The 72,089-nt window shown below is 42.4% G+C and overlaps 1 protein-coding gene across 3 annotated transcripts; it reads right to left on the reverse strand.

Annotated features, from left to right (window-relative positions):
• Positions 1 to 2,575: 2,575 nt before the first annotated feature.
• Positions 2,576 to 34,308, reverse strand: LDLRAD4 (low density lipoprotein receptor class A domain containing 4). 3 transcript variants are annotated; one of them, XM_047090349.1, is made up of 4 exons: positions 34,146 to 34,308; positions 23,455 to 23,609; positions 4,742 to 4,795; positions 2,576 to 3,232 (listed from the first exon to the last, which is right to left on the reverse strand). In XM_047090349.1, exons 2-4 carry the CDS (start codon positions 23,557 to 23,559, stop codon positions 2,702 to 2,704), a joined length of 690 nt encoding a protein of 229 aa, XP_046946305.1. In that variant the 5' UTR covers positions 23,560 to 23,609; positions 34,146 to 34,308; the 3' UTR covers positions 2,576 to 2,701. The 3 variants fall into 3 exon arrangements, with proteins under 3 accessions (XP_046946305.1, XP_046946303.1, XP_046946304.1); XM_047090347.1 differs by lacking the exon at positions 34,146 to 34,308 and adding an exon at positions 33,433 to 33,539; XM_047090348.1 differs by lacking the exons at positions 4,742 to 4,795; positions 34,146 to 34,308 and adding an exon at positions 33,433 to 33,539.
• Between the last annotated feature and the right edge of the window lie 37,781 nt (positions 34,309 to 72,089).

Below are 72,089 nucleotides of genomic sequence, written 5' to 3' on the forward strand. Positions count from 1 at the left end.
TAATTCATTACAGAGGTCCAGCCTCAAGGACCATTAAGTCATGGTTTGATAGGGCTGTGTCTTTAAATAACTATTTAACTCAAAGGGCAATTCTCCAGGGTGGAAGAATGGGAAGAACCTCTTCTGAAAGATGATTAAAGTTATTTGAATTAAATAATTGCTTCGCCAATACTGTGGACATCTGCAAAACATTCATATACTTGCAAAGTGACTAAGGAATTTACCGGTTTCTGACCATAGCTCATTTCTTGTAGCAGGTAGAACAATAAGGATTGTGAAACCATTTTGAGCTAGAGCTATAGGGGTGGGGGGTTCACCCTTTATCAAAATTGCAGGTGAGGCTTAGAATGGTAACCAACCTCCTCTTGCATCTGACAGGACACCTGATCCATAATTTACCCTGAGCCCCCATAGGTGCTGCCATCCCTCTACAGGGTGAGTCAAGGCTTCATGCCAAGGGGATGCCCAGCTGCCTTAAGTGCAGGCCTGTGACCCAGGCAGTGAGCTGAACTGCGGGAGCACCTGCAGCATGGGAGAGGCAGCCTCCAGGTCCAAGTCCAGGCTCCCAGCGATCTGCCCGATCTCAGAATCCCTGCAGCAACGCCCGGCACACACACTTTCAAATAAGGTCTGATGCCTGAGTTGCAACTGCTGCTCACATTTTCTCTCACTCTTCTTTTAAGAGTTTGACTAGTTCTGTGGATCTTAACTGTGGGAAATGGAGGAATCTAATAGAGATTCCAATCCTGAAAACAAAACAAAAACCAGCCACTTACTGACCAAGAGAAGCAACAGAAAGAAGCAGCCGACAGGACTTTTAGTTCAGAACATTCTCCAGCCCCCAGCCCACAGCACAAAGTCACCTCCCTGAGAAACCACCTTGGAGACCCACAAACAGACACGAACACACGTGTGCCGACGCAGCATTAAAACTGCGGAGATCAGAGTCACCAAGCCATCATTCCAGTCCATTCATTGTTCTACATGCATAGGCCAAAGGGGCCTGGCCAGCCCAGGGTCGGCAGCGGTGGACAAGCCCTCCTGGGGCATGGCGCGGCCTAACCCTCAGGCTATGGCTGACAGACAGGCCAGATGGCAGCTTCCACAGAAGGAAGTTATCCATTCCACATGAGAGCGAATGTTTGTAAATATCAAGGATTTTAAAGCTAAGACTAACAATATTTAAAATTAGCTTTCTAGTTGCATTTTAACTGCATGTTGTGCTTTTTATCCTGTGCTCTTATGGTCATGCCTCCCCCCGACCCCGCCCTGCACTATCTGGTAACTGTCCAGTTCTGGCCACCACTGCCCAGGGAAAGGAAACTCCCCTGGGAGCTCCGGTGGGTCCTGAACACCGCACTCCTTCGAGAGTGACATGCAACGGCTTGTTATTGTGCTCTGCACCATGGTGTTCTCTCATTCACTCTCCAGGGGCTTCCTGCACATGGAGAAGCCACTGGTGGCATTCCTGGCACACCGAGGCCGGGCAGGCCACGCGGGGACCACTGCCTCTCGAGCACTGACCAGCTGTCTGGGCTTGAACTGAACTATCTGCTATCTAGAAAAGGAGAGAGACAACGGGAATACACTGAGAAGTCACGTATTTCAACAGTATTAAGAATAACCACCTTGCACTTTAAACAATTTATTGCATAAAATAATGTATGTGTCTGAGTATATTCATGCTACAGTGAAAAAAACCCTCTAAATTACTGAAGAAACTGCACTGCTGGAGGACAGGGGCAGCACTGCATGATACTGGGTACATAAATGCAAGTGTCAGGTTCAAATGTAATAAAATATGCAGCCTAAGACTAGCAGAGTAACACAACACATCAGAAATGCTGGGATTTAGTATTTCCTCTCTTCCATCCAAAAGTCTCCAAACACTTCGGTGACGCACTGCTACGTGATGCAGACTCTTGTCACACTGCCTTGGTTTCTGTAAGCTGGCATGTGTTAGGCTACAACCCCAAACATCTTTTCTCACGTGAGTATGGGGAACACTCCAGGTGCTCCTTGGGCCTAATAAGAATCCACAGGCGAGAAGACAACATACAGAACTCCACACAGAACAGTTCCCTCGTATATAAACATTTAGATAGTGCAACTTTCAAAAACACATCATCACAACACAAATTAGCTCCTTGCGCTCATCTAACTTCTTCACGTTATACCTTGGCACACAAAACGGGAATTCTGAATCATATTTTTAAAACAAAATAAAAGTTCCACACCTTGGGAGAAAAAGCAAACTGGCCAATACTTCCCCGTGATAATATATAATAATGCATCCTTCTTTATCAATTGATTATAAACCAGGCCATTCTGGCCTCTTTCTCTGCAAAGTCTCCTTTCATAATTAAATAAATCAAATACCTCTGTGGGTTTTATTTCATGATATCTTCAAAGCATCCCTTTCTCTGTGTTCCCATGCCCGCCCTTTGCCAAAACCAGCCCCCGTCCTGATGCCTGTCCCCAAATAAACACTGTTTGCGGTCAGACCGGATGGAAGTTTGTATTATTTCAGTCTAGTCTGCATGCAATTCCCCTGAAAGGAATCAGAAACAAAGACCATGTTTGCACATTTGGTTTTACTTCGTTGTAGCACGTGAAACGGAACAACACTGTGCCTGGGAGCGGAGGCAATGAGGCCCTCATCCCTCCTTGGCTTCTGCCTCCTCCAGTGCATGTCAGAGGGTCAGACGAGGTTCCCAGGCTTCCTGTCCTTGCCCTGGATGGGCAGCACCGTGCCCCCTGAGCTGTCCTGCTGAAACGGCAGTCTGCTCCCCCTGTGTGCACTGCTGTGCTGGTGATGGAAGAAAGAGGCGCCAGGGTAGTGGCCCATCACCTCACTGTAGGTCGGGGGCGGCCCCTCCATCCTCCCGTTACTGCTGCAGGTGCTGGCACTTATGCCCGAGTTGCTACTCGGCGGACACGGGCCCCCACTGTACACAGAAATGTCTATCAAATCGCTGTCGAATATGGTTCGGTTGGGCGGGGCCCTCACAGATTCTCGGTTGAGTTCCCTCTGCTGTTCAGGGTCCCTGAGCTGCAGGGCGCAGGGCCCCTGGTAAGGAGGCGGCTCCTCCCCATCGGATAGGGAGATGGTGGGAGGAAGGTCGATCTCGTGCTGCACGTAGGGGTAGGTGGGCTGGAAGCGGCTGAACCGGTCCCTCTGGATGAAGGATGGGGCAGTAAACCTGTCCCTGGACCGCGGGGCATACATGATCTGCAAGGGAAGAGGAAAGGGTTGAAGACATTCGTGACACAATAGTGATCACGAATGGGATGGTATCAAGGAAAGTCATGCTTGATCTTGATCTATGTTCTCAGCAGTTTGAAGACTTTCCAAACAGTCCTCAAAACAGGAAACAACAGGAAAAGACTATTTCAGGAAAAAAAAAAAGTAGTTTTCTTATTCCTCATGACCTACAACATCACCTGGGCAAACTATGGTTTATCTAGCATGGTTTCACTGTGGAGAACTGTGGTTAACTGAGAATTTGGGTTTAATGGGAGTTGCTGTGTATGCTGTGTATACATTTTCTGATGGTTCCTTTAGAATATGACAGCAATTTCCAGAGTGCAGTAAACAGTAACAGAGTGGAAAGCGCTGTTGGGGGCGGGAGGGGGGGGAGGCGCTCCAGGACTGCCCACCAGGTGACTGGGTCTGGGCCCTACCCCTTCACCTGGAGTGAGGGGACTGGGCCGCCCGTGCTCTCACCTGTGGCTCAGAAGAGTGGGGCATAAGTTCAATTGCACGCAATGGTACTTGCAGCAGGTATAAGGCATTGGGTCTATGTATGAAATACTATAGAACATGTTACTCTATCAATTACTTAAGAAAATACAGAACACATGACTTCTTTTTCTTTCTGATTTCTAGGCTTTTCTAGTTGTTTCATTCTGAATAAAAGTTTCCTGATATTTTTAGTAATTGACATGAAAAATATTCTGTACTCCAAAGTAAATATGATTACAGATTTGTTTTCCCAAAATGAAGCCAGGTACTGGACTTCTTACATAATCCTCGTGCTTCTTCCACCATCCAAATTTCTTCTAGAGGAAAGACACAGATATATGTCTCCACTGATTTCTCTCACACCATATTTTTAACTTATAGGCAAAAAAATATGTTATTTTAAAAATCATATTCGTTTTTCTAATGTGTATTTATTTATTTATTTTTTTTTGAGAGAGAGAGAGAGAGAGAGTGCACAAGCAGGAGAAGGGCAGAGACGGGGAGGACAGAGGATCCAAAGCAGGCTCTGTGCTGACAGTAGCAAGCCCGACCCGGAGCTCAAACTCACAAACCGCGAGATCATGACCTGGGACGGAGTCGGACGCTTAACTGACTGAGCCAGCCAGGTACCTCTAAAAGTCATATTATTAAATTGGGAGATGTATTTATAAACTATACCCACATCTGCCAAGCCTCATTATTAGCAGCTTATGGGATCATGTAAAGATCAGTGATTCTCAACTTGGTTTCTATAAGGAGCAAAGATAATCCCTAGGACATTCTAGGGAAAAACTCCTCCCCACCTTTTTAACCAAGGTTCCAGCATATGCCTTCAGTGAAATGTGTTCTTTCTTAATCTGTGCTGTAATACACTTAGCCCTTCCACCAATTTTGTTGCAATGGTTTATTCCTGTCCTCCCCTCCCCTCCCCTCTGCACACACGGGTGCAGCAGCCACCTCCTGTTGCCTGCCCCCAACCCTTCCCCAAATCCTTACCTCTGAGGCCCCTGGCCGAGGCCCGGAGCTGTCTGAAGGCCACAGGCGCCCTTCCTGGCAGGGGTGGGGGGGTGGGCAAGAAACATCACAAGAAAATCATTAGTTTCATACAACAGCACTCAAAATCAAGGGATCACATTCCTCTTTTGATAGCAGCACACCTGTTTAGAACATGGAATGACCCTTAAAGAACTGGTCCTTTTTCACACCTAACATCTAAAACAGAGAATTATGACCACAAGGAAAAGTTAGGAGGTTTGGTCTTAGCCACAATACATTTTAAAATAGATCTGAAGTCAGGGTGCCTGGGTGGCTCAGTTGGTTAAGTGTCCAACTTCGGCCCAAGTCATGATGCCCACAGTTTGTGGGTCTGTGCTGACAGCTCAGAGCCTGGAATCTGCTTGGATTCTGTGTCTCCCTCTCCCTCTCCCTCTGCCACTCCCCTGCTCATGCTCGGTCTTTCTCTCTCAAAAATAAATAAACACTAACAAAAAATTCAAATAATAATAATAAAATAGTTCTGAAGTCAAATATGTGCCAAACTATACAGCTGTATTTTTGCAATACATTCAAAATGTCCTCACGGTCACATTCAATCACCACTTGGATCTGCGTAGGGTCTGGGTGAATCTAAGCTCTTATTTGGAGGCCAACCCCCCATGCAGATGTGCACTAACTGCCTTGGTCCGAGCACCAGACCATGCCCTTGTGAACTGCAACCAGCTTTGACCTAAGCAGCAGCAGGAGTAGAAGAAAAGCACTACCCAGCCACACAGTGGGTTGGCTTTCACACTGAAAACTGAGTTTCCAAAGCCCAAATGCCCTTCAAGTGTCTTCTGGTGAATTTATTCTGTAGCCCATATGTTCACACAGGCAGATTTAAGTTGACATCTAGTTGTTTAGTATCTTTTTCAAAAATGTTTGATCAGACTGACAAGGTGACAAGCAAACAGATATTATTAAGGGTTATTTCTAACACCACAGACTTGTTTAGAAGGCATTTTGATATATTATCCCTTTTGAACCCAAATTGTTGGCTATTAGCAAGTGTCTCCTGGGCTATTTATTAGCTTAAGGCCTATTACTGTAATAAAGAGAATAAGAACACTTGGCTTGGCAGTGAGGGTAGAGGAGGGAGATGCCTATACTTCTGGATTCCTAGGAATATGCATTTAAGACCCTGTGCCATCACTGAGCCTCCTGAAGTCTTAAAAATGCCCACATGTAGACCTGTGAGGTAAAACATCTCTAAGTATTCAGATGCAAAGGCCAACCCTCTCTAACTCCCTTTTGTAGGCCTGAATTCTAATTCAAACACTCCCTTTGCAGCTAAACGTGTGTTTGTCCAGTACTACAACCTGTTCCTAAGATACCCGCAGGACATCATGGAATCAGTGGCAAAAATATGATCAGGCCCAGCTGTGTTTAGAGGAAGTTGGGGCTTAGGGTCTGACGATAAAATTATGTAATGGACCATTATGGCTCTGGCATGACGACAGGTGACAACCCCAAGTCGAATCTAATAACGTAGCTGAGCCACACCCAGAGGCGGCCCTGCACCAGGCGCAGGCAGCTTGCACTGCACTTCAGAGCACAGGTTCCTCTGGATCAAAGCAAAACAATCAGTATGGCTTTGGGTGGTTGTGGTCACTCTCATATTGAAACCAGCGTAAAAAGTAATCCTCGGAGATAATTTCTACAACTCGTAATTCTGCCCTAGCTCCTTTTCCTGTCCTTTAGATGAGCTCAGTGCCAGTCCTGCTCCTGTGCACTGGTCCCCGCCCCGATCCTGAGAACTGGCACCACGCGACAGCAAAAGCAGCAGATTAGAGCACAGTGCGCAGCATAAGGGCCAGAACCACGGCACCATGTGAAACGGGAGGCACATGATCCAAAAGTAGGGGCTTGCACATTTTCTGAAAATGGAAATAACCATCCTCAATGGCTTCATTTGCCTAAAAATGAGCAAAACTGGGAAACTACCCAGAAGAGACCAAACCTTGCGCACACTCAAACTTCTGTTCACCAAATTCACACCTGCCTCCTTGTCACCAATTTGACTTGGCGCTTTGTGGTTTCCTGTCCCCGGGCCTCCTAGCAGCACTGGGGCCTCTCTTGCTAACTTCAGGGACATCCTCCCTTCCTGCGGCACCTGACCTCTATGGCCACACTGCTTGATCCCTGGGGGTGCCTCCAGCTCTGCATTTGGTAAAATGTTGGGAGTTCCTCAGAGCCCCGTCTGGGGCCCCTCTCCTCTAACAGTCTCTCTGGGCCACTCCCTCCCTCCCCAGCCCCACTGTGGGCGTCTCCTGGATACCCACAGAATGCCAGCACTGATCTGTCTGAAGTGGAGCTCATAAGCTCCTCCCCAAACCTCACATTCCTCTGCTGAGGAGATTATCAGCACTTACCGTGCCCCTGGCCCCCAGTCCACCCCCCTCGTTGCCATCATTAATATTTTAATAATGACACAACTTATTTAACTATTCACTAACAACTCCCTGCCCCCACAATTATTCACTTTTACGGGACACGTATTTTTCAGGCCTTTGACCCACATGGTATACAGGAGATCACTAAAACTATGAGATCTACAAGATGCTATTATGGTAGAAATGGTTAGGATCAACAGCCCAGAAAGCTGTCATTCCAGTTCTGTGCTGGTACTTGGAGAATCCAGACCCAGAAGATGGCCAGGATTCTAGAAAGACTGGATCCCACTGGATCTCAGCCGACCTGATGGTTAGCAACTTGCCTCACTCGGGCCTCATGCCATAAGTTGCTCTGGCCACTCCCCTCTGGGCTGTCTCATGCTGGCCATCGTCAGACTGTCCTCAGTAGCACTAACTCTCACACTGTTGGCCTTGCTGATTCTTGCCCCGAGGGTGAGGTGAAGTTCTTGGACTATGATCTGACCCCAGACCAGTGTCTTCCAAGGGCCCTGTACTATCTTTTCAGATAGCTATGGCCAATTGAACTCAAAGATGTGGGCCCTCTTGTCTAGACTGCTCTGTTTCTTCATCTCCAAAACACTAGTGGTGACATTTTCAGGGAGAAGGAGCTCATCATACAGTTGGCATCTGCTCAAATGGCAGTATTTCTGGATCTTCATTATGGAACCAATGTTTATCTCAACAATGAAGGCTCTAATGTTCTTGGCCAATGCTTGTATCTTTACACGGTGTTATACTTGGAATAAGCTGTCAAATAAGATAATTCTTAAAATAGTTAATAGAAATTTGAGCAATAGGAATAAAATTTTGCTAATATTTTTATACAGGCTTAAACACATTCCTTCCATTACAGCTGTTTCCTTGTTAGAATACCCACCAAAAGGAAGGGAAGTATTTATTCATTACTTCATCATACATCTACCAAATACTTCCTGACAAGGAGTCTTGTTCCCAACACATGAGATGATGTGCATAACTCAACAGGCACTATGCCACACTTCCCCATGGTATGGAGGTTGGGATTGTTTCCCCAACCTGTTTTGTCTGTACAATCCCCGAGGTTAAGCTGTCACTCTCACCCCTTTGTTCCACTCAAGAAAGCATTCTGGAATGTGACCTAATGTGATATTCAAGGATCACTTTGAATCAATTCTAGTTAATTTTTTTTTAAGGTATATTACCCTCAAATCACTCATGTTGCATCTATTATCAGTACCAGTTGTAACACACATTAAAACTGAGCAGGACAACACATGGGAGACTGTCACACTTGCTCCAGGAAGCTTACAAGAAGGGCATCCAGTCTTGGGGGTGAAGGAAGTGAGCCTTGGGTCTCTGTGTGTGTGTGTGTGTGTGTGGTGTCTTGCATGTATGTTACATCTAGTTATCTTCCTAGAACAAAGGCACTGTAACAAGAAAGGTAATGACCGATTATCTGATGACAACTTAATATTACCCAGATGGATAACATAGCTATCAACAGAGATGTGGACCTGTAAGGGCAAGTGAACTCTGAGCTGGGAAAGCCCTAGGCCAGAATCCTGGCCCTGCCCCTCTTCAATATGTGACTTCAGGTAAGCTTATTTAGTGTCTCCAATTTGTAAAAGGAGGTTGTTGTGAGGCTCAAATATAACAATATATGTAAATTCTTTAGTTCTATGCCTTGCATGTAAGTTTTCAGTAAATGGTAGCTCTTAACATCACAGGTATTGGCTACTTGCTGTTATACACAACTGAAGTGAGGATAATTTTCAGTTATCTCTTTTAAAATAATGAGTTCATTGAAATTTCCATATTTGTTTATTAACAAGATTATTCCAAAGGTGGCATTTTGTATTTTTCAAAAATAATTTTTTGAGCATAGCTGTCACACAATGTCACATTAGTTTCAGGTATACAGCATAGGGGTATGTACATCTCATGTACATCAACATCTCTGTACATTAGGCTCTGCTCACCACAGACGTAGCTACCCTCTGTCACCAAAGGTGGCATTTTGAATGGAAAGGCTGGACACATGAGACAGGCTTAGGCAAAACTGCATTTATCTCACATTTCTTCAGAACCTTTCTCATAAGGTCAGAAGCTGATTCCTAAAAGCAGCATCACCCATGAGACCCCTCACAGAAAGTTCTTCCTCACAACTTCCCACCACTGGGTTTCAGCAAAACCCCAGGTGCTGCACAGAACAAAGGCCCACAGCTGCACGATGACTCTCTGTGCTCTTCAATCGTTAGGTCAGCTGGCATCAGCTGCCCTCTGAGGGAACCACCGTGAGTACAGCCGTCAGCAGAGGCTGCCTCTGCCGCACACTGCTCCTTCTGGTATCATGAGGTGAAGGCAGGGAGGCAGTACACAGAAAGAATGAGAGCTGGTCATAAGCTCTTATTTTCTCTTGGATCTTCTTTTATTTGCTATAATGAATCTTTACTGTGAATGAGTACATTGCTATTTGTTGCACTCACTCATGTTTGATCATCTCTGAGTAGGGTGACATTTTTGTTCTGCATCTGCAAGGCTGTGGGCAGAGCTTGGATGGCGGAAACATGCCAAGGGAGAGGCTTCCACTCATGACAGTGCCCCTCAGCCTAGATCCACAAAAAGTAACCCGAACCCCCTGGACCACCCTGGGTGACTAGCTGGTCATTAAGGGGGGGGGGGCTTCTGAATATACACTGTATGGAAAAGGGACATAGGACAGCCCTAAATCTTGCAGGCTTGAAGACATGTATTTTCAGACTCTTTTATTTTATTATTATTTTCTGTAAGTAGGTTCCATGCTCAGTATGGAGCTCAACGCAGGGCTTGAACTCACGACCCTGAGATCAAGACCTGAGCTGAGATCAAGAGGCAGACTCTCAACTGAGCCACCCAGGCACCCTTTAGACTCCTTTATACTTGAGAAGTTTGCTTTGTGTTTTCCTCCTTCCCACTGGTGAATGAATAGCCATACTGACAGAAAAATTTCCTGTTAAGTTGAATCTGCTTGACACTAAAACATCTGCATTAAAGATAGAAAATAATCACCTATCTTCCAAAGATTGTCTTTATGATGCAAAAGATCAAGATGTGTTATTTGCAGATCTGGAACACAATGACTGTATTTTTTCCCTTTAAATCTGACCATTTGATATATTTTAGGGGATGGGTGGTGAGTCAGAAATCAAGACCAACTTGTCTTCTTTTATATATAACATAAAATTTACTTCCTTCATAATTTAAAGGACTTGCTTAGCCCAGTCAAGTCGACACATAAAATTATCATCACAATTAGTGATATTGAGCTCTTCTCAGTGTGCTTGTTGGATATCTTCGCTGAAGAAATGTCTATTCAAGTCCTTTGCCTATTTTTAAATTGGGTTGTCTATTATTTTGTTGTTGAATTGTAGGAGTTCTTTATATATTCTTTTTAAAAATTTTTTTTTAATGTTTATTTATTTTTGAGAGCATGAGCAGAGGAGGGGCAGACACAGAATTGGAAGCAGGCTCCAGGCTTTGAGCTGTCAGCACAGGACCTGATCCGGGGCTTGAACTCACAAACTGTGAGGTCATGACCTGAGCCAAAGTCAGACACTCAACTGACTGAGCCACCCAGGTGCCCCTATATATTCTTGATACTATATGATTTGCAAATATTTTTTTCTCATTCTGTGACTTGCCTTTCCCTCTCTGGGCAGTGAACAACTTCCTTTGATGAACAACTTCTAAATTTTTGAATTCTAATTTATCTATTTTTGTTGTTGTTGTTGCCTGTGTTTTTGGTGTCATATCCAAGAAATCATTGCCAAGCCCAGTTTTATGAAAATTTTCCCTCGTTTTCTTTTTTTTAAACTTTTAAAAAAATGTTTATTTGTTATTTTTGAGAGAGAGAGAGAGAGAGCGAGAGCAAGCGAGCAGGGGAGGGGCAGAGAGAGAAAGGGAGACACAATCCAAAGCAGGCTCCAGGCTCTGAGCTGTCAGCATAAAGCCCAACGTGGTGCTCAAACCCACAAGCTGTGAGATCATGACCTGAGCTGAAGTCGGATGCTTAACCGACTGAGCCACCCAGGCACCCCTTCCCTTGTTTTCTTTAAGAGTTTCATGGCTTTAGGTCTTACATTTAGGTTTTTGGAACATTCTGAGATAATTTTTTGTATATGGTATAAGATGGTAAGTATTCAATGTCATTATTTTGAATGTGGACAGCCAGTTTTTCCAGCACCATTAAAAAAAATTTTTTTTACAATTATTTATTTTTGAGAGACAGAGAGAGACAGAGCACAAATGGGGGAGGGGCAGAGAGAGAGGGAGACACAGAATTCAAAGCAGGCTCCAGGCTCTGAGCTGTCAGCACAGAGCCTGATGTGGGGCTCGAACTCACTGACTGCAAGATCACCTGAGCCGAAGTCAGACGCTCAACCAACTGAGCCACTCAGGTGCCCCTCCAACACCATTTTTTAAGACTGTCCTTTTTCCTTGAATATGGTCTTGGCACCCTTGTCAAAAATCACTTGACCATATATGGGAGAGTTTATTTCTGGGCTCTCTATTCTATTCCATTGGTCTATAAATCTGTCTTTATGCCAGTACCACATTGGTTTTTTTTTTTGTTTTTTTTTTTTTGTTTTTTTTTTTGTTTTTTTTTTTTTGTTTTTTTACTCTAGCTGTGTAATAAGTTTTGAAACCAAGAAGTGTGAGACTTCCAACTTTGTTATTCTTTCTCAATATCATTTTGGCTATGGTTGGGGGGGTGGTGTAGCTACCTCCCCTGAGATAGAATATGAATTTTAGGATGGACTTTTTTTTTTCTGCAAAAAAACATTATTGATAGGAACTGCACTGAATCTGTAGATTGCTTTGGGTAGTACTGACATTTAAAAAATATCAAGTCTTCCAATCCATGAACACAAGATGTCTTTCCATTTGTGTCTAAATTCTTTCAGCAATGTTGTATAGTTTTCAGTGTACAAATCTTTCACCTCCTTAGTTAGGTTTATTCCTAAGTATGTTATTCTTTTTGATGCTACTTTTAATGGAATTGATTTCTTAATTTCCTTTCCAGATTGTTCATTGTTAGTGTCAAGTAGCAACTGATTTTTCCATATTGATTTTTGTATCCTGCAACTTCGCTCAATTTGTTTATTAGTTCTAGCAGGTTTTTGTTTGTTGGAATCTTTATGTTTTTCTATATATAAAATCATGATATCTCTGAACAGAGACAATTTTAATTTTTCCTTTCTAACTGGAATGTCTTTTATCTCTTCTTCTGTTGAGTTTCTCTGGCTAAAACTTCCAATAAATACAATATTGAAATAGAAATGGTGAGAGCATGCATTTTGTCTTGTTCCTGATCTTAGAGGAAAAGTTTTTGTTCCTTTACCATTAAGTATGTTAGCTGTGGGCTTTTCAAAAAATGGCATTTATTATGTTGAAATAGTTTCTTTGTGTTCTAGTTTGTTGAGTATTTGTAATCATGAAAAAGTGTTGAATGCTTTTAAAGACTTTCTCTGCGTCAATGGGATGATCATGTAGTTTTTCCCCTTCATTCTATTAATGAACAGTAGATTGATTGATTTTCATATGTGGAACCATCCTCGCATTAGAGAAATAAACCCCATTTGGTCATAGTGTATAATCCTTTTAGTATTCTACCGAACTCAGTTTGTTAGTATTTTGTTGAAGATTTTTGTATCAATATTCATAAAGGATATAGGTTTATGGTTTTCTCTTACTGTTGGGTCTTTGGCTTGAGGGAAATGCTGGCTTCACAGAGTCAGTGAGAAAGTGTTCTCTCCTATTCAAATTTTTTGGAAGAGTTTGAGAAAGATTGGATTAATTCTTCTTTAAATGTGTGGTAGAATTAACAATGAAGGCATCTGTTCCAGGTTATTTTCTTTGTTGTGAGGTTTTGAATATTGATTCAACCTCCTTACTAGTTACAGATCTATTCAGATTTTCTATTTCTTCATGAGTCAATCTTAGTAGGGTATGTTTCTAGGAATCTGTCCATTTCAACTTATTCATAGTACTCTTTTATAATCTTTTTCATTTCTTTATCTTTTGGATCTTTTTCCATCCAAAAGATACAACATTTATAGCATTAAAAGAGAAAGATGTGACCATGACTTACTGGGGCTTCTGCTGTGAGCTGCAGCTAAAGCCTGCTGCCTTGCATCCATGTGTAAGGCCACTCCTATGACCTTATGAACCTTCTTAGTTTTATGCTTTCAGCTAAACTTTCCTTACCACATACAGAGGGCAACAGGAATCAGATTTAGGGACTGGAAACAATAAGCTCTCTGTGAAACTGGAAATACCTTTTAAAAAGTGTTTTTCAAACTGTGAGTTGCAGCCTCTTAGAGAACTGGAAAATCAATTTAAGTGGGTCACAACCAGTATTCCAAAAAACTGAAACAGAATAGATAATGCCTGAGTACGTTGTAAGTATTGTTTTGCAAAATTTCTGCCTTAGTTGTGTATCGTGGATTATGATATAAAATGTGTTTCTTATTGTTCTTCAGGGTTACAAACCATCTGAAGGCCTCTGATCTAAGCCAGTCACCCCTCATTTTAGATATGATTTAGATTTATACTGTTCACTGGAGGTGACAGCCAGTTTGTGGTAAAGCAAGGCCATTGCTGGATATTGTCTTGTACCGAAGGGCTCAGTGAATGAAAAGTATTGTATGCCCTCAAATATTTGGAAATGTATTTTCTCCTTGTCCCAGGGTGAGAACTTCAAAGCACAGGTAAAACTCATCTTTGGATATTCAGCAACACCTTTACCATCTGGAAAAATACATTTTCTCTCATTTCTTCCTTTTCCTCACACAGCCTCTCCACCATCCAAATACTTTAGTATTATTGTCTTTCCACTCTAGATGGCAGTAACAGCTTAGATGCAAAGGTGATACCTCTGGGTATCAATAACTATTCTCCCCAGGACTTCCCCCATTATTCCTCTTTGGGAATCCACCATCAGACTTATTTTCAAGACTTAAAATGTCCTTCCCAACTGCTCAATCTAGGGCACATCCCTTAAGAGAAACACAATTCATCCAGGAAGATCTGTTGGGAAGAAAAGGGAATCCTTTATATTTCCAGAACAATACAATGGATCAGGGAGATCTATAGTCCTGAGCAAGCAGAAAAGGAGCCACACAGGTCCCTCTCCTGGGTTTGGTGCTGGGGGAAAATGAGCAATTAGACCTGGAGAGAAACCAGCCTGGGAATTAGAAAACTCGGGGCAACAGAGAAATGTGGAACTACATGCTATTCAGTGTCGGCTGAATCACCTCCTCTTTTGTGAGAGTAAGACTAGAAACAGGGCAAATGCTTTTCCCAAGGTCATAGAGCTGGTAGGGGATTGATACAGAGCCAGAACCCAGCTACTTCCCTTGGTGTCTTTTTTTTTTTTTTAATTTTTTTTTCAACGTTTATTTATTTTTGGGACAGAGAGAGACAGAGCATGAACAGGGGAGGGGCAGAGAGAGAGGGAGACACAGAATCGGAAACAGGCTCCAGGCTCTGAGCCATCAGCCCAGAGCCTGACGCGGGGCTCGAACTCACGGACCGCGAGATCGCGACCTGGCTGAAGTCGGACGCTCAACCGACTGCGCCACCCAGGCGCCCCCCCTTCGTGTCTTTTGACAGCTCCGGGGAGCATCCTCAACAAAGGCCACAGAATTAGAATGATTTAGAGAACTCTTCTTTCCCCAGAACAATTTACACCAATTTCTAAGGACTAAGTATAAACAAACAACCTTTATCATTAGATTAAGCTATATTGTCTATCTAAAACATGACTAAAATTTGTTTCTTAAAATTTTCATCAATTTTACTTAAAAATCTGATTTTAGCATGCTTTTTGTCACAGCACAAACCAGCTCAAATCAGTTACCTTAATAGTCTATAGATGCTCAGAACATTATTGCAGTTGTCTTCAGCATCAGTTTATGTGAGCAGAGAATGTCTTTTAATTCCAAAAGTAATACACAAATACATCCTTACCATAAAAGTTTTTATTTTATTTTATTTTTTTTAGAGAGAGAGACAGAACATGAATGGGGGAGGGGCATAGAGAGAGGGAGACACAGAAGCAGGCTCCCAGCTATCAGCACAGAGCCCGAAGCAGGGCTCGAACTGACAAATCACGAAATCATGACCTGAGCCGAAGTCAGAAGCTTAACCAACTGAGCCACCCAGGAGCCCCCTAACCACAAAACTTTTAACACACAAACCAGGCTCTCTTTGCCCACCTCCTGCAATCCCAGATCCTCTCCAGAGGAAGCCATTCGTTTTCTGTGGGTCCTTCCTGACCTTTCTCTACAGCATCAGTTTGTAGCTCAGAAAACATCAGTCTTACTAATTGAGCCACACTTGGTTTTGCACCAAAATTGTATCAGTTAGTCTGATCAGTCTCATCATTTGTAAGATTTAACTCCAAATGGAGTTTGGCTGATACCAAAAATCAAATCCATCCTCAGTGAACAAATAAGAAAAAGGAAGATTTGCCATCAAGACACTAAAAAATATTTTTCCTTTGAAAAATTTCCAAAAAATGACCTGCAAGCTCTGAGGGTAATTCCAAAACTGTTCGGAGCACTGGCAACAACAGTGGTGGGACAATCTGTGCTACTCGCATTGCTGCAAAGACAAATCTTGGCCACTGAAAAGGTCTTTCTACTTTTGTTCAGATGAGAATCTGCTATATTAACAGCTGTGGCCCAGCAACCTGATCCAATTTTTGCTAGCAACTTGGCCTCCTGTTTCTCTTACTTGAAGGGAGACATTCTCACTCTGAAGCTGTTAAAATTATCTATCTTCCAATGCTTCAATCAGATACACCAAAGGGTAAAGCCTTTCAAATGACCAGTCTGGTGGCTTGACTGCATCCTCACTTATTCAGGGAGAAAACGGCTTGACTGCCAAGAGGAAATTTGTGCTTGGAGTTTACAGTAGGTGCTCACCTACCTCTTGCAGTCCCTGTGACATCAGGAAATGTAGTTTCAGTGGCTCATGAAATAATGGAGAATTGTTATGGGACAAAGTTGACAACAAATACCCCCGGTCTTACAGTGCAGCAAGAATCTCCCTCACCCACAGAGAAACTATCCCCTGCCATCTTTCATCTCAATCTGATGCTAAATAAAGCCAGAGGGGCTCTCTTTTCTGTAGTCTGGAGTGTCAGAGACATGCCTATTATAACTGCCTCATCAAGCCCTTTAGTTCTTTTTTTTTTTCGCACCTTACTGAAAATAGTTCATTTCTATCATTTTAGAAATGTTTTTCTAAACGCTTTTCTAAACCTAAGTAGAAATGAGAAAAGGCAGGTACACAGCAGTCTAGCTCTTTAGTCACTGTGGGAATGAACTGTGTGTGTGGTGACTCCCCTGACTCCCTGCACCCTTCACTGGGCCCAGGACACAGCCTGTGGGCTTTTCAAGCATGGTGAGTTCTGAGCCACTGCAGTGGATTCCCGAGCTGCTTCTAGGGGTGTCCAGAACTGCCCATTCTCAAGCCACCCCTGCTCCCAAGGCCAACAAGAGGAGCCCACAGTCACCTCTACTCTCTTGGCCACAGACACCAGCCACAGAGAAGACTGCCTTGCTCTGGGGCCTGGACTGAACTGCAAGGTCCAAAACAAACACATCCAGCTGGGCAAAGGAGACACTGGACTCTGCTGGCCCAGACATACTTGGTTGAATGTCTAATCTTTCAGGAATGATCTTTACTTCCACAAGGAAGTTCCCTCCCATTTCTCTGGAAACCAGTGGGCCTCTTAGTCTATCTTTGTTTTCACCCTTGTGATAAAGACATAAGTGCAGGATATATTTTCTCTAAAAAACAACCACCACTGTGCAAAGCAATAGGTAGCAATGGCACCCCACCCACAACTGGGGGTTCCCCCAAGAGAGATGGAACCGTAGTCAAAAGGTGAGCACCAACCCATTCAGCCTGGCAACTGCTTTGTGGTCCCATCTTAGAGAGTGCCAGAGGCAGGAATAGAGGCCTGATATGCAGACTTTTCAAGAGAAAATGTAAATTCCAGTTTTTATGTGAAATCTCCCAATAGTTACTGTCAATCAAGTTTTGTCAAAACACCCTGTGGGGCAAACCATACACACTGGCCACATCTTAAGCCAAGTCTGCAACAGCTATAGGGAGAGTCTCTGGGTGTGGACTTCCCCTATACTGGGACACTTTGGATCAGAAGAACTCCAGCTTCTGTACTGGTCACTGCAGTCATGTCCTTCTTCCAAACACCAGGGGACAAAACAAGCGGCCTCCTTCCCAGCATCCCACCTGCATCTCCCCCTGGAGCTGGTGCAGCACAGACTGTGCTGAGCGCTGGCTTGGTGCTGCTCTGTCTCCACAGGGAGGCTGAGGCACCTGTATTTTCCTAAGTGATTTAATCCCTGCAGCAGTTCCTAAGGAAGAAATGCTTGACATGACTCCTTCCATGAATTTTTTAATTGAAATTGCTGCTTTTATAGGTCCAATGGCTGAAGCGCTACAATTTCATACAGTTCATACAGGTAAGTAAAAAGGTTCTGTCCCTCTGCTGCTCCTCAGTAAGTGGCTGGCCACTCTGACCTCGCCCACTTCCCACTGCACCCTGGGCTGTCCAGGTGGGTTCAGGTGGCCCTGCTGGGTGGGGCTACAGGCTGTCAGAAAAGGCTGCTCATGCCCCCACGCCCACCCAGCTCTGGTAAGAGAGGCTCCAGTGATGTAAGCAAATACCTTTCAGGGCTGTGTCTGGAATATTTATGCCCCCTTATTGTCTTCCTATTACTTGGCAGTCTAAAGTAATGAAAAGAGATCTAGACAGTATCAAAGCTCTGAAATCACATAAACCCAGGCTCTAAAAAATAAGCTGAGGCTACCTCAGAAAGAATACATAGAGATTTATGTCACAAAGCCATTCACTGCTCTTTGCCATTAGATAAACATTTACTTTTCTTGATTTAAGCCTAGGTTGCTATTTTCCAATTTTATCCAGAAATGACTGTTACCAACAAATTCATGGCCAGTATTGTCCTGTCCCTGGGCTCCCCTGGCACGGTGTGTCAGAGACACCATGGTGATGAAGGCTGATTGGCCTGGGCCAATACAGATTCCCATCCATTCCTTCCTTGGCCAGAGGGACCTGGTACAGAAAGTGTGTGCTTCCAAAAGACACTTGGAACTGGCAGGGGAGACCCTAAGAGGGGGTGTCGCATGAGGAAGAAGGTGTGTGTGGTGGAGTCAGGGAGGAAAGTGTCTTTGACTTTACAAAGCAAACCTCCCAGAATCAGGGTGAGTCTGGCATTTGGCCCAAGGGGGCAACTGTTCCAACCAACCATTTTCCAGAAGAATCTCCCTGAGAACTAGGAATATTCACAGCTAAGATTCTATCTTATTAACCTCAGTTCCGCTTTTCCCTTTGGTTGAAGTGCAAATCACCAGTGAGCAGAGGGGCAGCGCACATCTTGGCAGTGAAATTTCCTCAGTCAAATCAGAACATCTACATGTGCAACCTCTTCCTTGAAAACAAAATCCAACTATTGTCCTTTATTTTTTAATCTTGACTAACAAGTCTTCTGGAAGAAATATATAAAAATAAACTTAACAAAGTGTTAAACCAAATCACAGAGAAGTTGATAAATTAGATGCACAGCCCTTCTCACAAGTTTAAAATAAATATACCTTTTGGGCACCTGGGTGATTCAGTCAGTTAAGCATCTGACTCTTGATTTCGGCTCAGGTCATGATCTTGCAGTTTGTGAGATCAAGCCCCACGTTGGGCTCTGTGCTGATGTCGCAGAACCTGCTTGGGATTCTCTCTCTCCTCTCTCTTTGCCTCTCCCTGCTCTCGCCTGCACGAGCTTGCTCTCTCTCTCTGTCTCTCTCTCCCAAAAATAAATAAATATTTAAAAATAAATAAATAAATATACCTTTTACTAACATGCTCATGGAGACCTCACATGGTTTTAGAACAAATGGGGCTAAAAGGCTCCCAGAAGTGAGGGGATGTCAGCAATGACAGGCTCAGACCATGAGATGCTCACCCAGGTGAGGCTGGAAGGGGCATTCCACAGCCACAAGCTGCCAACTAGAGGGCACTGCAGCCCCACCATTCAGGCTCCAGGGAAGGTGGGATTTAGATGCTGACATCGGGAAAGGTGCTTCAGTAGCCCTCAGGTGTTCTAGTGACAAACATGAAACCACACAGACAGCAGTAACCACAAAGGCATCCATCTTCACCAGTCACCTTTCCCCCAAGGAGTACAAATATGCACAATGCCACTGGGAACCCAAGAGGCTGTCAGCGATGAGCTCTGTCAGTAAGAGCAGAGCCTTCCTTTCTCGTGCTGAGTCCTCACGCCCCATCCCAGACTCCTCCTATAGCCAACAGCCACTTGATATATACAAATGGCCACTGGAGACCCCTAGCCTCTCCCAATTAAGATTGAGAAAATGCCAAGTAGAATTAGCCATCTGGATGCTGCTGATGCTAGCAGGGAGGGTCAGGGGCAAGGAAACCTCACGTTGTTCCTTCATTATTTTGCTCAATGTCTGGTTCATGTCCAGTGAATGACTGAATGAACAAAGGAAAGTAGAAATGGGTAGGGGAAACTATCCCCAAGGCAGAGTCTCAAACCAGGACCCTCTGATCATGCAAGGGACCCCCAACACTTTCTGCCAAGCCTCTGGGAAGTGTACTCTTCTCTCTGTTGAAACCTCAGAGCCAGCCATGAGAGATCCACTTATGTTAATAGGCAACCTCTTTGAACAGCAAAGCGCCTCTAGGAAGGATGGCATTCAACACTAGTGAGATTAGAGGTTCTCTACTTCAGCACTACTGACATTTAGGGTCAGATAGTTCCTTGTTGCGGGGGCTACCCTGTGCATTCCAGGATGTTTAGAGCATCCCTGTAGCATTCCCTAATTATGACAACCAAAAATGGCTCTCAATGTTGTCAAATGTCCCCTAGGGGGCATAATCACTCCAATTGGGAACCATGAGTGTATATTAATCAACTGCTCTCCCAGTACTGTACTAAGGGAAGCAGCATTTCTTCCTTATGCCTTATAAAGGCATTAGGGAGGAGAGGTAGACAAGTAGGAGGCAAGAAGCCTGGTTGGGGACACATTCCTGGGTAGAGAGAAAGAGTGTAAGTGGCCCACAGTGCTGTCTACATTTGTATTTGTGTTCAGAAGAAAAGTAAGGTTTTTTTTCTCACTCTCTCTCCTCTCTCTTTGGACTATATATTAGGCTAATAGTCCTAGTCATGATATGGAGCTACAGACTGGGCCTGAATGGTCTCTGGTCACTGGGTTAAAATACATCTTGAGTTTGAAATGGTAAACACATTCATGCTCTGTCTCTCTCTGTCTCAAAAATAAATAAACGTTAAAAAAATTTTTTTTGAAATGGTGAACACAGTGCATTGCTAAGTTTTGCAATATCCATATTCTCATTTTATTGAGGAGGAAAATCCAAGCTTTGAGAAGCCAACAGCAGCCAGTCAGTGCTGGGCCACTCAAAGAAAAGAAAAAATAGTATAGTAGTAACAAGAAATTAAACCCTAAGCTGTGTGCAGCCTGCATTTCAGAACTAGGGTCCAGCTCTCAGGGGTAAAACTTTCAGACGTTATTAACAAAATTAGGCACAGAGTGTGATAAAGACCTCTGCAGACACAATCACTAGATACTGATTATCTTCACTTGCTGTATAGCCCTGAAGGGGCATCTAAAAATCACTTAATTATCTTTTCAATGTCAAGAAATGGAGGCACTGTTGCCCAAGAAGTCCTGGAACAGGGTGGACACAGGTGAGCCACTGCCCCAGGAAGAGGCCTTGACACAAACCCATTCCCTTTAAAAAAAAAAAAAAGTTTATTTATTTATTTTGAAAGAGAGAGTGCACATGCACGTGAGTGTGGGAGAGAGGCAGAGAGAAGGAGAGACAGAAAGAATCCCAAGCAGGCTCCATGCTGCCAGCATAGAGCCCAATGCAAGGCTTGATCCCATGAACCATGACGATCATGACCTGAGCCGAAATCAATGGTTGGATGCCCAACTGAGCCACCCAGGCACCCCACTCAAAGCCATTCCCAAATGAAACAGAAGACACATTCTGATTAAAACAAACTTAAAATTTCACTTTTCTGCCTTTGTAAAATTGTCATCCTGCTGCAACCTCTTTGCTGGTAAGGGTATAATTGTGTGTGTACCTGTCCCATCACCTGACTGGGTCATGGAGCTCCCAGTCTGAGGAGCAGACCCATGGGCAATTTGAGGATACATGGATGGGGGCAGTGACAGCAGGAATGGCCATATATGTACTGAGGAGTGGAAGAAGGAGCCACTTCACCAAGCAAGGTGAATCAGGAAGAAGCAAGATGATCCCCAAAGCAAATATGTGGGGAAGACAGAGGTGGGTGGGGACCCAGGCTAGGCATAAGAAAAGCATTCTGAGTTCCCTGTGTGCAGTGACTCCAAATACCTCAGGCATTGGAACAGAAAGCCTAAGGCAGGGAACTTGGTAAATTCATGGCAGGTACTTCATAGAAACTCGAGAGCTACCTATTGATGACAATGAATAAGGATAGTTTTCCTCTTTCCACCAAGGCTGGAGTCAGCATTTCCAGTCTTTGCATTAAGGCTTAGGCAAAGCAGTGACGGCTCATCCTTTTGCAGTTCTGAAACTGTTGCTGTGAGTATGATTTTCTCTCTGTCCTCTCCCTTTAAACTCAGGGGAGTTGTGTATATTCTGTGCTCAGAACTTCAGAAGAGTTAGTTCTCTCCTTTAGGTAACTGAACTGTCCTTATACAACAGTGGGGAATCTATAGGCATTAGGACACCAGTGTTCAGTGAGTCTGGACCCCTCAGGTACCAGACTGCTGGGATGACAAAGGGCCCAGGACCACAGGAAACTGTCATGCTGTGAGGAAAGCCATGTTAATAGGGCCGGAGGAGGCTAGTGGGCCCAACTGGGGACCCAGAGAGACAAAGGAAGGGGACAACAGAGGACAAGGGAAAGCAAGAGAGAGAAAGGGGTTCTTTCTCAGGACTGCTCCCCATAGCCCCATGGCATCCTGTCTCATCTCTGTGAGTCTGACGGGTGGTGCACAGCAGTCCCATCCCTTCCCTCTCTCCCTGCCTGCCTCAGACACAGAATGCCCAGCAAACCTCAGTTCCTCCCATGAGGACAGCAGAGCAGATGGGTCACTGAGCAACTCTGCAGCCCTGATGAACTATGACCCTGCCCTCCTGAGGGGTCCAGGGGCCCTGAGCCCAGTAGCCACTCTCCTATACCTGCCAGAACCCATGATGGCCTCCCTAGGCCAGTTATCAGACCTCCCTGGTCCTGACACATGCTCTGAGGGGCTGAGTATCTAGTATCATTTTTGCCCACCAGAAAACCAAGAACTTGTAATTGTCTAAACTCACAGTCCCAAGCCTTTCACTGGAGGCCACGAGAATCACAGATTGTAAAAGCAGCTCAGAATAAAAAGTGCCAGTGGCCTTTTGCCTCCTAAGCGCAGATCACAGACCGGTTTAACTGAATATGTATTTTATTTTCCAGAGGAGTGTGACTCAGGGCAAGAAGTAGCCAGAAACTGTAAAAAGAACAACCTGTAGAGCCTTACTGTGGGCTGTTCTGTGAGTCCCTTACATAGCCCGGCCCAGCCCGATCCACTTGAGGAGGCCCTGAGCCCCTGCTGTCCTGCCACTTCTAGCTTGCCCACACCTGCCATGCTGCTGATCTCAGACAAGTGACGTCTTACAGATGCAGGTAGTGCTGCACAAATGTATTAAGGATCACCGGACACCTCCAGGGCCAGTTTTCAAAACAGGTCTCCATGTAATAGCATGGGTGATTTAGTGAAAGAAGCCAAACACAAAAGAACACCTACTGTATGATTCTATTGTTAAACATATTGTTCAGAAGCAGGTAAGACTAATCTGTGCAGACAGCTGTGCAGGTAGTTTTGACCTTGTGGGGGGCAGGCCTAGGAGTACGGCCAGAGTGTGTTCCTGGGGGCTGGTCCTATCTCTTTTCTGAGTGGTTACACAGGTGTCTTTAGTTTGTGAGGACTCACTGAGCAGAATTCTCATGACGCACATGCTTTAGTTGAAGTATCAGAACCTTCCATAGAGTTTTCAATGCTTCGGACCATAGCAGGTGGGTTCAAGAGGCCGTCCCGCTTTGGGGCTCTTACTGGCACCCAGCCTATTTGGAGCCCGAGACAGAGGCCTAGGCAGCACCAAAAGGCTCAGGCCACACTTACCGGTTGTGGCCCGTCCTCCTGCCTCCTGCTTGGATGTGGGCGGTTGATGAAGGACCGTGTGGAGACTTTGTAGTGATTCAGTAGGCAGACAATGACCACAACCATCACCGTGACCACCACGACGATGATGATGATCTGGGCAAACTCCAGTTCCGCTGTGATGGAAAGGGAAGGCATATTAGCGACACATCCCCTGTGCAGTCACCCAGTTCTCTAAACAACACACCCACCAGTCACCAAGCGCGTCTTGCAAGCACCTGGTCCTCCCAGAGACAAACTATTTTTCCCCAGGCCTGCTGCCCAAGACCATTGTCAGACACACACACACACACACAAGCACAAACAGTTGAATAACATTTGAAGAAAGAGAGACCCAGGCATGAGGCTCTTTCCAGTAGGCCTCTGGTGTTCAGCCCAAGCATGGTGCTCAGACAAACCTTGTCTTTGCAAATTTTATAATGAGTAGGGCCTTAGGAAAACGTATTCTGTTGGCTCTACAAGACCTCTAGAGGGGCTGTGTTGTAACTGACCCCATTCACACATGGAACTCGAATATCTAGCCCAGTGTGCAGACCACCAGCTGGCCGCTGCACGCTGCCCCTTTGCCCTGGGCAGGTGGGCCCAGGAGTGCAGTCACCTCTCCAACATCTGATTGCTGGTCCTGCCAGATGGCCCTGCCACCCAGGGGAGGTAAGGAAGTCTCACAAAACTGAAGCTGCTCCTTCCAGTGTAATCTCTCCAGGAAAGTTAACCCCATCTTTATGGTTGAGTCACATTTCCCAAAGCACATCCACACAGAATCTACACATTATACTGAAGGGATAATATATTGATAAAAAGCTCCAACCTCCTTTACTCCTTTGCCTCCTTTACTTTGCCTTTGGAGGTAATTTAGAAAACACATCTCCACTGTCTCTAACCCTGCAGACACCATATTTTATGAGCAGTCGGAAACCAGGTTCCTGACACTGCCATTACAAAGCCTTTTCTAACTGCCATTAACACACGCTTCACATTCTAGTACAGTGCCATGGAATTACTTCTAGCAAAACAGCGCACTGAGTTGGCAATTAAAGATGGGCAATTCAAGTCCTTCAGTTTTGCAGGGAGGAAGCAGAGTCCCATTGCTCAAGGTCAACCCTAGAACACACACTTTCTGCTTTCTAGCACGGCCTTGCTGCATGTTGCCCACCTGTCTTTCTGAGTCTCCCCACACAATCAAAGGAAGTGATTGTGTAGGGGTGTCAACTTAAAGAGTGAGAGGCTCTGAAGATGAGGAAGACAGCACACAACTTTGCTCTGAGGTGGGAGGTGTGGGGTTTAATGAAGAGCAAGAAAAAGGGGAGAGCTCTGTCAATTGTGTTACTGCCTAGAACCAGTAACACACACATGCATACACCCCCACACACATACATGCATGTATACACATGAGCACAGCAACACACATGTACACACACGGGCATGCTGCATTCATGTACACATATACACACATGTATGCATGTGTTTGAATACACACAGATGTGGATATACATACATACAGAGCATGCATATGCACATACATGCGTGCATATGCATACACACACACACACACACACACACACACACACACACACATGCTCTTGCTGCACGACCCAGGCTGATAGCCAGTGGGGAGGTGTTATCTCTCACTGTATGGGCTCACATTTGGGATGATGCAGGAAAGGACCGGGGTAGCACCCTCCTCCCCAAATCTCACCTATGTCCCCCCACCATCCATACTCTGGAAAAAGAAGGGCTAGAACTGGCATGGGAGTAAATGGAGGGTGTTCCTGGATCCCACCATGTCCTGTCCTGTGACACTACCCCTCCACTCCTGCCTTCGGCCTCTACATACCCGAGGGACAAAGATATACATACATGCTTGCTGGACCTGGCTGGACTGCACCTGCACCTATCGTGGGGCTGGCCCAAATATGCACCCTGGAGAATGGAGAGCTGAGTATGAGGGAACCGGACTGCCATGCCTATGTGCTGAGTGGCTGTGGCCGGGTGGGCTTGCTGAGTACAGCCCTAGTGGGCAGTGAAAGGGTGGATCTCATGGGCATGGCTGACAGAGAAGCCTGGCTGTCGGTGAGACCCAGGTGCTGCGCTCTCCACCTCACCCCCACCTTGCATTGCTGTCATTGTTCTGGACACACCCCAAGGCCTAATGGCTGATCATCAGGTTAAATCATGCCCTGAAATTGACAAATGTTTTCTTTTCTCAAAAAAGCTTCATTGCTTTATGGACATGGAAAAATAGGAAAAGTGATGATTACAGTGAGGGGTCCTGTACAAAGTCTTCATGGGTTAATTCTTCACCTGAAGGACGTCTTTCTAGGTTATGTTTTCCTGAATATAGAAAGCTATGTAGATAACCATCTGTAGCAATGCAATCAAATTATATTTTCCATAATTCTATGGGCACTTGGGGTGTACCTATGATTTTTAAAAGGATTTTTATTATAAAAATAATGAAGACTTATTTAAACAATTTAAATTATTTAAACAATACAGAAGGAAATAGTGTACAATGTAACAGTCCTTTGTAGGCCTGCAGGATTCCCTGACCCCACTGAACCCCATGCCATTCTGGGGTTCACACAGTTCACCCATTGTGTATATCTGTGCATTTGCTTAATAAATAAGGGCTTTCTTCTTTTAATGAGTGGAATAATTGTACAAATACATTGCTGGCTTTTTTCCACCCAATGTATCACGGCATTTTAAAACAAGAATATATAAAAACCAACCTCATTCTTTATGGTGGCTATCTATTCCAGAACACTGATATACTGGAATTTATATTTTCCAAGTGATAGATATTTAGGTGTTCCCCCCGCTTTTTTTCTATTGTGACCAAAAGATTGTATGTGCATGTGTATGTATGTGTGTAATGTGAGTGTTGACCCACATTTTAAGTATCCCTACAGGAAAGATTCCTAAAATTGAAATTTCTGGGTCAAGGACATATCCTTTTAAGTGCTGATAGCTACTGAGACCCTGCCTCATGAAAAGGCTCTTGCCCCACATGCCCATCAACACTGAATACTCACTCTTCTCATCTGCACGAATCTGATGGACAAAAATATATATCTTGTTTTAATCTGTTTTACTAGTAATTTTAGGTCTTTCCCTGATTGGCAATTTCTTTTTCATAATCATGTTAGTTCATATCAGTTTATTTGTAACTCTCTTGTTTACTGGTAAGCAGTCTTTACATATTATGACTACAAATCTTTGTTACATGTGCTGCAAGTATTTTCTCCTAGTCTGTCACTAACTTTGCTGTGAGCTTCTGTATAAAAGATATAAATTTTTATGTCATGAAATACTTTTTCTTTTATGGCTTCCAAGCTTCCTGTTTGATTAAGAAGGTCTTCTCCAGTATTCTAAAAATATTTTTTCTAAGATTTTTATAGATTGCATTTTTATGTTTAGATGTGTGTTCGCTCTGGACTTGATTTCTTTTGGTCTGAGACAGCACATGGAACATTTTATATCTTCTGAAGGACATGGATCTTCTGATCTAACAGCACATTAAAGAGTTCATCGTAAGCATGAATAAGAAAGATCTTAGTTGTGGAAAGTGTATGGAATCTTTCTTTTAAAGGGGACTACCTGCTCTAAGGTTGAGGTTGTGTTTCATCAGCTTTCTTGTCAACATGCTATGTATAGTGGGCCCTCCCCTGGCCCTGCTAAGGTGCCAACAGCTGGAAAGCACCGCCCCCCCTCCCCCCCCCCCCTCCCCCCCCCCCCCCCCCCCCCTGCCCCACCAAATGTCCAAACTTGCTGCACTTCCTCCCACGCTCCTGCTTTGCTTAATACCAACAGTTCTCCAGTGCTTTCATCTCAGGACCCCTCTACACTCTTTTTTTTTTTTTTTAATTTTTTTTTTCAACGTTTATTTATTTTTGGGACAGAGAGAGACAGAGCATGAACGGGGGAGGGGCAGAGAGAGAGGGAGACACAGAATCGGAAGCAGGCTCCAGGCTCTGAGCCATCAGCCCAGAGCCTGACGCGGGGCTCGAACTCACGGACCGCGAGATCGTGACCTGGCTGAAGTCGGACGCTTAACCAACTGCGCCACCCAGGCGCCCCACCCCTCTACACTCTTAAAAGCTACTGGTTACACCGCAAAGAGCTTTATTTGTATGGATGACATCTATTGATGTTTGCCATATTTACATTCAATACTGAAAATTTTAAATATTTATTTATTAAAAAAGAAACATTATATATTAAAATATATAACAACTATATATGCTATTTTCAAGACAAATTTATTGATAAGGGTGGCATTTCTTTACACTTCTGCACATCTCTTATATGACTTTTTCAAATTTCTTTTAATGTTTATTTATTTTAGAGAGAAGGAGAGAGAGAGAGAGTGAGCGAGTAAGCACAAGCACAAGCACAAGCTGGGGAGAGGCAGAGAGAAAGGGGGAGACACAGAATCTGAAGCAGGCTCCAGGCTCTGGGCTATTAGCACAGAGCCCGATGTGGGGCTCGAACCCATGAACCGTGGGATCATGACCTGAGCTGAAGTTGGACACTTAACGGACTAAGCCACTTAGACTCCCCTCTTATATGTCTTAATAGAAGATAGCTGGATTCTTCTCCCTGCTTCACCTTCAATATGTTGGGATATGTTGGTTCTGGTTGAGGTATATGAAGGAGATGTGGTCTTACTGACCACTGGGGACTGGGGTCTCAGGGATCCCCAGAGATTCTTGAGCCACACGTGGAGAACTGGTGGTCTAGACTGATTTGACAGCAGGCACTCTAGTACAAACACTAACGGCCTGGATTTCTTGGAGATACTCCTGATGCTAGGATTTGAGATGTGGTCAGAACAGCTCCTGGGCCACTCTCCTGAGTTTTCATGCACAAGTACAGCCACAGCAGGTGCATCTATGGAGTAAAGTACACACAGAGACCCTAGGAGTTCACAGGCATCCGAATAATGCAGAACTCACCTGGGGCAAGAGCACAGGCTGGCACACGCTGGGTGCCACTCACTAAGGCAAGCAGCCCAGCAGTGTAGCCCAGTGGCCAATCTGGGTGACAGAAGCCCAATCAGAGCCTCAGCTACTACAGCACCTGGGCCAGCATGAGAGGCATCTCTTCCTGCAGAGACTGGCCCAGGTCCCAAAGGCCACCATCCTAACAACCAAGTACTAATCAGACACAGGAGCAATAGTAAGAACAGCAGCAGCGATTTGGCCCTGCTTGCAGTCCAGGGTCACCTGTCATGTTTCCTGAAACCCTGAAGTCAGAGAGGCATGTGGAGCTCCTGGGGATGGAGCCTCAGCAGAGTGGCACAGCCCCAGTCAAATGTGCAGCTGACCTTCACTTTGAACTCTGGGCAAAATGCATCAATGAAAAAAGACTGCTTTCTCAAACACTAACAACTAGAAAGTATAAGGGGCTAAAAGGATCCAGAGAATTCTCAGAATGAAAATTAGAGTGAACAGAGAGAGTATTCTTGAGGACAAGTATGATGATGACATCCAGATTCCCGAGATCTCTGCTACTGATAACTTCTCCCTTCAAGACTCCCCCTTCGAGCTCACAAGGGGGTATGTGAGCACCTTTGCCTGATACTTGTCTTCCCACACCCTCTTCTACTTTAAACAGGAAAAATTCTACTAAAAATGCATCATAAAAGGCAAATTAAGTAAAGACCACACCACTATAGGATATCACAGCTTGGATGGTAGATGGGAAACCCAGTCCCCCTCCTCTCTCTGCATACATTGTGTAATAACAGTGATAGGTGATTCCTGTCTCTTCCTTTGCCACTCCTGAACCCTTCACTCCTGCATGGAGATTGCTCAGAGGCAGCTGGGCCCGCACAGTATTTTGCAGTACCCGGATGTGGCTCTGTTGCCAAGGGCCTGATATTACACCTCCTCAAGAAAATAACTCACAGGACAAGTAAAAGAAGCTTTATATTAACAAAATAAAACAAAACAAAACAAAACCTCTCACTTCTGAATGCAAGTATCGGGTGAAATTCAGCACACCTGTTCTTCAAGGTGTCCATTTTTAAGACATCTGCACTCCAGATCTCAACCACAGACCTTTTGGGGACTTCTGGGGACCTTACCCAGCAATTTCCTGTACTGCACAGTCAGGGCTCAGGCAGGCTGAGCACTCTTCACTTCCTGCTGAAACCACCATCCCTTCAAGGTAGCAGTTCCTGGCCACATGTTTTCCCACACATGCATGCGCACATACACACGTGCACACACACACCCTCCTGTCTTACACATCACTGATTCCTCCTCAACGTGCTCCAAGCTTGGGAGACCCAGGGTGCAAAGGGTAGAGATACAGAGCAGCAGAAGGTATGGTGAGGCCTACTACCCACCCCATAGGAGACAATTTAAACAGGCCCAGAGAGGCATATTCTTCAGACAGATGCATGCACATTACTGCTTTCTGAATCAAGGTGGCATCCAGCCCTGTGCCTAGGAACAACAGTCTGTGCATAGAAGTGAGGCAGATGCCAGCTGAGACCTTATACTACACTGGGGCCTTGCTGCCTCACCTCCCTCACCCTGGTCTGCCCATATCTGGCCTTACAAGATGTTGTCTGTTTTCTTGTGGTGGGGGAGAGGCAATGTGCATTGGTGCACAGAACTTGGGGTACAAAGAAAGGAAAAATGCTTGTGATTTTGGTTTTGGGAATGGGGTGGGAAGGAGAGGCTAAGGAGAGAATGAATTCTGGAAGAACTATTACAAACAGAAAGATTAAAAAAAAACTATAGAAATAGTAGAGTCCTGAGAAAATAATAGGATACTTTAGGGTTTCTAAAATTTCATGTGCACAATATGGACTCTGAACACAGCCCACTTGGTCAGTTTTTCTTGATTCCAATAGATACTGACATCAACAGAGCAATGCCAAAAAGCAATACATATGCAAGGAAAGAATTTTAGGCCAAAGTCAAATTTTTACACTCCCCCCTCCTTTCATGGGGGTTCTAGTTCATAAGGTTATAATGGATGAGTCATTGCAATCCAAACATAAGAAATGTTATAATACATTCAGCTTACAACTTACAGGAAGGCATCATAGCACCTTACTTTATTACTATAACAGCGACAGTGATGATGGTGATGATTACATCTCTCTACTTTTATAGAACTATCCCTAAGAAACTCCAAGCTCTGCAGTGGAGAATTATAGGAACAGAGAAAATTGTGTGAGGCCTGTGGGTCTATTCTCTGGTTCAACGAGGAGCTGAACTGACTCATACTAGAAGCATGAGCGTCTGTACTATTTTTAAAGAACTCTGGGAAAGCGTGGTTCTACCACCTTAGGTTCCTAATATAACACTTATTTCTATTTGTGGGATGGCTAACACCATCTTCCATGTAGTCTTTCCTTGATTAATATATCCACTTCACAGAAGTCCTATTTTCTAAATGTTTAAAGCTCCAGATGTGTGATTTATGCCTTACAGACCCTATAAATGGGGGGTTGAGGGCAAAGTCTGTGCCTCTCATCAACCCCCTCCTTTCACCCCACTAAGGAAATACCTTGGGTGCCATGCAGAATATTGTTACATCACTGTAAGGGCTGAATGCTTTCCACAAATCCCCGCACGCCACCACAAATGGCTCCTCTGCCACCTAACCAATGGCAGCACTCCACTTCGTTCCCCCAAGTGCTACAATCTATTGGCAGCACTGAGACCCTGGCTAGCTGCCACAGAGACTTAGTCCGGGCAGCCCCTCTCTCCCAGTGAGCTTTCCTAGGTCCCCACCATGGCTCAGGCACAGCGACCAAGTATCTGCTTTTCCGGGGCAGAGTGGGTGTGGTGAGATGACAGCCCCGGTGGGGGGTGCCTTGCTCTTTATTTATGGCTCTGTGACACTTTTAAAGTGCTGAATGTTCCTAAAGGCTGGTAAATTCTTTCCCCAATCCTACAGAGACAGGGACGTGGGGGCAGGAAGACAGGTGGGGGCAGGAATTGGAATCTACATGGACCATAATTGCCTCAAGTTTGTGAACTGTTAGTTTAAAAATACTCTTGGAGACTTTAATGGCTGAATGAAAATTCACACTCATTAAACACCATGGTCGAAGGGGGGGAAATTCAGCCTGTGTTATATGAATAACTTCACAGCTTGAAGTTCAGAAGGTAAAACAGTAAGAGCTATAATCGTAATGATTATTATCTTATATATTTTGAATTTTCTTTTCCCTGGTGGGTTGGCTACTCCAGTCTACCCCATAACAAGTAGAACAAAAGAAATGGAGAAGAACAACCCCATAGAAATACCCCAAATTGGTGTCTGTCACCCCCCCCCAGCTTTATCTTCCTTAAGAAGCTCTTTCCTAACCACTTGATGACAGGCTTACTACCCTTGGGGGGCTCCCTAGCATGCAGCTGCACTCTGTCATAGCACTTATCACTTATAGAGCCCATTTTCTGGAGTAAGCTCTGAGATAGTATCTTGATCTTTTCTAGTATCTTCAGTAGGTAGCACATCACATGACTGGCACAAAGTCAGTGTTCATTTTAGATAAAATGCTAAAGAAATCCCTGGAAGGAAAGGTCCCAATTGGCTAATCTGCTTTTAACAATGTCTAGCACAGAATTCTACCAAACACTAATGACTTCAGTGATGAAGTTTTACCAAAGGTTTTCATATCTCATAAAAATTATCCAATTATTATGATTCTAGGCAGTGTAAACAGTCACTGGAAAAAGAACCTCATGGTTGCTATAAGTTACCTGTTTACAGAATCCTATTTATATTAATATATTTACATAAAATGTTTTGCAGGATATAAATGTAGGAAATGATACCTATGTTCTGTAGGAGGAGAGGTGAAAGCACAGTGTAGTCAAATGGCATGGGGAGCTCTGAGGGCAAGGTGTGGCCCACATCTGCCTGACTCTAGCCCGCGGCCAGGTGCCTTTGATGACACTGGCAGGCAAGTATCAGTGAGCAATCATTAGACTGACTACCAAATCCCTAGAATGCAGACACTGCGAGTCCATCCAGCTGCTAGAATAACATCTTTTTAATCCACTAAGGTCCAAGCATTCATCCAATACAACTTTTCATCATGCACTTTAGAATCTAGAGTCTCACGATCTCTTCAGAAAGAAATCTAGCTAACTATGTTCCAATCAAAGATGATTGACAGGATTTTCTGAAAACATAGCAGAGGAGTAAGAGCAATTACAAACCTTTTAGAAGTCTATCCCTCTGCTATGTTATAAATGGAAAAAAATACATACATAAACCCATAATTCTCTCTATAGGATTCATTTAAAATCCACCCCCACCCCACTGCCACATTATTAATTTAGGAAAATGTATCAGAAAAAATATACAGCTGCACAAGTAACCATTTCTTCACATTTTACAGCAGTGACTCCTGAATGCTCCCTAGCTAGTAGTCTGTCTGTCTCTCACAGTCTCCCTCTCAGAGTCACAGTTTGCTTTCCTAAGGTCTACTGTTAGTAGACTGGTGACCCGAGAAACAACCCAATAAACCACCCACATCTTGAGAAATACATCTTTTCTGTCAAATGCTGTTTTCAATGACTCAAGGTGAAAAAAAGTACCCATGAGTCTAGTGATAAGTAATAGCATTTCTGGGGGTGGGGTGGGGGGGAGTTAGTCTCATGTACAGGACATTTTAAAAAATAAAACTCCAAAGCAACAAACCTGTGTATTTATGTATAGCATCTCCAACAGGAACAAACTGATCACAGAAGAGAAAGAAGATGAAAAAGCCTAAAATACATCTTCCTACAGAGTCAAGCCCTGAAGCGTTCTCAGAGCTGATAGACCCTTCTTAAGGAAATACAAACTTCTTGAGAAAGAGTTTCTACTCTTCTCAACTCTGTCCTCAGACCAAACTTCAGGAACAACCACCACAAACCCCAGAGAGCAGGCATCATCCACAGCTGGCCTCTGAAAGTGTACCTTTTTTCAAGAACAGGTCTTTAAACGGGGCCTCCTTCAGTGTGCTGTTGTTCAGGTGGTCACTGGACATACTCGAGTCCTCTGCCAGGGGGAGTCCAACCGTGACGCAGTCCCCCCCTCCCCGCCCCCAGTTCAAAGCATCCCTTCAGCTTCAGGCAATCTCCTCTTTAGGCAGCTCAGAGCTGCAGTTATAGCCAGCGTGGGGTGTGTGTGTGTGTGTGTGTGTGTGTGTGCGTGTGTGCGCGCTTCTGTCTGTCTCTCTCTCTCTCTACTGTATCAGCAGGGCCCAGCCCAGGTGCTAGACTCAAATGCTGTGGCTCCGACCGCAGACTGTGGCTATCAATTATCAACTGCCATCCACAGAAATCAGAAGCTCTGTGGTAGGAAGCCGGTGGTGTCACAGAGCAGATAACAAGTCCAGGGTCTCAAATCCTGAGAGCAGCTGAACACCCAGTGTTGTATTCAGCAACATACAGCAATGATTAGTCTGCATTTCTCATGTTTGGCCTCACATGGGACATGTTACACATACGGACGAGCGGAATGCAGCTAAACGGATCATCTTGTTCCACTGCATTCAATAATCTTTTTAACAGGCAAATATCAAACCAGACAAAGCAGAAAGGGGGAGATCTACAAATCTCAACACAATATTTCTTCCCTTGGTCTCAGCTAGAAGCTTTCAAGGTTGAAGAAACGGAGAGAGAGCTTACCGAGGCAGCGCGTGCAAACAGGCACGGACTCTTAGCCACTCACGCTTCTCTGCTCTGGATCCGGCTTTAAGAGCACGTCCTGGCTTGAAGTGCCCACAGCGTCCCTCATGCCAGGAGCTAGGCTGCAGGCCATCCTTGGGGTCCCCCTCTCCCCAGAGTCTCTCTCTAACTGATGGGAGCAGTCCGCATGGCTCTTGCAGCTAAGCTGTGCACTAGCAACTGGCAAAGTCATAACCACAGCAGGAAACACTCAGTGTCTCCCCCTCCCACTCTCGCTTCCCTGTCAGCCCTTCACTTCTCTCCCCTCTATTTCTCAATGCATGGTAGCAAAAATATACCACAGAGAATGCTGTAAAGTCAGGACTCTCATTCTTAACTACTAGGCAGTTTGAGTTTACAACGTTCAGAAATTAAAGAGTCCAAATGGTAAAGCAGAGACATCTCTCAGGAGGGAGCTTTTTCCTGGTTCATTTTGTGCAAGCACGGTCTCTGTCTCCCCTGAGGTCTACACGGTTTTTCATATGTGCGTTAAGACATCTCCGGTGCATTCTGATGCCCTGGGGCTGTGTGAAGAGACTTAAGGGAAGGCTGTGTGTCTGCTCTAGCACTTTTCATAAAAAATCAGTGTGACCACAGTGAAAAGGGCAGAGTGCCATAGTAATACTGCAAATAACCCCAGCCACAAGCACTGCTCTGCGCCCAGAATAGCCTTTGTTTTTCCTTATTTAGGATAAATAGCAATGACATGTGGGCCATAACAATAGTTTTGGCTGTAGGAGGAGTTGTCAAAGCAAAACTAAACGCTGTTGGTTACTACCAGCATTAGAAACGAAGACAGTTACGTCAGCAGCCTGTCCCTGCTGTCGGCCCCAGCATGTCACCTGGGGCTAACAGCAGTGTTCTGGGCTTGATGTCACCACCACGTCCTCAGGTTGGCCAGAAGACACCACTATTTCATGTTTTAATTACTGGTGGTGGAGGCAGGAAAGGAACAAAAGAACCATCAAGAAGATTTTTCAGAGATTTCATGTGGATAAAAGAAATGGGAATTTCAGCAGGAAAATTAACAGTTGCGTACATTTGCATGTGCCAATCAAGACAGCCTGATTTTTCTCGAGCAATTTCCAAATTTAAAACATAACTCTCCTTTCTTGTTCTGCTTTTCCCTAATTTCTTTTCAGAGTCACGTGGCTGGGTGAATGAAGAGGGTGAAGCTCAGGAAACTGGGCTGGGGTGTGGTCACCAGGGCAAGGGGACCCTCCTCAGAGAAGAGTCAGCATCAGAAAGCATCAAGCTTCAGACACTATGGCTTCAGACTGGCTCTGCTGGTCTTTGACATTCCCTTGTCACTACAACCTCAGGTCCTTGCCATCTGGGGATGGCACTTTCTAGTCAGTTCGGTACGAGTGACAAGATCACTCGAAATCAAGTCCTTAAAAGGGAATATTCATAAGATTGCATATGACTGTCATGCAAGTCTGTTTTTGAAAATCAAGGAGTTAGTCAATATTATGAAAATATTAGTCAATGTTAAAAAAGTTGGCTCTGTCGTTTGTTAATGGATATACCTGCATTTTGGAATGACTGTGAATAGTCCACTTTGGGGTTTAACATTATTTGAGATGCGTATTTCATGTATCAAAAAAAAAAAAACCCAGAACCCAGCATATTTTTCACCTTTAATGGCTGTATTGTATTCCACTCAGCCTTAACACACTTACTTTGTTTGGCTGGCTTCCTTATCACTGGGCATTTGAGCCACGGGAGTCAATCTTTTTTCAACGTTTATTTATTTTTGGGACAGAGAGGGACAGAGCATGAACGGGGGAGGGGCAGAGAGAGAGGGAGACACAGAATCAGAAACAGGCTCCAGGCTCTGAGCCATCAGCCCAGAGCCTGACGCGGGGCTCGAACTCACGGACCGCGAGATCGTGACCTGGCTGAAGTCGGACGCTTAACCGACTGCGCCACCCAGGCGCCCCGACGGGAGTCAATCTTAATTAAGCTCCTTGTTCATTCTGTTCAATTGTTCCCAATGTTTAATCTATTTAAAAATCACTTTAAAAGCTTTTGACTTTATGGATGAGTTTGTTTTCAAAACAATGCCCAAACTGCACAGCAGGCACACTGCTGGCTGAGGTGGGTGTTTACCAGAGTCGCTCTGGGCTGTGTTTGACGTGTGCTGGCCATGCTGCCTGATTAACACCAGCGTGTCACCACCCGTCAGCATGCACTACAGGGTTGTCAAGGCTAAATCACCAGGTGGTGGTCTTGATTTTGTTCTATTTTCTTTCAAGCACTGGCCTGGGAGGGTGCTTCAGGAAGAAAACACAGAGGTCAGACCAGGGGTTCCCAGAAGCCAGGGGTTTATGTCCTGATAAACACCTAATTCTAGCTGATGGGATGTGGATCTCTGTGCTGGGGCCTTTTAACTGATGAGTGCCAATATTTCTCTTCCCTTAATTCAGAGAAAATGGCAGTACACACAGCAGAAGGGTGTGGGAAGAGACTAGTCTGCTGAATAAAAACACGTAAGTAGGAAAGTGTAAAAGCCATTTGCATTCAAGAATTCTTTCTTCCCTCCTGGTCTTTAAATATGGATCTCTAAAATGAGTACTCTGATGGGCTAACTGCTTTTACTAGCAGTTAAAAAAAAATGTCCCAAAGCTGTATGTGGTTTCCCTGAGTACAGCAGAGACCTTAGAAGGGTTGCCTAAGATAGACATTTTCACAGGGTCTGTTGATAGCAACAAGGACTTGAAGAGCTGTTGTCTCCATAAGCCCACTCTATCAACATCTTCAGGTTTCCTCTATAAAGATCTTCATTTCATTAATTCATCTGACAAATATTTACTAAGTGATTACAAGACCCTAGGAGGAAATATACTGGACCTTTAATGCAATCTGACAGACAAGCATTTACTGTAGGGTTGAACTTGTCTTAGGTGCTATGTGTATGTAGGTAGTTACTTATTTAAGAAATTGAACAACCAAGCTCTAAGGACTGGCTTCCAGCCAGGTCTGAATGTGACAAGCTGAAGCGACTAGGAGCATCTGCGACCTTAATGGCCAAAAGAGGCAGCACAGGGCAGGGGTTTTAGCTCAGGGGCTACTAGGGGGTCATTAGCTTCACAAAATACCTCTAGGTGGTAAAGGGGTGCTCTGCTATACCAGAATCTTTCTCTATCACATATAACCTGGGTTAGCATCTTGTCTGGTCCAATCCTTGCATTTAATCACCATGGGCTTCTTGGTCATGCCCTGCTGTCTCTCGTCACCATATTCCCACCCTCAAAGGGTATCCCACTCACAACAGAAATTTTCACAGATAAATATCATTTGGAGAGTTAGGAATATTTTATAATGATTATATAGCAGAAAATTAGCATTTATAAACATTTCTAAAGATCTACTGTTATGTTCTGGGCACTTTCAGGCACCATGTATCTTTTACATTCATGTCATGTTTTCTTATTCCCACTTTATAGGGGAAGAAGCTGAGGTTCAGAGAGGGTGAATACTTTGTCCAAGGTCAAATGGCTGCTAAGAGGCAAGCTGCAGGTCAGAACCCTGGGAAGCTTGACTCAGAAGCTCCTACCCACTCTATCCATCATTCTGCTTAATGGGCAGTGAACCTAGAATTATCCAAACTAAAGTCCCCTGAACTAACCAAAGTATGTCAAGCAGATCAATACTTGGATTTTTAAAGCCTGACTGCTTGATTCCTTTAAGGCACTAACTTGCAAATCCATGTTAAAGATTCTGTATCTCAATGTTGCCAGAGGCTCTTGGAACCATTTTATGTGTCTTGTATATCTGTTAATGTGACTCCTGTTAAGAATCAATGGTTCTGTCCATTACAAATTCCTATTCTTTGAGGTTTATGACTATGCTGTAAAATTCTGCTCTGAGGTGAAGTTTTCCACATAAAAATTAAGCCCTGGAATTTGGCCTTTAGAAAACAAAACAGTTCATTTTAAGTAAGTTTGCTACATTTAAAGTCATGAATGAGGATTTTAAAATAACGCTGACTCCTGTAGACTCAAAACATAGTAATAGTTTGATATTTGTGGACATTAGCCTATAGCATGGAATAATTTACTAATGTATTCTTAGTGCTTAAAAATTGCAACACATAGGTTTTTATGTAGAAATATGAATGCTCTGCATATGTTCCAACCACAGTGCTTGATACCCGCATCATCTGGTAGAAATGTCAGCAAATATAAAAATATGCAACATGATAATAGAGCTAGCAAGCTGACAAGGTGGATTAAAAGCTTATTAAATAAGTTAGTCTAAATTAAATAGCCTTAAAATAGCTTCCTAATATGCAACAATACTCCCTATATTAAAAGACTTTGGAGTTTATCTATGCCACCATGATATTTTTTCTTCTAATGAAAAAAAGAATTATATATTATTTTGTGTTTATGGTGATACAGATTTTCGTAATGGCTAAGCTACTCCCTACCAAGTAGGTTACATACCTTTGAAAATTGCAGTTACTCTTCCAAGCCCCAGGAAAAAAAAATAAGGAAGGCAATATAAAGTTTTCATGGTGGCTAACTTCTGGGACCAGTTAGACCCAAGTTTGGGATCCAGTCCTGCCATCTGACCATGTCAACTTGAGCTAAGCCCCTGTTTCCTCATCTGTAAAGTGAGGCCAAGAATACCTGTATCATAGGGTAGAAGGCGGACAGAATAAGAAGACATATCTAAACCCTTACCCCCAAATTCATCCAAGGAACAGCAGCATCAGCATCACCTGGGAGCTGGTTACAAGTACAGTATCTTGGATCCTGCCTTGGACTTTACTGAACCAGAGTCTGCATTTGAACCATATCCCTAGGTGATTCATCTGCACATCAAAGTTTCTTCTGAAACTTTGGTCAAATTCAAACTCCTCATTCAGATTAAATGAGCAAACAGGGGCTTGAAGAATATATAACTTGTGCACACCACACAAAGGAAATGAGAGTAGAACCTAGGTCTCCCGTTTAGAGCCCAAGCGATTGCTACTCAACAATGATTTTAAACAATGGTACTCAACATGCATGGATTTGTATGCACATCTGTGTAAAATCATGATGCTGCCCTCCTGGGCTAAAGGCAAGGCCCAGCACCACAGGGCAGGTGTTTGCTGCTGTCTTCCCCACTGTACTAATAGGCTGTTACTGATCCACCCACACCTCTTAGAAAAAAGCAGGAGAGGTGGACTGTGTTGTCAGGGCTCACAACAATGGTGAAGCCAACTAGCTTATGGTAAGAGTCTCTGGTGTTGGAATACAATTTCTAGGATATTTGGCATGCCTCATAAAAACTTCAGCAGTCCCCGAGGACTTCTGGATATATGTTAAGAAAGAATTGTAATTTTGCTTTCTGGGAAAACTCAAGTGCCATGAGCAGACTCTTCTTAAAGGCAGAATTATGAAGATGCTGTCAGTCCACTCCTATGAACTTGGCCTGACTCTCATGTCCTCCTGGGCCTCTCTGTTCCCTGAGAGAGCCAGATACCAGGAAAGTAGAGTCCTGGCACTTGGGTTCCAGAAACAGCTTTCCACTTCTTTTTTTTTTTTTTAGTGATTTTTTAGAAGTTTATTATTTTGAGAGAAGGGGGGGGCAGAGAGAGCAAGCGAGCCTGAGTTGGGGAGGGGTACAGAGAGTGGGAGAGAGAGAATCCCAAGCAAGCTCCACGTTGTCAGTGCAAAGCCTGACATAGGCCTCGAACCCAAGAAACAGTGAGATATGATCTGAGTCAAAATCAAGAGTCAGACACTTAACTACCTGAGCCACCTACATACCCCACCGGCTTTCCACCTGTGTTGCATGCATTCTTTCAGCGGTCACCTGCTGACACCTCCCAAACTTTTCCTATCAACAAGGCCTGTTCATGGTGCCTTCATAAAACTGCCACATCATCATCAAGGGGGGGTACCCATTAAAGGTGTGGTAGAAATGATCTACTCTAGCCTCTTCACATTTCAGGTAAAATATGCATATATTCTATATACAAACACACCAAATATTTTAAAATTTAAAATATTCAATATGGTTATTTAGAAAAATATTTAATTTTGCTTTTCAAATATATTTCTCAATTTCTTCCAAAAGCTAGAAGGCTGAATAACCTTCACAACGCATCCTATTTCTGAGAAGACCATAAAAAAAAAAGCTCAAGATGTTTACAACTCAGATCCTAGATACTACGATTCTATTCCCAGTTCTTAACCCCATAAAAAATTTAACTGCCCCTTGGAGATGGAAATACCACTTTCATTAGCACTCTACTCCAGGCAAACATTGTGCATTCTTATACAGTATATGGCACAGTACATGGCATCTATACTTGCTGTGTGTCATTGCTAAATTACTGAACAATGTTATGATCATTATTCTTGACGATTCGAAGGCAGAAGTCCCTGTGCAATCACAAGCATTTCTTAGACAATCTGAATGTGGAGGTGAGGTGCACGCTGTCGTCTCTGGTGCTTCTCTTTGTCTTGCTTATAAATTCTAGGATGTGTTTGGGTAGTTCTGAGACCTTTAGGTTCCTGGCTTTTGTGAAAGCATTAATTTATCCAAAGGTTGGGAAAAAGTCAAAGCACATTTCAGGGTTTTAGTTACTGTTTTAAAGCATATGCTAAGGCAAACACTAGAAAAATCACAGGCTAAAAGCCAAATTAATCCAAAATCACATCAGATCTATATAACTATACTCAGTTCTCATCCTTGGCACTTTAAGACAAGCCTAGCACACATATGCTTTAAAAACAAGAACCACTGCTCTCTGGTATCAGATCAACTTTGAAAACATGAGGTAAATCCTCATTTCTGTCAGAGCAGAGCACTCATTATATACCAGTCACCATGAAGAGACAGGATACAAAGGAAGCCAGGAAATGTCCTGTCCATGACATCCCTAGTTCATCCTGAGCAAGAGCTAGTGAAGTACTGTGACTGGCAGAGTGCTCAGCAAGGAGCAGGTGAATGAAGGAATAAATGAATGAATGAACAAACAAACAAATGAGGGTCCTATAAAAGGAAGAGTTTTTAACCTAAGTAATAACAATAGTTACTACTTACATAGCACTTACTATGTGCCAGGAAGTATTCCAAAGTATTTTACTCATTTAATTAAGCCATTTAATCCTTACAGGTGCCATATGAAATGAGTACTGATTTTTATCCCAGTTTTACAGATGAGAGAACTGAGTCACAGAGAGGTCATGCCCAACATTGTGCCCAACGTCACACAGCTAAGTGGCAGTGCCAGGACTTAGATCAGAAAGTCTCACTCCAGAATCTACTCTTATCTACTAATCAGAACCCAAACTGTGACGGTTCAAGGAACACTCCTCAGCCAAATCCTATTTTTTAGAAGGAACTTGATCAATAAGCCCCATTTAAATGATTCGAGGAATGAATTAATTCTCTGAGACCAAGGCTCTTGGAAGGGCTGACAGAACACAGAGACCATTTAACTCTACCATTTGAGAAGGAAGTCTTCACATCTCAAGGAAGACACTGTTGGAAGCAAACTTAATTGCACCCTTGGGTAATTATTCCTTTAGGTTAAACTAAACCAGTTCTCTGGTAAGTTAAGGCTATTGTCTCTTATCCCTTTCCTTTTCTTGGGCTCTGAAATGATGAAGTGGCTGGTTCTATACTGGTAGTATAAAAAGGTAAATAAAAATAAATGTAAGTATTGATAAAAATCAGAGTTTTCCAGGAAAAAAAGCATCCCATCCTTTTTTTTTTCTATCTCTAGTTTATTATGTCCATAACCCTTTCTCTTTAATTTAAAATGTCGTCTTCATTTAGAGATTCATATTGGAACCCATTCTAATACTGAAAATAGTAATGTGCCTGAAGGAATTGTTCAGCTTAATATCTTATTCATTTGTGAATTGAAAATTACTGAAACTAAAAGACAATTTTTAAGCCCACTATAATGTCAGTCAGATTTCTTTGTTTAAAATGAGGGATGTTGGGGCGCCTGGGTGGCTCAGTCAGTTGAGCGTCCGACTTCAGCTCAGGTCATGATCTCACAGCTCTTGAGTTTGAGCCCGGTGTCGGGCTCTGTGCTGACAGCTCGGAGCCTGGAGCCTGCTTCCGATCCTGTGTCTCCCTCTCTCTCTCTGACCCTAACCCACTCACATTCTGTCTCTGTCTCTCTCAAAAATAAATAAACATTAAAAAAAATTTTTTTAAATGAGGGATCTTTCTCCAAAGGCAATGAAATCACCACAAGGAAATGGGCTTGAGGCCCCTGATTAGCTAGAGATAATGAAGATCAACTAGGCTTTGAGGACATCTTACCACCATGAAACAAACAGAAACCCAAATGGTCAGGAGAGTAGGCACTCAAGAGTGCCTTTTATGTGGATAAGGGGAAATGTGGTCCTGTTTTTATAAAAAGTGACCTTAACCAAATCTGTTATTCCCAATAATAAACACTCAAAATTAGTAAACCAATAGAATACAATAAAATAGAGTAGCAATAATAAAAATGTTTGAAATTTTCAAACAGGATGAATGGTTTTCTGGCAGAGACTCAATCTTGGTTATACAAATAAAACAGAATTTTTTTTTTAATTTGAAGGGCCAGAAATGGTAATATTGCAGATGCCTTTACAATTTTTTCCCTGTAATGTGCCTAACAGAAAAACTTTCCAAACTGTCTATTTACCATTTATTCCTCTTAAAGGCAGAAATCCTGGCCAAGGCTGGCTGCAGGGTCACACATACTCTTGTTGGGGAGTCTTAGTTCAAACAGATAAAATAGCATATAGAGAACCTTGATCAGATTTCAGATAAATGGCTCCTAACTCTTAGGCTGTAGGTTATCTCTGCTGTCATTCTGCCCTCAGAACACTTCAGCCTTAGCTCCTCCTGGTAGGGTCTAATGCTGGTCAGGAGACCAGTTTCTAGTGCTACCTCTACTGTTGCCTGAGACTGCCATTAGTAAGTCATATCAAGGCTCAGTCCTCAGATGTTCTCTCACTTCACTGCTGGAATCAAATTCCAGTGTTCTGCACACTTCAGTCCTTCAAGGCCCACCCTTAGGGTTCTTAAAATATCTGCATTTCACCTGTACTATAATTTACTTAATAGCAACTTTTAACTGGACTTTAATTCATTTGAAAAAATCTTAAGCTCTTCTAAGTAATAACACTTATGAAATCACTCGTATGATATGCTAGGGATTTTTTTGTGAAGTATATTATTAAAAATTTACAGTAAACATACATTTGAATAAAATCTTTTAATAGTATTTATAAAATATAAAGAAAAAGTTCTTACTATTGCCCATTTAAAAAGAAATGTTTTGGGACACCTGGGTAGCTCAGTGGGTTAAGCGTCTGACTTTGGCTAAGGTCATGATCTCGCTGTTTGTGAGTTCGAGCCCCGCATCGGGCTCTGTGCTGACAGCTGAGAGACTGCTGCCTGCTTCAGATTCTATGTCTCCCTCTCTCTCTGCCCCTCCCATGGTCATGCTCTGTTTCTCTCTGTCTCTCAACAATAAATAAACGTTAAAAAAAATTTTTTTTGAAAGAAATGTTTGTAGGGGTGCCTGAGTGGCTCAGTCAGTTAGGCATCCAACTTCAGCCCAGGTTATGATCCCACATTTCGTCGGTTCAAGCCCTGCATCAGACTCTGTGCTGACAGCTCGGAGCCTGGAGCCTGCTTTGGATTCTGTGTCTCCCTCTCTCTCTGCCCCTCCCCTGCTTGCGCTCTGTCTCTCTGTCTCCCAAAAATAAATAAATATTTTAAAAATTAAAAAATAAATAAAAAATTAAAAAAAATGTTTGCCGTAAAATTTAGTTTTAGTCAATTACATAAGGAAAATATGATTTATCCACATATATATTATAATGTGTTTGAAATTGAACATATTTAAAACATACTATGGAAAAGCCACTTCTAAAATAGGGGAGTAAGGAGATCCATGTTCTCACTCCCCAGGAAAGCAACTAACAAAGATTATTTAAAATTAACTATTTAAAGTCTCTGAAAACTATCCAAAGGGCATACATCAAATTAAGAAATATTTAGGAGCAAATTAAGCCTAAAGCAAGAAGAAGGAGGGGAATAAGAAAGATTAGAGCAGAAAATAATGAAATATAAAAAGAATAGAGAAAATCAACAAAACCAAAATTTGGTTCTTTGAAAAGATCAACAAAATTGACAAACCTTTAATAGACTGACAAAGAAAAAAGGGGGAAAAAAGACTAAAATTACTAATATTAGGAACAAAAGAGGCAATGTCAGTGTACCCATCTTGCAAACATAAAAAGTATTATATTTAAATAACATGAACAACTGTATGTCAACAAATTAGATAACTTAGATATAATGGAAGAATTCCTAGAAAGGCCCCTACTACCAAAATTGATTTAACAAGAAATAGAAAGTCTGAATGTACTTATAACAAGTAAAGACATTGAATTAGTAATTTTATAAATTCTCACAAAGAAAAGCCCAGGCCCAAATGACATTATTGTTGAATTTTACCAGACATTTAAAGAATTAATACTCTTCACAAGTTCTTCTAAAGAACAGAAAGACAGAGAACCCTTCCCAACTCATCCCAAGAGGTAAATATTACCCTGATAACAAAATCGCACAAAGACATTACAAGAACAGAAACTTCTCTTATAAAATCAGATGCAAAAATCCTCAACAAGATACCATCAAACCAAACTCCAGCAATATATATGCTGAACTGGGATTTATTCCAGGACTGCAGGGTTATTTTAACATCCAAAAATCAATTAAAGTAATACACCATATCAATGAAATAAAGGACAAAACCATATGATCATCTCAAAAGATGCAAACAATGTGGTAATCATACAATATGGTACTGGCACAAGGCTAAGTATTACCAATGGAATAGAGAGTCCAGAAATAAACCCTCACATTTATAGTCAGTTCATTTTTGACAAAAGTGCCATGACCAATCGCTGGGGAAGAAGAGTCTTTCCAACAAATGGTAATCACACACCTGGAAAGATCTAAATCTAAGAGCTAAAACTATTAAAAAATTCTTAGAAAAAACCGTAGGAGTAAATCTTTGTGATCTTTAATTAGGCAAAGCCTTCTTAGCTATCTCACCAAAAGCACAAACAATAAAAGCAGATACCTAGTAAGTATTTTAACAAAATTAAAAATTTGTGCATTAAGAAAAAGTGAAAAGACAATCCACAAAATGAGAGAAAATGTTTACAAATCATGTGTCTGGTTATATATCTAGAGTATATAAAGAATTTTTGTAACTCAATAATAAAAAGACAATCTGATTAAAAAATGAACAAAGGATCTATACAGACAATTTTCCAAAAAGATATACAATGACTAACAAGCACATAAAAAGATGTTCAGCATCATTAGCCATCAGGGAAATGCAAATCAATACCACAGTGAGATTCTACTTCCCACCCACTAGGATGACTCTAATCAAAAGATTGATAATAACAAGTATTGGTGAGAACATGGAGAAATGGAAACCCTCAAACATTGTTGATGAGAAAGTTAAAAGGTGTAGCTGCTGTGGACAACAGTCAGGCAGTTCCTCAACATTAATCATGCATTTATTATATGACCCAGCAATTCTACTCTAGGTACATAAACAAGAGAAATGAAAATATATGTCCACACAAAAACTTCTATACAAATGTTCACAGCAGTAACACTCGTAATAGCCAAAAAGTAGAAACAACTCAAATGTTCATCAACAAATGAATGGCTAAACAAAGTGTGGATATTTAAAAACATGTTTTTTAATGTTTTATTTATTTTTGAGACAGAGAGAGACAGAGCATGAGCAGGGGAGGGGCAGAGAGAGAGGGAGGCACAGAATCCGAAGCAGGCTCCAGGCTCTGAGCTGTCAGCAGATATTTAACTATACAAAGAAATGAAGCCCTGATACATGCTATAACACATGGATGAACCTTGAAAGCATAATGCTAAGTGAAATAAGCCTGCCACAAAAGACCACATATTATATCATTCCATTTATATGAAATGTCTAAAATTGGCAAATGTATGGAGACAAAAAGTAGATTAGCGGTGGTCTAGAGCTGGGTGCTTGGGAGAAAATGGGGATGACCATTGATGGGTATGAGGTTTCTTTCTGGAGTGACAAAAATGCATTGATTGTAGTGATGACTGCACAACTCTATGAATATACTAAAAAATACTTAAATGTCACTTTAAGTGTGTGGGGGGGATTACATGGTATGTGAATTATATCTCAATAATAAAAAAACTATGAAATGAAATTGTTTTATGATTAATGTAACTACCTATACTAAAGTTTATGATTTTTGTATTTTCAGCTTTAATAATCAATGAGCTTGCTTTTGCAATTTTTGTTTTGTGTCATTGTTTGTAAGCACCTTTCTAGGTGTGAATGATGCTTATTCTCAATGAATATAAACCTAACCAAAATATAATTTTCAGTATATTTTTCTTCTTTAACATTAAATTTTGAAAAAACCAGAAACATCTATCAGGATAATGAGCCATATAGATCTAAGCAAGACATTGAGATAAATTTTCAGAGTGAATATAATTTTTTAATCTCCTCATTAGTATTTCAACATTAGTGTTTTCTTTGCTAGCCAGTGGTTCATAGTGGGTAGAAGTTAAACAGTATTAACTGGAATAAGTATTAACTGGAATCACCATGGTGGCTGGCAGTGTTAGCTGAGTGGCAGACGGGCCTCTAGAGGGACTGAGCCAGGAGCCACCTCCTTTAAGTTCTATTCCCACCAGGAGAGCTCATGGGCATATACCCTTGTGTGAAGAGGGGAGATACAGGTGTGCACATATGAATATATGCAAATGCTAAATGAGGATGTTGATGGAAAATCAGGATATAAGAATGTTTGGGAAGAAAAGAAACATTTTAAAAGGCTGCCCAATGTTCCCATCCCCATACTCCTCTATTCTTAGGCCACAGGCCAGACACCTAGATGCAGGCTGAGCCTTCCTGTGGCAAATGATCACAGAGCGTCTCATATGTAACCATCTCTGGCAAAAGCCCTGTGAGGAAGAAGAGAAATCCATGCCTAGGTCAGCTCGCAAAAACCTCACAATCTTGCTGGGAACACAAGACTGGAAAACAACAATAACAACAGCAACAACAAAAAGGCAATTAGAAAATTTTCAATACTATTATTTTGCAAATAGTATTTCATATATTTAAAAAGACTTCTACATGCAGACTGTCACTTAATATAATAAGGTTTTCAAATGTGAGTCAGATAACAAATTCATAAGAAATTGCTAGAACCTGAATCACTTCACCAAGATTTTGCTTCCTTCTACACCCCAACTAGGAACCATGACTTCTACAAGAAACTACAAATTCCTTCTAAAATACTTGTAGATTATATGTTTTACTTTTTTACACCCCCGTTTCTCATCTCAGACTTCCAAGAGTTAAAGGCAACATTAAAAACTGAAGGGATAACAACACTCATAATTCTTCCTTGGAAAAATCATACCTACACTCTTCATTGTGTAAGATTTTTCCTTAAAAGGGTAAAAAGCCTGGTTGACCACATAGCATCAAGAGACGAAGCTTGCAAGTAACAATATTTCCTATACACTCTACCAAATAATATTCATCCTTTGGTCTACAGCAGATCTTTCCATAAAAGCTGTATAAGACAGGTCATTCACTTTTCTAATAATGGTGTTACCCTTTTTCTGGCATCGGAGAGAAGGGAAGATTTACTGTTTTTCAGGCCATGGGTCACAGTCCATTAGGGCAGTCAGGGTGGTAGACTGCAACCAGCATTTAAAGAAACAGAATAGAATGGAAAATATCGGAGTGCAAATAGCAAGGGTAAGTAAGCACCGTGAGACGGTTTGTTTATCTATAATAAGGATAAGCATGATGAGAAGGTGTGTTTGGGCTCTGAATGTATGTACCTGTGTTTGCATTGGGTTTTGATAGAAGATGTATTTCTCACTGTTGGTCAGGGTTGAAAACTTTGAAAGGCACTGGGTGAAAAAGTAACTGACTATTCAAATATTTCATTCCTCCCCAATTAAACAGGGTAAATCATCTCTCTCAAAATTCCATTCTTCATCAAGAACATACTAACAAAACACTATTGAAGGTCTTTTTGAGGTTTGTGGTTGTAATTCAGAAGACTAACACGTGCACACTGGGCTAGAATCTGACCCACTACCTGCAAATTGTGTGTAATTCTGGATTAGTCACATAACCTTCCTTAGCCTCAGTTTCCTTATCTATAAAATGGTCATCCTCACCCCTAAATGCCCTAAGAGTGTGATAAAAATAAAGCAGTATGTGTGTAAAGTGGCATATAATTATAAAGCACGCATGAGTTCTCATTGGCCTCATTTACAAGGGATAGCTGAGTACAATATTGGCTCCATTGTTCACTATCCTTGAATTCAACTCTGTACAGACTCTGTAGAGTAGTTGCTCTCAACTGGCTACAGATTTTATCATCTTGGTATTTTACAAATACCAATACCTAAGCCTCATCTCAAACTGACTAAATCGAAGCCCCAGAGGTGGGCTTAGGCATCTGTAATTTTTAAGGCCCCCCAGGTGATTTTAGCAGCCAGGGTTAAGAAATGCTGTCCTAGACTGGATTACTGCTATATTTTCCTTATTTTAAAAATTCAGTCTGCTGTCTTCCTCTCTCTATATATTCAGGCTGGCAGGCACTCATGTACACACACACACACACACACACACACACACACACACACAGACATCCTTTTGGAATCATTCCTTCATATTGCAGCTGACTTCAGAAAGAAACAAAAAACTAAGGCTGATTTACTTAAACCTCTTCATTCCTATTCTAATTTACCTAGTAATGTTAAAGGTGAAACTCAAAATCTTTGACACCAAACCAATTTATATAATAAAATCTTTAATCTAGACAAATTATTGACTTGGATATTCTCAAGGAAATCTCCAAAGAGTTTTTTCTTATTTATATGGCATTATTTTAAAATTGTTACAAGAGAAAAGAAATGGAATTCTACAGTGAGTAAACAGAGGACAAAACTTGATTTCACTCCTTTTGCTAAGTTTACTCCCTTCCACCACACCTTCACCTCATTTACCTCACCTGAGATGGCCTTAATTCTTAAGGCACCTTTCCTTTTCTCCAAAACCCCTCTTTCTCCTTCTCTGAGCTTCTTCTCTCCCTTTTTTTCATTTTATTATTTTTTTAATATGAAATTTATTGTCAAATTGGTTTCCATACAACACCCAGTGCTCATCCCAACAGGTGCCCTCCTCAATGCCCATCACCCACCCTCCCCTCCCTCCCACCCCCCATCAACCCTCAGTTTATTCTCAGTTTTTAAGAGTCTCTTATGCTTTGGCATAGGAGGATGCTGGGCTCACCTCATCCTGCTGATCGCTTAGATTTCACTCTCTCTTTTGACTTTTTATTTCTTTCTAACTTTCACTATGTGAAGTCTGATCAATCCCTGCAATCTAAGTCCTGTTATGCTCATGGCAACCCTGGATGTAATGACCACCCCCCCCCCCCGCCCTCCGGGGGAAAGATAGACCAAGGAGTGCTAGATGCTTATGGTCATGGCAATCCTGGATGTAATGATCCCCCCACCCCCACCCCAGGGGAAAGATAGACCAAGGAGTGCTAGAGCAGATGAAAGAGTCTCAGGAACATAAATATGGGTTCTGTTAGAGATGGAGTCAGAGACAGACATCTTCCCTCTGCAGCTACCTTGACTCAACTCTCTCTTGACTTCTGGGGTATATGTGAGTGAGCACAGCTGTGCTGCCATAATCCATCCCCAAGAAAAACATCAAAACAAGCTAGGCTGTCAGAAGAGTCCGTGGGAAGAGCAGCAAAAATTTTGATTCAAATAGAAGAAATATAGTTCCTGCAAACTCTCTCTGGGTCTCCACCAAGAATGTGCCAACAAAAACAAATACCTTCAGTCTCTCTGGATGAAGCTGAGTGTGTTACGGAGGCCTGAGCTCCTTTTCTACATCTCATGAGCCACCACACACAGACAAAAACCTAAGCTGAGGAAGGCAACCTGCAGTGGCATCAAACTATCATTTCACTGTCTTTCTCCTACCACAGGTTATTTTAAAAAGATGAAAACATTCTGGGGCAGGTACTAACAATAAAAGAAAAAAAGACAGAGGGATGGATGATTTAGCTGAGCTTCCTGAGTGCACAAACAGCTGAATGAGGGCACCATAATACATAAAATCAATGTTGCTGGACTCTGGGATTAAGGGAGCAGTTCCTCTGAAATAGGGTCAGGATATTTCCAAGGAACCAGTGGTGATCATATGATTCTTTGTGAGGGGATTATGTTGATAGCACAAGAACAATTCAGTCCTAAGAGTACAGAGGAAGTAGGCCTAAAATATGTCTTCTAAAACTGGAGCTGCTTATGGAAAACACCAGGTGAGTCAGTTGCAAACTAAACCATGGGGATACAACGTGCCTTTTGTTTCCTTACCTGATAAGGTAAAACAACCAGATATATTACACTTTTCTAAAAACACTTCTAAAGCAAGGGATGTAACTGAAATTTTAAAAATACTGCATAATTTTGATGATATATTTGAAAATATATCCCTTATTGAAACCCCATTTGTGAATTTAATACTCTGCTTAAAAAAGGGATAATAATCCAAAAATCTTCAGAAAATAAAGAAATCAATATACAGATTTGTTTCCTAGCCCCCATAAATTATTATTTTATCTATAGAATCCCTGTGTAAAAATGTTCAGCTTGAACTGGTTCACTCAAAGAAACTCAAAATGATATTCAAATGGGTAAATAAAAAGGAAGCATCTGCCAGGGATGAGAGAGAAGGCACAGGTGCAATCCCAAACATAGTGACACCACCTCTAGTGTAAATGTCACAGGGGTTTCAACCTCAAGCAGGAATGAGTCTGTCTTTTCACAGTATTTTCATAAAGTTCCTCAAAGTGTCAGTGAGATAAGAGGACAAGCAAATTATTCTTGTGAAAATATTATTTCATAGACGAATGATGTTGGACTGTGTCCTCCTCAGGAACCCAGAAAATGATGCAACTTACAAAAAAGCTTTCTCAATTCCAGATATGAGGTGCTCCTTGAATCTAAAATAAAGAAATTACTGGTAACTTAAAGGACAGCCATCCAATTTACATGAAAGAGATCCAAGGTCAGCTATAATTATTCAAAAGTTATCTGGGGGCTAAATGTTTAAGGCTGAAAGTGACCTTGTTCTTTTTTTGTAGACACTATATAAGCTAAAAAAAAACCAGACAAAGGATTTGATATGAGTAAGCAGGATTATGAATGGTAAAGGCTTGATCATAAACAACGGTTCTTGAGTATTGGAGAAAAATAACCCCACTATGTACCTGACCTGGGCAGTGGCCCTAGAAAAAAATCCAAGGACCTACAAATCTATACAAAGATCCAGCTATCTGAGAGAAGTTACTCTGCAAAACCTAACATCACATGTCTACTGGAGATGGGAAGGAGGGTTTTATAAGGAAAGGAAATAGTAATTGGAATTGTTTACCCTTCTGTGTCTTGAACCATTCCACCACCTTAACCTAAGTGTGGACCCAGGAATTACCAGGTCTTCAACTTGGTAATTGAAGGGTGGGCTGAGGGTGAATGTGGGTTTTCCTGTGAAGGATGATGAACAGTTGTCTGCTCTCAACAAAGGCCAGGACAGTGTGTTTCTCATATTCCATGCATCTAGCACAGTGCCTGGAACCTGGTGAGTGCTCAATAAATATATGCAAAATATATAAGCATGACACCACAGATAGAATTCTGGAATGGGATACCTAGGACAGTGGTTCTCAAAAGTGTGGTTCCTGGACCAGCAGCATTAGCATTAGCATCACTGGGAACTTGTTAGAAATGCAAATTTTCAGGCCCACCTCAAATATACTGAATCAGAATTTCTGGGCATGGGGCCAACAATCTGAGTTTTATGGACCCCTCCAGGAGACTGTAATGCATGCTAGAGTTCGAAAGCTACTGGCCTAGGGGAGGGGTGACATTTCAAGACAGAAAATCTCTAAGAAAATGAAAACAGATACAATGTTTTAATATTGCCACCTTCCTAGGCAGTTAGATTTCCCTAAGTCTTTCATTTACTATAACTCAACTGGCAACCCCTTTTGTCTTTTTGATTAAATATAGTGTAATGTTTCAGGGACACATACACATATAGATCCACCCTAATTTTTTAGGCACCCAGACTGTTTCAGATTGAACTGTTTGAAAGTTAGATCCTTGAGTATTTTAGTGTGTTTGTGAGCAGACATGTGTGTATGAGTGTGTCGATGTGTTGTAAATAAATATAGAATCAGAAAGTGTACAGTATCTTCAACTGACCTATTCTGAAAAACTGTATGATGAGAAACAATTTCCTGAAAGGGACTCTTGTAAAAATAACAATCTCGTCATGTGCTCTCTGACTTCCAATGAGACTACAGAGAAAATTATTGCTGTCTGGGAACAGACAGCCTCAGGGAAGCCCTTGCCTACATAAGACAGCCTTCCCCTATTTTCCTAAGTAGGGCCTCTTTTTATGTAGTTTTACTTAATGTTTTTTAGCAATCCACTATTTTAAATTAATACTGTGACTGAATCAATTGGTTCTCTCTCTAACATTTCTAATTTCTGCTCATTTCATATGAAGGTCTAATTTTTTCAAGAATTCCAGAGATGGGGTACCTGGGTGGCTCAGTCGGTTAAGCATCAGACTCTTGATTTTGGCTCAGGACATGATCTCACAGTCACGAGATTGAGCCCTGCATCAGGCCTCACGCTGAGGGTAGAGCCTGCTTGGGATTCTCTCTCTCCCCCCCTCTGCCTTTCCCCCTCTTTAAATAAAATAAAACTAAACATAAAAAAAAAAAAAAGAATTCCAGAGACAAAGATAAACTTGTGGACCATTCTATATTTTGAGTTTCTTTAATTTCCATTTTGACTCAGCATTCATTTTCATTTGCAATGGAGAATATAGTACTAACAGCCATGTTTATTAAAATGAATTTACAAAGAGGCTATTGAGTCAATATATCTTAATGATCAAAAGAAAACTCTACTTATGATCACACTGCATCCCTCCCCCACACTCCCCCACTCTATGTTACTCTGGCTAAGAGAATCAAGTAGTTCCTTCCATCATTTCAAAACCACAATAAATGTCACAGAAAAACTAAGGTCAGGAGGGCATTTAGGTGCTAGAGGAGGTAGTGATAAATAATGCATTAGAAGTACAGAAGTAGCTTTCTACTTTAATTCTCCTACTTGCATTTTAGTTGAAGCAACTTGCCAGTTCATCTTTAGTAATTATTCTAATACATTTCATAATATTTTCATGAGACTGTGTCTGTTACATAGTTCTTTATTCTGTCACATCTGAAGGATATAAAAAGCATCCATCTATTAAGCCCTAGCAGATAAATAACACAAACTCCCTGCCCTGCTTCCACCTCATATGCAGACAAATACATAATATGGAACTGAGAACATTCTGAAAAATTAAACCTTTTCTTATTAGAAGTCATTTCTGCAAACTTCCTACTTGAAATCTTTAGGTTTAGAACATTCAAATCAAACACAGAAGCATTTTCTCTACATTCTAAATTTGAAAAATAATTCTCCTTAGATGATATTATTTCCTTTCTTTTTACTTTGCATTGGCTGTTTTGTCTGAGCTCAAGTGATTCTCTTTAAAAAAAGAAAGAACGAAAGAAATCAAACAAACACAAGGAATAAGATACTACTTAATATTTAGGTAGGGAAGGAGAAAAGGAGAGGGAAGCGGAGAGGGGAGGGGAGGAAAGATTGTGTGTGTGTGTATTTCAGGGCTCTGAGGCTTTCCTTACAATGGGACAACTGCTATCATGATCTGACTCACTTGGCTAGTAGAGAAAAGACAAAATACTGTGACTCAGAACCTTTCTTGGCTTCTATTCTTTACTAGGTACTTTTTTCAACGCCTAAATGACAGCAACTTTAGCCTCAAGGATTTTGCCACACTTTCAGCTTGTTCATTCACTTTAATTCATCAGTTATTCAGGTATTAGCTACTTTGTGCAGTACGAAGTATTTATGATCAGTTTCTTTAAGGGAAGAAGCAGGGTAAATCTGAGGTAAATCAAACCAAACCTCCATTTAGCAGAAAGTAAGTTTACAGGTATTAGCTAACTTTTAGCTCCTCTAGTTGATCTGTCGCAATGGCTTGGTTCAATGTTGAGATATTTTCTTCTAACACAGGGTTTATTATTCTGTAATATATTACCAGGAATCTGCAATCTCCACACAATTTAACACCAGTCTGTGTTAAGTAACAGATATTTTAGTTGATGTAGCAATTGTGCTTACATTTGGAGAGAATCTGGAAGAGCAGTTGTCTGCATCAGTAAAATTCATCACCAAAATTAAATGTTTTAATTTTCCTAATGGGCTTCAAAGGGGGAGGGAAACCAAATGTGCATTTGAAAGATAATCTCCTGGAAGAGGAAGTCTGTACAGAGGCTTAATCAAATCTGGGACAGAAGTTATGTTGCCAAAATTACTAATCATCAAAATGAACCTTCTTGCTCATTAGTGCATTAATACGTGTGGACACCCTTCACCTGGAGTGAGCTGCTAATCCCTGTGGTCAGACACAATCCGTTTCTTCTCCCCTCTCTTCACCTTGACATTAAAAGCTTTAAAAAGACCCCCTTTAAAACAAAACCCAGAAGGCACTGTTATTTACCACCGAAGATAATAAATTAATGCAGCTTACAGCATTTATGCCAGAATAAAGAAAGCTGGTAACAGATTTGTTCCTGATGCATTAGAAATGAGACCCTGTGACAAACTCCTGCTCTCTCTCCAGCAAAGCTGATGTATCGACTAGACAGGTAGATATTAGGTACTCAGGCTGTCTGGATGCTATGGAAATTGTGTCGAGTGCATTTGACCATCGGCAATGGGGCCAGACAAGCATGAGGCTCATTCTTATTCCAGCCAGGGAAGGGGTCTCGTCTGCATTCGCCTTTTCCCTGAAAGACTGCCATATTTGTCAGCTCAGCCGTGTGTAAGATAAGCTCTGTCCTAGTTATCGAATATTTCACCAGGCGGTAGAACCAAAGGATAAGGACAATCTAAATGCCCACGTAGGCAGGAAAGCTTGAGTGCTGTCAGGCCCAGCACAAAGCCTGAAGCCCGGACCAGAGGAAGTTTACAGCGGAAGTTAATCACTTCATTTGGAAGGAAAGCTCTGAGGGATTTGGACAATTATGATTTATCCTGGTTATATAATGAATCAGGAGACAGATTTTAAGGCACTTGCTGCAACATGATTCTCAGATATATTCTTCACTTTGTTCCCCACTACATGCTTTTAAATTCAATTTATCCTAAATTAAACATAACTAAAAGAAGTAGAGATATGTAACCACTGGTCCAGAGTTAACAAAGAACAGGTATGAGGAGAGATCACTTTTGCAGGCGTCCCTCCTCCTAGCCACCCAATGGTCCATCCGTTTCTTAAAGCCTCATGAGTACCAGGCACGGTGCTAGTCACTGATGAGCATAAGATGGACAAGTTCCCGTTCTTAGAGAAGTCTGGAGTTGCTGGGGACAGGGAGGGCATAAAATGATTGTTAGCATCTAGGTGTGTGCAGATATTACAGCCCAGAGTACGAACAGATAGGAAGGACCTAGCCGGTAGGAGGAAGAGAGAGCTGGGAGGATTCCTGGAGGAGCTGGCCATTAATCTGAGTATTAAGAAATAAGAAACAATTAGTCAGATGAAAGAGGGAGGGGAGAAGAGGACCAGATTCCAACAGAGAATGACTACCGTGAAACAAAGGCTTTGAGATGACAAAGAGCACGATCTTTCTGGGGCAACTCTAAGCAATGTGACATGGCCAGGGCGTTATGACCAAGAGGCTAAACAAGGTGGATGCAGACTCCAGATCCTATAGGTGGGGGAGCTACTGAAGAGGGTGGGGTTATGTGATCCAGTTTGGGCTTCAGGTCAACTGAGTTCTATGGAGAATGTGCTGTGTGGGAAGTGGATGAGAGGAGGACAGGGTGATGGGTTAACAAGCCTAGTGGTACTCCAGGGAAGAGGAGATGAAGCCATGAGCCATGGTAGAGTGGGAAGAGAGGGCAGGTGGTCATGGAAATACACAGAAGTATGAAGATAGGACTTGGCAGGAGAGGAAGAAGCAGGTGTCAAAAAGGACTCCTGGTTGTCAAAGTGTGGCATAAAGTGGTTACCAATTCAATTCTCTTCTCTCTCAGCATAACATTTATTAAACCCAGAGACACACCAAAACTGTGGAACTGAGAGGAACCCCAAAGAAAACCACAGGCAAAGCCAGAAAACCATGATGAAAGTCTGGCAGCAAGGCCATGGGGCAGCAGAACCCCGTACCGGGGCATAACCCCTGGCAGACATCTGTGATGGCAGAGATGGCCCACCCACAATGACTCAAGCACCCCGGCACATGGTGGGCACATACAACTACTTGTTAAGAGAGTCAATGAGTGAAAAACCACATCAGTGGTCAAGCCACCTAGTCTCTTACTCTGTGTGTCTTTGGATAAATAACAATGTCTCTTAAAATCTCATTTCTCAGTTGAAGGTGGTAAAGATAAAATGTCCCCCCAAATACCTGAGGGGCCAAGCTGCTTTCTTTTTTGGAACTCTAATAAAACTTACCATTTTCCCAACTTACTTAGGTTCCCAAGCCAGTTTTCTACGACTATTAACTAGATTCTAAGCATCTGAAAGGCAGTGCCTGAGCCACATCCTTCTCAGACAGTTCAGCATCCAAGGGCACTCACCAAACACATGGGAATCAGGAGAGCAGTTCTTGCCCTGGCCCCAGGAACTGGGAGTCCTTCGGTGAGTTGGCCATCCTTTCTGTACCTAACACTGTCCTCAGCAAATGTAGGCAAACGACATTTCCTCTACCTATTTCAGAGCTGTTTTAGAAAAAATGAGATCATACAAAGGAAGTACTTTGAAATCTTAAGTTATATATATTTATAGGATTCGATGATATTACAGCTAGAGAAACTAGTTTTGGGATAGCAAATAGCCCACTCTGAGTAGTATTAAACCTTAGAATATGAACTACACTACAACTCACAGTCTTACAGTATAGGTAAAGTAATCAAAAATAACAATACAAATAAGAGAGCTCCTAAGCAGGAAGTGTATCAAGGTTTGATTTAGACACATGTTGAAATGAAGTGAGGCCACATGAGAGGTGGGCCATTTAGGGATAGAGCCCAGGGGTGTGCTGGTGAGAACATGGGTCCAGGCTGATGCCTGTTGCCCACCATGTTGTCTCAGGCATTCAGCCCAGGGGGTACAGGGTATTGAAACCCACATGCTGTCAAATGCCTCATCACACCCACTCACAGGAACCAAAGTGGACAAAGTAGAAGAGCTGCATATAAGCTACTCTCCTCTAGGCCTGACTGCTGGTCTTAGGACGGACACCTGAGAAAGAATTACATTCGCTCTGAAATAGCATGCTCCTCTTGAGTTAATTCACATTCAAAGGGAGGTTTAGATGTAATTCTTTGATTGTGCAACTACCAGTATGCTGCTCAGAACACCCACACAGGGCTCAACACAGTACCCAGCACAGAACAGATAGGGACACATACTCATCCCTTCTCCTTCTCTCCCCAGTAGCTTCACGCCCTTCAGGCGGCTCGAAGGTAAAGGGTGGTTGCTGGTTGCTAGGTGCTTCTGTGCCACACACTGTGCCAACCACTTTATGCCTTTTTTGGTTTTTCTTTTCTCTTACTTTTGCCAGGATTCACTATGCACACTTCGAGAGAGGAAGATATTGAGGCTGAGCAGTATGTTACCTGACTAAAGATGCATAACTAGCAAGTGCCAATGACTCAGTGACTCCAACCCTCAAAGGCCATGATCATTTCAGTGTGGAGTAAATCATGAAAAGATACATGCATTTTAAGAAAAGCTCTAAACTGTCAAATGCTGTGACCTGCCCTTTACACACATACTCACACACATGCATACGCTTGCACACACACGCACACAAGCATACACACACACCCGTGCACACCAGTCCTAGTAAGCACGGCAGCCAGGCTCAGAGTGCTCAGATGCCAGTAGTGCAGTGAGTCCTCAGCCTCTGCCTACTCACACACTCACCAGTATGGCTTTGCAATTTTTATTTTTAAACACCGGTTAAGTGTTTGGGAGCCAATAGAAACCACAGAACTAAAATTACCAGGTTCAAATTGCTGGACAAACTTTAGAAAAGGATGAATAGAAAATGAATGGTAGACAAAACAGAAGCTAATGCTAAGATGCAATTTTATAGCTGGATGATCTCTAGTTTCTTTTTATAACTGCACGAGTCCCTTTTTCATGTTCCCAGAGAGAAGGCTCCAAAGAATTTAGAAGAGTCTATCCAGAGAAGACAGAATGCAAGTAGCTCAGCTGTTTGAAATATGCTAGACTGTCTCCAGACAGTTTACTAGGGAGACAGAAAATGAGAGACAAGCCCCTGTAAAAACTGCACTACAAGAAAACAGATCAGCAGAAACATATTACACAGAGCACAAATCCAGGTATTAACCACTTGGTAACCCTGTAGGTAACCAATTTCAGAACTAAAAGTTATGTGCTATATTAAAAACAACAACAACAACAACAACAACGGTGAACTTGTGATAATTGAGTGATGCTGCTTTTCTCTTTGCCAAGGGTTCCCTTAAAAACAGAACTATAGTTAAAGACATTTTAATGGTTTCATAAGCCAGGAAAATATAAAATCCTTGGTGACCATTATTAGGTCCAGAGCCCTGCCTCTCTACAAGGCCATGATCCAGTCAACCAGGAGAAGAGATGAAGGGTGGTCAGTCCCAGGAGAGATCAAGGGAGGGGAAAGTTATCTTGTGCCTCTGTTAAGCAGCCACTCCAGCACTAATCATCTTCAGGTTCCAGAAGAGTCCTCCCAATAGCTGAAGTAATGTTCCTGTCATCATTTAAGCTTATTCCAAGAGCATCTTTGTCAGCAGCAGCCAACACTCACTGAGCACCCTCTTATGTTGTGGGGGGGGGATGCTGGAGAATTCGGCAGATGGAGACACATCTCTGAGCTGGAGGACTCACCCACCAACCAGCTGGAGAGATGGTCCTATTACACCCCCAGGCATGGACAGCCTAAGGGACCGGGGATGACTGCAGAGGCTGGAAAGGGTGGGAAAATTGAAGGAGACTGAGCAAAGGAATGGAGGCGGTTATGCACACAGCAGCGCTTCCTGGAATAGCAGGGAGCTCAGGGGCCTGGGGTCTGGTGTGGAGCACCTCAGGACCAGGAGTTGGAACTCTATCCTATCAGCAGTGAAAAGATGCTGACAGTTTTGGAGCAGGGGCTGGGGCATATGCAGCAGAGGCTAGAAAAAGGAGGCTGGTCAGGAGGCCCCTGAAGTCATCCTGAGGAAAGGTGTCAGTAGAAACAAGAAATTTATAAGCAAAGAATATGTGAAAGGCACAGCATTAATAACCTAGATTCATTTATAGCTAACATGTGGTGAACCAGAGGAAGGGAAGGGAGAGTCATAAGAGGCTTTAAGAAGGAACACTTGATGGGACTTTGCAGCTCACAGTGTCCAACACCAGCTCTGCACAGAGAGGAAAGTCTAACTCTTGCCAAGTACATATGGCCCCCAGATGATGTACAGACAGACTGCAATCCAAAAATACACACAAAAGTTATGTGGAAATGGGAACTAATTTCTCTGTAGAAAAAAATATATCACAAACGGTGGAGTGGTGTCCAGGATATGTCACAAAAGTCTCTATGATCCATATGTAACTGAAATACATGCTACAGGCAAAGGTGGCATTTCAGCGCTATTATACATAGAATTTTTGATGACTTTGCCTGTGAAGCCAAATCTAATGTTATCATGTCTCCATCAGCTTAAACTTCAAATTCGGGATGCCCCAGGAATAGCTGAACTATATTGGCATCTGCCAGCCACAGCAATCACCAGCCAAGAGAATGCCCTTCAGCCACCATGTGGAGATAAGGAATTCTCTTCCTTTCAGCCATGCCAGTCATTCATGAGGCAAGAGGTCCCCCCAGGCTGGGAGAGACTGGAACACTCTGGGCTTAGTGAGTGGGGAAGAAGTGATTTCCTGTTAAAAAGGAACTGGCCCACTTAAACACTTTCCATACACAATCAGAAGACTATACATAAAATCAAATGACTATAACTTAATAATTCCTTCTTTTGTATGCATTTTCTGTATATTTCTCACATTCATAACTCACCACTATCATTTTAAGCACACAGTATTACATCACCAACTCACAGCAACTTATGGTCCACTGTGATCCTCGGCTCAAAAAAAGGCTTGGACAACTTTTAAACTGGTCATTGTATTTTCATGAGTTTTATTTTGATCTCTTGTATTTATCCTCACTGAATTTCAGCTTGTGTTTCATCCCATTAGAAACCAAAAGTTGCTCCAAGCTAAATAGATTACAGTTAGTTAATAAGCCAGCATCTGCATCTTATTCAGCTGCTTTCATGGTCTGCAATACATATCCATAAACACTATGTATCGCTATCACTTCTCCCAAGGGGGGACTGTATCTTCTTCCTTTGAAGGTTAATACTTATGTGTGTTTCTTCTTTCCTATATAGCAACCCCCTCCATCCCCGCTCCAGTTCATTCTCTGGTATCTAGACCCACACACACAAAACACTATCTGGAGAAGGGCAGTGAAGAAGAAGGTAGTGGTGATGGTGGTGGTGGTGGAGGTGTTGATACGCTGTCTGGAAGGTCACAAGATAAGAGTAGGAAGTCATTCTCATCTCCTGGAAAAAGCAGCGTCTCAGATTAGGTTACCTACTTTGGGGCACATTTTCAAGGTGCTCCATAGGAATAGAAACAGGTATGAAAATTAGAAAATATAATAATAGCAAGGTAATCATTTCTCAAAAAGATGATACAACCAATTGTTTTATTTAAAAAATGGCACCTAGGGGCGCCTGGGTGGCGCAGTCGGTTAAGCGTCCGACTTCAGCCAGGTCACGATCTCGCGGTCCGGGAGTTCGAGCCCCGCGTCAGGCTCTGGGCTGATGGCTCAGAGCCTGGAGCCTGTTTCCGATTCTGTGTCTCCCTCTCTCTCTGCCCCTCCCCCGTTCATGCTCTCTCTCTGTCCCAAAAAAAATAAATAAACGTTGAAAAAAAAAATCTCTTAAAAAATGGCACCTAATTGAGTATACAGCAGGTGCTTTAAACTGAGAATCCATGGATGGGCTTTAGGAGTATGCAGACCTCATAACTATATATGAAACTTGGTATATTTGCATTTTTCTGCGTTGAGAGTGGTTGGCCTGTGTCACATTCTCAAAGGTTAAGAACCACTGGATATTAGAGATGGATTCCCTCCACTCGATCTCCTGCCCCACCAATAAGGAGCAGAAAAGCACTGACCTCCCCCTCCTCATTCTCATTCCAGCCTCATTTGGGTGTGGAAGGTATGCAGAGTATCTACTTAAAGATAAAAATGGTAGCTCAACTTTAGAGATAACAATAGAAGAGCCCATCCATGATTTAGAAGTAGAAATCTCAGGATAAAACTATACTATGTCATTACTGGTTGTTTCACCTAGAAAGTAAGAGTCCATTTTCAGGTAACCTGATTTTGTTTCCTTAAGAGGTATGCCTCACATAGTCAAACTATATTAGAATTAGCCTACAGCAAATCAATTTGCAACTGATAATGCAGCTGGTAGTTTTCTGTATTAAAGTTCCATTTTCTCATTAAAGAGAATTTGTATAATGCTAGAGATACTATATACGAAAGCTTTCTTCTTCCTTCACTTTTTCTCTTTCCTTCACTATCACTAAGAATGAATTCACATTTTAGATTTTAGAGAATAAGAACATCTTCATTTCTTATGTTTTCTCTTAGGATTCTTCTCAAAAAATGCTCTTTTTTTAAAATTACAATCAACAGAATCATAACTCACTCTGGTCATATTTCTTACCACATTAAAAAGACTGGACTCAGCTGAGCAAAGGCTTGTCACTGACATCTCTAGGTGTTCCCCCACAGCCAGCAAACCAATTTCAATACAAGCCACTCCGAGACTCAGTGCTGCAACTGCAGAGTAGCTAACTCTCAATTCTCAAAGGCTGGTGATCATGCCTTTCTTTGTCCATTACACAACCACTGAAATATTAGTCTCATTTCCCAAAGTAATCAAATTTCTTTCCAGTCAATGCAGGCATGGAACAGCATGCCCAAGAGTTTACTTTCCTGTTAAGAATCCTGTTTGTGTTTACTGTCACATCTGCCTCAAATTGCATGGGTTGAAACTTGCAGAAATAGGAATCCAGTCTCATGTAAATTCAGACACTTAAAAGAAGGCTAAACCACAAAGCAAAACAAAAATGCCACCAGGATTTGTTAAATGTCAGGTCAAGACATCCAATAGTATTTTAAAAATGTATACTAAGGATTCCTTTCCACAGGAAACAACATATTGTTTTGCTTAGTGTTGTCAATTCTTCCTCCAAAACCATGTCCTCGATGTAAGCAAGGAGGCAGGTGTCCCTAAGCAGTGCTCATGGCCTTCCTCTAGGCCTCCCTCCTGAGACCCCAACACCACACTGTGGATATCGCTCACTTAACACTCCACCTTTCACTGCCACCAGCCTTTCCCCTGCTACTGCCTTGGATAATGATTTAACTCATCATATGTGTTTGTTCTCTCACCCAAACTGTAGAGCTCTGACAAAGGGCCTAGGAGAGTGCCACAGATACAGCAGATAATCTAGTCTGTTTAGTGAAAAAAGGATGAGGATTTGATTTGCCTAACCCTAGACAGCATTTGTCATCCAACTTATAAGCTTAGTTAAAACAATTTTTAATTTCAATCAGAAAGGTTTAACATCAGAATATTAAAATGTGACATGTGACATGGCAAACATTAAATGATGGGCTTATAAACTAGGGCAAGAAATTGGGCAAGGAATCTACTCTCTTGACACCTGCAATAACTTCTAGGAGACAAAATATCCTCTCTAGAGACTTTCTTCATAATAACCCTCCCTTTAAATGTTTCCTTTGTATTTCTGGGAGTTTTTCTCATTTTAAAGTATAATCAGTGACTCAGCTGGGGAAAGAGACAAATGGGATGACATATCATATCTGTTCCTTCTGAAAAAGCTCTGTGCTCTAAGGAGGTGTTGCATGGGGACAAGAAACAAAAAGGGAGAGGTCTCTAATACAAATATTCCCAACAAAGACACAAGCTTCAAGCTCTGGATTCTTATCTTTCAGCTACTGTCAGAATCCAGTAGAATCTGATTGAAAAGAAGCAGGAAGGTCTTTGTTTCTAAAACTTCACAATAATCTGTGAGGAGGTTCTGAGAACACTTGCCACACTGGGACCCCCTTCTAAGTTCTGGCATTTCAGGGGGCCAACCCAGAGCAGTGATCTGGGAAGTGCTTGCACCTAGTACCAGAGCTCCATCAGCATCAATGCCCAGGACTCTCAGGCAGTAAGGACAGTGAACCCTGAGATGGCAAAGTGTGAGTGAGAGCCACAATACTCTGCAGCTCTGCAACACCTTGTACAGGAAACATTTATGGAGGGCTTAGATATCAGGTGTGGGTTGGGGAACAAAGATGAACAGAATGTCACTCCTTCCCCAAAGGAGCTAGTGCTGTGGTAAGGAAGATGTCCAAGTGGATGGGTTACAATGTGACAAGACTCTCAACAGCACACTGTGGACAGTGGGGAGAGGAGCCACTCTACCTGGGGTTGGAGACAACATGGGAGAAGTGCTGCCTTGGCTGGCTCCACCCAAGAGCTGTAGTCCAGCCACATTCTGCTTTTTTCCTACAATACTTATTAATAATACAAAAATAATCATGTAACAGGTAAACATAAAAGATGATAGAATAGCCATTATTAAACTTGATAATAGTTGGACTTTTGCAAATCTGGTCATATTAAAGCCTTCTCAATTGTCCAAGAAGTGAGCATTACAAATGACTGAAAGATACAGACTTCTACTAGGTGATCAAGAAATTAAGTTTACTTCGATGTCTTCATCAACAGGCCAAACAGTCTCCATCCCAGACTACACATGAAGCCCACAGACCTCAAAGTGGTTATAGATGTTGGCCTGGAAAAGATGCAGCTTCTCTTTCGTGAAGTTCCTGACCAGAAAATAATGAGATGAGGATATGACATGGAGCATGTCAACTTTAACATATCTGGCTTCTCTTCCCTCCAGGAGATCTAAACCTGCGGTCTCACCTTCATTACCTGAGAAAATTCTAAACACGTGAAATTGAATATGCCATCAGTCTTTCCACCCTGAGTTGGCTTCTCTGACTGTATTCCTTCCACCAAAAACTATTCCTCCCCAATCTAACAAAAAAATGAATTCCAATCCAATGTTCATTTGCTTACAGTGTATGTAAGCAACATACATCTACTCTTGTGACCTCTCACTGTAGCCCAGCATATTCCTAAGATTTCTAAGAAAAAACTGAGAAAAACTTTACAGGAGAATCACTGTGGAGCAAAATTTGCAAAACAACAATTCCTTCACAACTGAACAGGGCCCTTCCCAGTGTCCTGTAACAAGCACCCTGTACAGGAAGGAAGAGCTCCATCCATAGAGCTATCACACAAGCATCCCAGACTTCACTGGGAATTTGCAAATTTTATTTGGGCTATGTTGCACCCTCTGTTCTCCTACTGTTAGGACAGGGAAATGCAAGGCCTTCAGATAGAACACTCACAGCTGGTATTAGTGAAAAACTCCCCATTATGAGAGTTCATGTAAAAATGATCACTTCTGGATGAATAACAAGCTATCCCAAAACACCACCTGCCGATTACCAGGATTCAGTGGCCCTAATTTAGGTAAAAGATAGTAAACTCCGGGCATTGAGAAACATTAGCAAGAGGCATGACTTAGAAATCATAAAACAACTCCAAGCACATCAACTTTGCTCCCACTAACTGTTCCCTTCTCTGCCTTCCTCTGGGGTCTCTTACTCTATGTGCACTGAAGCACAACAAAAGATTTAGAAAGCCTCTTGACAAAGACTGAAGGATACCTAAATCTTCTAAGGCAAACACAAAATGAGTATAAAGGCTGAAGGGTTCTCAGAATCTCCTTCCGTTCCAAGCCCAGGTCTGCAAGCAATGTCATCTACATTCAGATCATCATTCAGAGTGCAGGAGCTGAGGGAATTCACAACTAACCTTCAACAACTACAGAATGACAGCCGGCATAGATGGTAGCCAGAGGGAGGATGTGATGGGGAACTGATATCTTCTGATATTTGAAATCCATCATAAAAAACTGTAACTTTAAGCCTATTTCACTATACTCCCAAACAGTTAAAATGATGGCTGAGTCTAAAGAATGAATCCTGTATATTCTTCACCCATCTTAACAATGATTAATGAATTCATTCTAGTTTATGAATCATTGTTCAACTCTTTTGTTCAGAATTCTGAGCAACACTCACATGTGAGCAGTGTCAGGCAACCTTGAACTACCCAAAATGATCACCTATAATTTTAGAAGAACACATTTTCTCTGACTCTGGTGAAGATTATGCTCAGGTGCTCACCTCATTGGTTACCAGAGACAGCAGTAGGCATAGAGTGGGCATGGAAGAGGCATGGCTTCTTGGTAATCCCCCCACACAGGGAACTGTGGGTGAAGGTGGCAGAAATAATACTTGCTTTATAGGGTCATGTTCAGCTTCATGCGCTTTATATAGGGTCCTTGGCAGTGCTGTGAGCTTCAGGGAAATGGAAGCTCTGTTTCAATTTAGTGCTTCTAGGTTTTTGACAGCTTTCTGAAGGAAAGAGAAGACATGCTTACTAACTCCACACTTCAAAAAGGCAGCCCAAGACTGTACCTTATGGTCACCAGGGTAGTGCCCACCTCAAAGCAGTCCTGGGCACAGGAGACCTGCCAGACCCCATTTACCTCTCCAAGTACAAAATAAGGAAAATGCCCTTTAAATGTACCTAGAGCTATGCTGATCAATGGCATGTCTTCACTTATTAAGTTCCCAGTTAAGAAGTTGCTTGGCCAAAGCCACGCCACTTCCTTGCTGCCAGACTCCTGCCATTCTCCACCACTCAGTAGGCAGGAAGGCACCTGGCAGAGCCCTGAGGGTGCCATGAGCTCTCCCATCCTCACTGGAGTCTTCGCCTCTCCTTGGCTCCCACGATAGCTGATGTCTGGGTTCCCATCTGGCAGCAGTCTAAGCAATGAGCTGCAGGACAAGGTCATTATATCCTAGACCATGTAGCGGCATTTTTACAAGACCCAATGCTCAGGGTAGGGCTGACACAAACACACACAGAGCCAGATTTCCACTTCCTATTGTTCAGACCCTCTTGGTCATGTGTCTGTAATTCTTTGTTGTACGACATAAAGTATTATGAGGGTCAGTTTGCTGAGCAAACTAAAATGTCATCTTCTATCACAGCCTTTTATCTTTGCTTCAGTTAGACTGAAAATGCCCTTCAAGGGCCTAATGATCTTTTAGAAAAGAAGAAAAAAAAACACCTGCAAAATAAAATACCAACCACCACTTCCATCAACATGCATCTCTGAAGCCCTGCAGCTTAACTGTGATGGAGATCAGCTGTCTTGCCTCATTTATGCATAACAAAGAAAACAAATAAATAAAAATAAATACTACATTATTCTTCCAGGAGAATTTAATACAATTCAACCAAATTTTGGCACAATTATCAGTTGTCATCAAAAGAGAAATTAACTCAAAGTAATGCTAATCATTTAAAAAAATATTTCTTCCTCGAAAGACATAAAAGAAATTCCTTTTAAAACAAGGTGAACATAAGCAGAGTCCAACTTATGGATTAGATTGGTTCCCAAAACTCAATTATAATTGACTTATCCTGCAACTGATAAGCATTTTTTTTCCTGTGGAAACAAGAGTACAATGAATTATTCCTTTAAAAGGTTAGCTCTATTGCTAAGCTAATATTTCAGTCACAAGTCTGAGACCCTGTGCCTGTAGGAGGAGAGGGTGGCCATTAGAGGGCAGAGGTCAGGGAAAGAAGCTTCTGGGGCTGAGGAGCATGAGCTGAACATTTCAGTGGCAAGGAGGAGGGAAGAGGATACTTTGGCTTCTATGATGTGCCAGGCTTCTTAAATGAAAGACCTTACCTAACATGAGCATCTCAAGGGAATAAAGCCTCTAACAATGAATTACTGTCACAACTTCTCTTACTTTCCTATGATCATTTTTTTTCAAATTATGCATTTGCTCCTGTTAATCTGCTGAAATCAATCCATTCATAAAATGTTTATGAACTGAGTGCCCATGAAGAGAATTGAGCAGAGGGTGTAGGGTGAGTGAAGCTAACATCTCTTAAGACTGAGGTACTTACCAAGGTGGGGTACAAGAGCCTTTCCATGTGTCCTTTCATGACAACTGTGCAGACTAGGGATGCTTATGCTCATTGGATAGATAAGTTATCGAAGCCATAAATTTAAATAACTTGACTAAGATAAATCAGACCTCACTGGCCTCCAAACACATGCTCTGTCTACTACAACCTGTGAACCCATAATTGTAATTAAGGTCATATGTCCTGATGTGGCATGAACTTCTCTGGCTTTAATTCCTCCCTCCTCTTCCTTCTTTGGCAAGATGGGTGCACTGCCTAGCCTCTCTGGTCAGGGTTATATGATGACCTCCTCATCATGAGATATTTGCAGATGTGTTTTATAGGGCTTCTAGAAAGGATCTTTAAAGGAAAGAGGTATCATTTTAGACTTCTGCTCTTCCTCCATGGTCCAGCTCACAATGTGGATGTCATGGGTGGTGTTTCAGCAGCAATCTTAGACCATGAAGCAATCTTAAAGTTGGAAGCTAAGTGCAGAGGGGGTGGAGCCAAAAGAAAGATCCTGGGTCTTGAAGGACTTAGTGGAGCCACTCTACCACTCTACCGGCCCCATGCTACTACCTTCATCCAGAATTGTTTTTAATGTGAGGGAAAAAATGCTTGTGGTTTTAAGGCACTATAGTCTGTTACTCACAATTCCTGATAGCTATATACAATATAATAGCAAATCCATAGTGTTATAATTGTATTAAATAGCTACATATCTTCAAGAAACCAAGACATTTTCAAGCTAGAGTTCAAAAGTAGCAGTTACCATTTTGTTAATCTCATTTTAAAATAAGCAAATATTCTAATATTTTTGGCCAAAAAATTCTCATAGTTCTATTTTAAAGGGAGAACTTTCTTTATTCTACCAACATAACAATTATGACCAGTAAGATGAATAAAAACCAACAGAGAAAATTGATCTGCATTGAGGAGAAAGAGAAAAAAGGAGCCCAGAGAAAACTGTTGGTTTGGTGTTAATAGTCTCAAATCTTCAGAGAATTTCAATGCTGAGAAAAAGGTTTTTAAAATCTGTAAACAATTCAAGAGTTTTTTTATTTTTATGTACGCAGTTGGATCTTTTGCAAAAGCTTAAATTCCTTAGGGCTCCTGTGATGCCAGATGAAGACAGTGTCTCTGCAAGCAGGCCCTTTAGGGCCAGCCACACACGTGGTTCTTCCACTCCTGAGTAACTAGGAAGTTGAGCAAAATTAGCTATCAGGGCTTCTAAGCCAATAAGTCCCCACAGGTTAAAAGGCCTCATCTCCACTTTTAGTCTATCTCCAGGAATTTCAAGCAATTCAGATACCTCTGAATTAGGAATATACGAGATATATACTTTTCTTCCTTAAGTGTATTCATCTCAGCTGCACCCATGAAGGCTTACTATACTCACAAAAGTGCATGTCACAGCTAAAACAGTGAGGCTGCATGATGGAGGAAAATGATTACTATTGACCAAAACAACCCATAACAACATAAGATGAAGAAAAGGTCAGTGAATCCAAATTAGGAATAATCCTAAGAAGTGTTAGCAGTGCTCCTTCCTTCATGGAATATGGACCAGGCTTGGGCTTGGATTTTGCCTACTTCCTTCACATTAGCCATGGGACTTTGGGCAAGGTGCTTAACCATGCTGGGCTTCAGTGCTCTCTTCAGTTCAGTGAGTACAGTAACATTCTTCAGAGGGATACTGAATTGATTAAATTCCCAGCACAGTACTTAGCACACAGCAAATGTTCAGTAAATCTAAGTACTTTTCACTTTCCATGACACTTTCATATCCTTTTGGGCAGATGATTATAAATAAAACAAAGCAAACTATATATATATATATACATATATATATATATATATATATATTTTTTTTTTTTTTTTTGAAATCCTCCCTTCTTTTTTTGGTGGGGGAGACTCATGTGTCAAGGATAGTATATATAAAACCATAGTATAAAACTACATCAGTTATTTTCACAGGGCCAAGACACACCTGTCGTCATTTAACACCTAACAAGCATGCCAGACCAGGCACACTATACTATCGAAAATAAAAGAAAACTCAAGACCATCATGCCAAGCAGGAGACAAATGTTGGGTTCCACTCTAGTACTGTACTTCCCTCCAAGAGACAGGGAAGAGAGTAGCCACAGAACACCTTTTTTCACCTTTCTCAATGGCATTCCCTATGATTGCTTCTACACTGACTGGAGGTCCTTGCCTGAGGCTCTTCAGTCTTATTCCCCAAATGGGTGTGACTATTAAAGCTCCACGTCTAGGACACCTGCTCCTTCCTACAGATGCCACACTCCAGGGAGCAGGGATCGTAGAGGTATATTTCTGTATCCCTATGATCAGACAGTGCCTGTATAGAGAACATTCACAAGTCAGATCTGCTGAATGAATGAAATACCAACAGACAGGTCGGAGTGCAGACCCAGGGCTGCTTTTTAAATGCTACATATAATGTCATCCTATTTTTCAGGGCCACATCCAATCAACACTGATGGAATTCTTCCCGCTGCTACAAACACAAATCCTTTAAGGCTCCACTTGAAATGTGTGACCCAACAAGTAAAGATGAGCTCTGTCCTAGGAGCTATGAAAATAGAAAATACTAAGTTTTCCTCTCCTCACCCAAAAATAAGGTATAGTTACTGGATTCTGCCATCAGTGAGTGCAACCATTTCTTTCCCTGGGCTGAGAAAGGTTCTCTTCACTTCATGAACCACAATATCATCCCTTTTGTTTGTTTTCCTGTTGATGTAGGAGTGTGAGAGGGGAGCAAAGAATGAGTATTTCAGTACAGCTGGGCTGGCTCCCTCCATAGGCTCAAGACCAGGTGCCAGGACAGCCCAGCTGTGAGGGGCAGCTCATGCCAATGTCACGACCCCATTACTACAAGAGACTGTTATTTCCCACTGCTGGCAGACAGCAGGCCCCGGCTGTGTGGCTGGGGATCTGTAGTCCCCCTCTGTCCAGCACCCTGGAGGGCTGCCCAGCTGTTCTCAGAATGGCACTGGCGAGCCTTGACTCCAGCTTGTTGTTGGAGATAGCTCTGTTCCCTTCTGCTCCTTAGGCCCCCTGCCACAGCAGAGGCAGCCATCAGAGACCACGGAAGACACTTCTTCAGCTAAGGCGGCTCTGGCCCAACCCCTGGGCATCCCTTGCCTTACTCTTTCTTATAGACAACTGGTAGACCTAAAAGACAATGCATTACAAAAGCCCTCCAGGACATAACTAGCTGGGAGTTAGGGATACTTTATGGGGAACTGCAGTCACAGGAAGCCTATTTCTTTGGTGCTATGGCTTTGTTTTATGTTAATACTTTGAGTTCAAATCATGATAAGATACACTAATACTTTGAGTTCAAATCATGAGATTTAATTGCCTTTGCTTTTCAGACAAGTGTATACTGGATGAAATACTCAGAGTTCCAAAGTAGTACTGTAGGCATAACTAACATGCAAGAAGCAAGTTTCACTACAAATTCCCACTGGCTTAGCATCACTTTTAATGTGTCTCCATTTCCTTTCTTCTTTTTTTCTCCTTTTTCTTTTTCTTTGTGTTGGAGAAAGGGGAACAGTGTTGGCAGAGGCACAGAAAACAAGGTTTCTTCAGATAATTGAGGAGATTTAAACCTAAGTTGTGCCAAGCCTAAAGAATAATATACACCTGGACTTTTTAATGACCCCACAAGCTACAGGGAAGTTAACAAGGGAAGACTAGATGGCTGCCACTGTAATGAAAGAAAAATGGTTTCAGGCAAACTGCCAAATCAGGAGAAATGGGAGATGGTGAGGAGAGGGAAGAGATAGCAGGAGCAGAAGAAAGGTTGCTGGGGTTCCTCAGTGTCCTTTACTTGCTATGGGTAAATACTGACTTAGTTCCCATGAAGGTTTTAGGTTTGGGTTTTTAGTATGTGTTTTTTGAAGAAAATGGGAACACATGAATAAACTGTTTACATTCTCAGAAACACAAAAACCAAGGAGAATAGGTGAGGAAAAGGTTCTTAGAGCACTGATCATGCAGGTCTTACCAGACAAGCAACCCCAACCCTCAGGGACTGGCTTACTCAGCAAAGGTGGGCAGCACGGGTGCTGGCCTTGGTTTACAAACAGGAGGGAAAATAGCCAGAGACGTGTGACTTACCCTCAGACATAACAACTTACACTTGCTTCAAAAGAGGACTTCTTGAAATAACAGCCATTTTCTGATCTAGAACACTATTCCATTTAGGGGGAAAAACGAAAATAAAATTTCTAATAACTACCAACAAAAAGCATAGTAAGGGGAGAAATGTGGTGGTTTGAAAACAGTCTAGCTATGACCTGGCTATGAGGATTTAAACCACAGCTCAGACAATTATTGAGGGGTCTTGAAAGGCCATCTGTTTAAAGATCCTTGAGAACAGGGATCTGTTTTGTGGCTTTTCTATCTCCCATG

The sequence above is a fragment of the Lynx rufus genome, unplaced genomic scaffold, assembly GCF_022079265.1.
Source record: "Lynx rufus isolate CCGP_SWC_20201006 ecotype Redwood Valley unplaced genomic scaffold, mLynRuf1.p SCAF_29, whole genome shotgun sequence".
In the NCBI taxonomy this organism is placed as follows: Eukaryota; Metazoa; Chordata; class Mammalia; order Carnivora; family Felidae; genus Lynx; species Lynx rufus.

Coding starts and splice junctions, on each gene's coding strand:
- LDLRAD4 (XM_047090347.1), bottom strand. CDS start 33,502: ATGTCCAGTGACCACCTGAACAACAGCACACTGAAGGAGGCCCCGTTT. Junction 23,610..33,432: donor AGACCTGTTCTTGAAAAAAG/GTACACTTTCAG, acceptor TTTCCATCACAG/CGGAACTGGAGTTTGCCCAG. Junction 4,796..23,454: donor AGGAGGACGGGCCACAACCG/GTAAGTGTGGCC, acceptor CACCCCTGCCAG/GAAGGGCGCCTGTGGCCTTC.